General features: G+C 41.2%; 5 protein-coding genes across 6 annotated transcripts; all 5 read left to right on the forward strand.

The window, feature by feature from the left end:
• The first annotated feature begins 1,160 nt into the window (after positions 1–1,160).
• On the forward strand, positions 1,161–2,030 carry LOC128362707 (solute carrier family 25 member 53-like). Its single transcript, XM_053323552.1, has one exon. The coding sequence runs from the start codon at positions 1,161–1,163 to the stop codon at positions 2,028–2,030; it is 870 nt and encodes a 289-aa protein (XP_053179527.1).
• Positions 2,031–4,839: 2,809 nt separating this feature from the next.
• On the forward strand, positions 4,840–7,696 carry tmsb1 (thymosin beta 1). Its single transcript, XM_053324087.1, has 3 exons — positions 4,840–4,866; positions 5,719–5,833; positions 7,523–7,696. Exons 2-3 carry the CDS (start codon positions 5,731–5,733, stop codon positions 7,561–7,563), a joined length of 144 nt encoding a protein of 47 aa, XP_053180062.1. The 5' UTR covers positions 4,840–4,866; positions 5,719–5,730; the 3' UTR covers positions 7,564–7,696.
• Positions 7,697–11,578: 3,882 nt separating this feature from the next.
• zgc:66447 (SLAIN motif-containing protein-like) lies at positions 11,579–22,732 on the forward strand. The gene is made up of 9 exons (XM_053324275.1): positions 11,579–11,849; positions 12,374–13,032; positions 16,288–16,424; positions 17,284–17,406; positions 19,392–19,532; positions 19,629–19,958; positions 20,107–20,250; positions 21,095–21,392; positions 21,712–22,732. Exons 2-9 carry the CDS (start codon positions 12,383–12,385, stop codon positions 21,764–21,766), a joined length of 1,878 nt encoding a protein of 625 aa, XP_053180250.1. The 5' UTR covers positions 11,579–11,849; positions 12,374–12,382; the 3' UTR covers positions 21,767–22,732.
• A 467-nt stretch (positions 22,733–23,199) lies between these two features.
• Positions 23,200–30,929, forward strand: znf711 (zinc finger protein 711). 2 transcript variants are annotated; one of them, XM_053323816.1, is made up of 8 exons: positions 23,200–23,332; positions 24,429–24,510; positions 24,605–24,703; positions 26,128–26,991; positions 27,120–27,266; positions 27,385–27,564; positions 27,784–27,918; positions 28,066–30,929. In XM_053323816.1, exons 3-8 carry the CDS (start codon positions 24,625–24,627, stop codon positions 29,244–29,246), a joined length of 2,586 nt encoding a protein of 861 aa, XP_053179791.1. In that variant the 5' UTR covers positions 23,200–23,332; positions 24,429–24,510; positions 24,605–24,624; the 3' UTR covers positions 29,247–30,929. The 2 variants fall into 2 exon arrangements, with proteins under 2 accessions (XP_053179791.1, XP_053179792.1); XM_053323817.1 differs by having other exon boundaries at positions 24,623–24,703.
• Positions 30,930–35,315: 4,386 nt separating this feature from the next.
• kctd12b (potassium channel tetramerisation domain containing 12b) lies at positions 35,316–37,699 on the forward strand. The gene has a single exon (XM_053323818.1). The coding sequence runs from the start codon at positions 36,030–36,032 to the stop codon at positions 36,879–36,881; it is 852 nt and encodes a 283-aa protein (XP_053179793.1). The 5' UTR covers positions 35,316–36,029; the 3' UTR covers positions 36,882–37,699.
• The last annotated feature ends 34,154 nt before the right edge of the window (positions 37,700–71,853 follow it).

Here is a 71,853-nt window from a genome sequence, read left to right on the forward strand (position 1 = left end):
CATCTGAAGAAAAGTGCAAATACTGGTTGTAATAAGGTGCCCTCCTTGTTGGCAAAACACACTAAACTGCCTTCTTGGGTGGCAAAAACGTGTCCTAAAGTGCCCTCTTCAGTGGTGAGAACACACTGATGTTCCCTTTTTTTTTCTTTTCGCCCCTGCCCTTCAAAAGGTCTGTGCACGCCACTGCTGAAGAGTATTCATATTGTTCTGACCACCTTGATTGATGAACGAAACAACCAATCCCCGACTTCGTGACGTAGGCCGTATTGACCAATGGTTATTCTGAAAGAGGCGGGACGATAGAAGACACCGGCAGATTAACGATTCATACACCCTGTTACCTTGACATGGTTTCATTTCATCTTCTCAGAATCTGACAGTGTGTATGATCATTGGAGTTGAAAAAGAAGGAAGCGACGTTGTTGTCTGAACTCTGAAGTGGACCAATAACAAGAAATTAACGAACCGACTTAGAAAGACAAATTGAAGACTAACGGACAATTATGCAGAATTAAAATAGACACCACCACGCTTTACATATCTGTTTTGGCTGCCTGGTGACAACTGTTATAGTGAGTACATTTCTCCTTTGGTTTAATTTACATTTTTTGTTGATTGTTCAGCAGAGATAACTGTACTCCTTAAGTGAAATCCTAATTCTCCCGGAAGTTTCCGGACTCTCCCGCATATTGATAGCGATTCTCTTATTGTATCTAATTAGATACAACATCCCAGAATCTGGAGCGAGCAATTAAGAGCGTGACTGCGTGTGTTTGATTGATCATGCAATGCGCGCACGAGAGGGAGCGTGTGTGTGTGTTTGTGTGACTGTCCATCCATGAAAGAGAGAAAGAGAGAGATAGAGAGAGAGAGAAAGAGAAAGCATCGCTCTGCGGTCTGTGTTGTGTAATAGAACCCAACCCCCCAACCCCCCGGAAATTAGTTTTTGCAGGTTGAGATGTCTACCTAGGTCCTCTTTCGATTTCTTTAGTGTCCATATGCTTGTTAGTGATGCAGGCTAGGCCAGGCCATGTAGCTGCAGGTTTTCATTCCCACCAAGCAGGGGTACACCAGACTCATTTAATCAACTGATCTCAAGATTCAGACAGTTTGAATCTTCTGTGAAAATAATTTGTGATGTCATTTTTTTCAGCTCAAGAATGACAGGAGGCTCCGAACATAAACATGAAGAGGGCCTTAAGGACTCCATGGTTCGTTTCCACAGCTACTTGCATGGAGGGACCTCCAGCTTGCTCTCCACCCTCCCCACCATTATCGTATTCCCTGTCTACAAGACTGTGTTCCGTCAACAAATCCACAACACACCGGTTCACCGTGCAGTGGAACAGCTCTACAAAGAGGGACCTGCAAAGCTCTACAGGGGTGTGGCCCCGCCGTTATTGATGAGGACGCTGAATGGTACACTGCTCTTTGGCCTTCAGGACACCCTCCTCCACCATCTCTCCCACAGTGACATCTCCACTTCTGCTCTGCCTGCTCTCGCTGGGTTTGGTGCAGGTATGGTAGAGGCTATCGTCTTTACCCCCTTTGAGCGTGTCCAGAATGTGTTGCAGAATGGCCAGAATGACCGTAGTCTACCAACCCTGAAGAGAATTCTTGTCAGCCTGAAAGCACAGAGGCCAGCCTTCGGGTACTACAGAGCCTTCCTGCCCATTACAGCCCGTAACGCCCTGGGTAGCTCCCTTTACTTTGGCTTGAAAGGGCCTGTGCGTGATGCTGTGGCTGGACAGGGGCTCCCTCCCATGATCTCCTCCTTCATGTCTGGGACGCTGACCTCCATGGCAATCAGTCTGACTCTGTATCCACTGTCTGTGCTAGTGGCAAACATGCAGGCACAGGTGGGAGGGGACATGAAAGGTGTCAGGGCTTGTTGGAGGGTGCTGTGGGAATCCCGACAGCGGAGTTTGGCTCTGCTGTACCGAGGTGGTTCCCTAGTAATTCTGAGATCATGTATCACATGGGGACTCACCACAGCTATCTATGACAGTCAGGTGAAACGTTCAGGCTAAGGACACACAGCTGACAATAGTTTGTTTTATTGTTGATTATCCAAAAAACAGTACTTTACATGGATTATGTGTCATGCAGACATTAATTTTTGTCCTAGTATGGTATTAGTTATCATTTCTACCTCTCAGCATGTCTTACCCTATGCAAACAAGGGGCATCACCTCCCATAGATCCATCCCTCCTTCATACCAGCATGAATTCAGGGCATGCTTGTCATCATAGGTTAAGCTCATGTGTTATTAATAACATTCACAATGACTCTGATCTACAGTTTGTCACAGTAAGCCATAACAGTGTGACATTGAGTCAGCATACATGATACCAGGACCCTGAAACTGAAATTCAGTTCAGCAACCACTGATTTTATTATTAGCCTCTGTGTTTTTCTTACTGTGACATGTCAAAATGTCAGAAAGTCATATTGCAGCCACGAGGACATGATCCATCATCTGGTTCACAATTATGTGCATTATAATGCTCAACCATGCCAAGCGGGAACCACTGCCAGGACTTGAACCCTGATCTCCAAGGTGGTGGGTCTCAGGTGCCTTGCATTATTTTTACTGTCTAAAAGGGCAATTATACCAATTTTACTTGAAGTTCTACATAACTTGTATACAGTTGTAGTATACTTCCCCCTGTGGCTCTGGAGGAGTTTTCTTTTTTTGAGTACTTGTGAAATTTTGTCTGTATTATCATAGTATAAAGTAGAGAAATTAGAGTAAAAGGATGAGTGATGACATCTAACAAATGTCAGCACCTAGACTTGGACTTGTGATTTCATGGTCCACAGCTTAGATTTGTTGATGGAAGTGCAATACTAAATCACTGGTGTTTCTCTTTAAGTGCATTATGGAGATGAATACATGATCAAAATATATTGTTACTATGTTGTGTTTTTGTGCAGTATGATATAGATGCTAGATTAGAGGAGTTGATCAAATGAGTTCGGGCACAGTGGCTCAGTGGTCAACACTGATGTCTCACAGCAAGAAGAATCCACCAGTCAGACGGGACCTTTCTGTGATAACGGTGCTTTTTCTACTTGTATTTATGTAGGTGTCCATGCAGGTTAGGTTAAACAGAAAGTAAATTGCTATATACCACTGTGATACACTGCTAACCCACCCCAGGTGTACCCTGCCTCTCACCACTGTGTGGGACAGACAGCAGCCTTATTATTCACAATGTTGCCCATTCAATTAAACTGAATCTATTTGAATGTCTAAAATGTCCATTGACTGTAACCTCAACATATAGTTGTGAAATTATATAATAACATAAGAATAATTGTTTGTATAGACATGTATAATAAACATATTAGTCATGCAGTTTCTATGCTGTGCATGCTGTTTTGGAAAGTAACTAAGTGTCTTTACTCAAGCACTGTACTTAAGGGCAATTTTGATATACTTGTACTTTAATTGAGCATTTTTATTTCATTCTACGTTATACTTCCTCTCCAATACATTTCAACATCACACTTTCTACTGCACTACATTTATTTGACAGCTTGTGTTACTTTTTTAGATTTTCTTTTTAGATTTAAAACAATAGATAACATAACATGCTTTTAAAACACAACTTATTGTTGAAGATGAAACCAGCGGTTTTTCAACCTTTTGGGCTTTTGACATCTTACAAAAAGTAGTCAGGGTCACATTTCAGATGTATATGGGTTGTTACCCCTCCTGTTGTGCTCAGGTCAAGGAAGGAAGGAAGGAACGAAGGAAATGAGGAAGGAACGAAGGAAGGAAGGAATTGGGGAAAGAAGGAAATGAGGAAGGAACAAAGGAAGGGAGTAAAGGAGGAAAGAAGGAAGGGAGGAAGAGGAAGGAAGGAGAGGAAAAAAGGAATGAGGAAGGAAGGAAGGAAGGAGGAAAAGAGGAAGGAAGTAAGGAGAGAAGGAAGGACGTGAGGAACAGTTAAAAGAGATGGGGTCAATTTGACCCGGGTGCACAACAGGAGGGTTAACAGCTCCACTAAATAGTTATTTTCCCTCTAAACTTCTCACATGGTTTCGTTTCAATAAATGTTCAAATGTTTCACCAAAAATCAAAGATTAGAGAAAAAGTCCAAAAACTAAGAACACATTTGTGTATCAGAACTATCCTGTCCCATTAATCATCCCACATTCTCACAGATTCTGAGCAGATATGGTGACCCTTTATGGTGACCCCCCTAGGTTGGGAACCACTGGACTAAACCTGCTAACTATTTAAAACTATCTCCACCTCCAGCAGCTACAACAGTAATGTAGAGGGACCAAATTGAGTACTTTTATGTTATTTTATGTTTATGTTGTTTTATGTTAATACTTCAAGAATATTTTGCTTTTAATACTTATGTACCTTTACTTAAGGAAGATTTTTCATGCAGGACTGTTACTTGTAATGGAGTACTTTATACATTGCTGTATTTGCACTTTTACTTCAGTAAAGGATCTGAGTACTTCTTCCACTGCTGCTGAATTCATACTGTTTAAATGGATTTGTTTTTAACCCATATCGTGACCATACCACTAGATGGTACTGTTTTTAAAAAAAAAACAAAAAAAAAACAACCACAACCAACCAACCAAAAAGCCTCATCCACATTAACTGAACGTGTGTGTGTGTGTGTGTGTGTGTGTGTGGGGGGGGGGGGGGGGGGGGGGGGCAATAAGTGTGTCCAATTAAAATCTGAGTTTTGGGAGCCAATGAGGTTCAGAGCATCGGTTCCCATGTCGGTGTGCAGAATGGGCGTGTTTCCTCTATTTAAACCGTTGCTTTTGCAGAGATTACACAGACACGTCTCACCTGTACAGGACAGTTTCACTGCACACCCCTACACCAGGTAAGAGGATTTTCAGTTACCTCTCTTCTGCAGTTTCTGCATTCAGCGGCACTGTCAATCATTGCTATGCAAAGTAATTCCAATATCATGATTCATTTCAAAAATGTATTTCTATGTCGTAAGTCTTATTAGTGTTATTCAACCATAATAATAACCTAATACAACTGCCATGCTACAGTAAATTATGCTGTGAGACGTGTGGGGATACCTCAAGTGCCAAAGCAGCTTCTATGTGGAGCTTGTGCAGTCATCACTGAATTTAGTTTTTTCAAGCAAACTTGTCGTAATAGGTCTGACTATGTGTTTTCACCTGTTATAGCCTGGTGAATATGAAGCGCACTTCGTATACATTGCTGCAATCTGTAGGTGTGGGCATGTAAAATCTTAAAAGTTTTTTTTTCCCTCACGCACTTATCAAAACTGAAACATTTCATTTCCCAACTCAGTTCTCACTTAATTTATATTTGCTTTATTGGCTCTGGTTTGTAGCTTTATAATGTCCAGACAGAAATGCACAATAAAGCATTAATGGTACTGAATAGCTGCAGATAACAGTAATGTAACCTGACACCACTTTGGAGCAGGTTATACTATGTGCATGTTGTTTCTTGTGATCGGCTTACATAACTCCACAGTACAGCCCAGCACAGTCTTTCTAAACTGAGGTGTGGCTGTATTTGAGTACCTGTATGAGCATGCCTGCAGACAACATCTAGAGTGATGAAAAGGATCATGAGATCATGCCTTAGCTTTCTCATGTATTCTTTTAACGCGTCCTCATATCTTTTGTAATAGCTAAGCTACCTGTTTTGATTTGAATCTTCATTCTTGCTCTGTCTCTCTCCCACTTAGAAACCTTCCAAAATGAGTGACGACAATCCAGTCAAAGAGGAGGTGCAGCAGTTTAACAAGAAAAGTCTAAGGAAGACTAGCACAAATGAAAAGAACCATCTTCCAACCAAGGAGGGTAGGTGTTTAAGATGAACTAAGTGGATTCTTTAAAAAAAATCCCATGTGCCCTTGACACAGGTTTCTCCTTTTCCGCACCCCCTCGTTCTAAGTAGTATTACACCTTCCTGCCTTTCATTACGACAGGCAACTGCAAACATTGCATCACTGATAAACTGTAAGTACACACCCTACCTAAGAGCTTGCCCTTGTGCCGCCAATATGTTCATAAGCAACAAGTAGCTCCATCCCCACCTCTACTTTTATCTTAGAGTGACGCATAAGACATTTTTTATGACTATGAGATCTTGGTCTCGTTAAAAGATATATCAAGAGTGGAGCTTTGTGCAGTCAGAAATGAATAAACTGTCAGAGCTGGTGTGACATGAAGCAGCAAGAAGAGGAGAGTTTGTGGCTTAAGGCTTATCCTTTCCCACCAGAGGCTGAGAAACTCTCTGCTGACTGACTCAGACTTATGTGCCAGTGGAAAAATACCATCAGTATTAGCACAGAAGCAGGTGTATGTTGGCTTTTTATGAGTCTTTAACTGTGATTTTTCTCATGAGAGATCCATTATGTTGCAATGGAAGGAGGAACCTGTGTTGAGCATTGCTTATAGCACAATAAATTGGGGGTTTATTTTTTAAAGTTTTTTTTAATGTTGAGTTTGTACCTAATTTGGAAGAGTCCAAGTGACATTATGTAACTTCTGCAAACCTCAAGTTAAATTCATAATCAATGAAACACACTTGATCCATTGTTAGAATATTAACTAATATTAACCAACTTTAGATCAATACTGCTGTCCGACATTCAATAATGACTCTTTTCTCTTGAATCTGGAATCTTTTCTACTTGAGTTGTGGTTAAACTATCTTTTAGAGTTCACCATTAGCCTGTAACTCTTGCTTGTAGCTACAGTGGCCACACATTTATTTTTATTTCAATTTGGATTTTGGATTTTTCACTCCTAAACCGCCACACCCTGACACACTCTACATTTACTTCCACAGCTTAATATTGTAAAGTACTGCAGAAATCATGGTCAGACATTAGATACATACCGTAGATACATTTTACAAGTTGCTTGTAATGAGGAATACTGTACAGTCTATGAGCCTTCTTCTCTGACTTTGTCTAAATATTATAAACTCGGAGTGTGGTGTGTGAAAGAGGTGGATATTTATCATAGAGTGCTTAATTTATTATTTGCACTCCAGTCAGTGCACACCTGATCACTGAGAAAACAACTGAGGAAGAGAGAGAGAGACACTTAACCATTTAATGGAAGTTCTGGCAATTTATTAGTGACAAACTCAAACATGTAACCATCTGCCGCACCAGATGCTGCACAGTCAAATCTTACCCACCACCTAGATTATTTGACACTGATGCATCAGATTATTGTTGTACATCGGTTGAGGTTTTAAAGGATGATAATATTTAAACAGCTTTATGAATTATTTGTATACATCCTAGGACTAAAATATATGTTAAGATACAAGTTGTTGGTTGTAGGTTTAGTATTTTCTGACTAAAAAGACTAATCATCACAATTCAGATTTATACATCCTGGGTTTTTTTTGTTTTGTTTGGTTATTGTTGTTGTTGTTGCTGTTGCTGTTGTCCTAATAACAATTTAGGACTAATCATCATTCTCCAAAATGATTCATACATCTTTGTCTCTGTCTCTCTTTTGATCACACAGAAATTGAAGAGGAGAAGAAAGCCAATAAGGAAGGGAAATGATTGGAACACACCTGGCACTGCATTGTAATCAATACCATAAGTTTGCCTGTAAATGGTGCCAACCAGGAAATGTTCCAAAAAACAACACATAAGATGATATTTTTGTTTTAATAAAATCAATGTTTCAAAAATGTTTTGCATTTGTGTCAGTCTGTCCAACTGTCTTGCTGAACCATCTTGTTTATGTACCACATATTTGAAGAGACCAGGACACTATTGTTTCCAATGTAAACTGGACATGGTGAAAGTAATTGTAAACCACGAGTGGCAAACATTTGAAGCTCAGATATAATTTCAATATCAGATATTGCAACATGTTTCTCCTCCCAAGACCACAGTGCAGGTATAACATTACTGCTCTAGTATTCGATAAATGAAAGTTATGGTAGTTAGAGTTACACTGGTTAATCTGGTTAATTGTTAATATTGAGATTCAGTGTCATTTGTGCAGCTCTCCAATCAATTTAACATAGTCTATTTAGTCTTATGCCAGAAAACTGAAACTTCAAGGAAACAAAACTGAAAATTATGAGAACAGACAGAAATAGTTTGTAAAACTATGTGATCTTTTATAAATAATTCATTTAATTGACATACTTTTAATATAAGAAAACATGATGTTCAAAGTACAATTTATTGTCAGAGTACTCTGTGTGAAAGAGAGCAAAATGACGTTGTTCGGTGCTCCAGTGTACAAAACAACAAGCAAAACAGTAACATACAGTGTTTAGGTCACAGTTCATTCAGTGAGGATATAATGATACAAAAGTCAGTTGCCATGCCCAAAGGTCATTTATGAGAATGTGTGAATGAAAGTAATAAAATAATGATCCCAGTATGACAGCAGTAACATTCAGTTAATCATTGAGCTGTAGTTTGATTGCATTTTTGAATGGCAGAGTGAATCCTACTAACTTTATAGAAAACCTGTGGCAGGTCTACGCTTGCTGCAGGAAAGGGAGTGGATCCACTTCAGGTGTTACACATTCCACATTAATAAAAAGCAAGTTTTAACATCAAAATATAGTTTATATATTAAGAGAGTTCTTCACCTGCTGTTTTTAAGCTGGTGATGACAACAAGTTCTCATAAATCTTGTGTCATAGCAGTATGAACATGCCTCAGAAAGCCCATACTGAAGGAGGAGGAATGCTTTGCACGGATCAGTGGCTAAGCATGTTTTGTTTCCTCAGACTGACTATCTATGTGGATTGCTTAAGATGCGTGGGCTGTGTTTTTCTATAATAAACCTGTTGAAACATGCTCACAGAGCAGCAAGCAATAACCTGTGAGCAAAGACAATCTTTACTTCATACTATCTAATTGGCTTCAATATGGAATTTATTTTCAAAAACAGAGTTGTGCAGATTTCTAACATCTCTTCAGTAGTCTGAAAGCCAGTCAGAGACCATGAAAAATACATTTCTGATCAAGGGGATGATAGTTTTCATGACTGCAAAAAAGTGAATTAGTAGATGTAGATAGAAGTAATTTTCTTTTCCAATGAGCTGTCAGAGTCAGGCTTGTCTGGCCAGTATGACAACGTACAAGAAGAAAAATAACAGAAGAAGACACAACTAAATTATACGACTTAGACACAGATATATAATCTCATTTAATGTCTTCAAAACCATTCTGGAGCCATGTACTGCAGATCAAAAACTTTCATGTGTTTTTCAGTGGAGCATTTCCTTGTTATAGGCCTACTGCTAATTTGCACCTGGATTTGTATTGCCTGTCCCTGAATAAGCCGTGTGACACGTGCACATGATTGTTGTCTCTCACGAAAAACACGTTATACAGGTAGTTTCAGTGGTATCACAACTCCTTTTATTTCCCCTGAATGTAAAGAGATAAAGTTAATGTTGGTACCTATTCTTTGTGTGTTAGGCCTATACCTGTCCACACTCTGTCCAGTATAAAGGCAATTATGACAATTTTGAAAAAGGCAACCAATACAAAATGTGAGTAAGTATCATTTGTCATTTTTTTTCACACCATTAACTGTTTTGCTGCATTGAGTCCAGCATATGTAAGTAATCCTATATAACCAGCTTGTAGTCTATTTAACACACAAGCTAAACATTTTGGATCCAATCTAAATGTGTAACTCTGAAATCATCACTGTCTTTTACCACTAAATGGTAAACTATTCATTTTCACAGAGTTGCGATTTCTGGCACAATGTCACCTTTGTCCAAGGTGCATGGTGTAGTAGTAGGAAGAACCACTTTATTATGAGACTTGTGTGGCTTTCATCATGGTCAGTATACAACACACTACAAAGAACATTTAAATAAGATGGATGTCAGCCCCTCTTCATTATTAATTTTCACCAGACACACACAGGGGAAATCTTTTTATTTATTGTGAATATAATGTTATAAAACAGATACAATTGTTTATTTTTTAGTTCACCCAAGAAAAAAAGGTGAGGAATAACATTTCAGTAACACAGTATTGTTCAACAATCTATACGCTCAACATCTATTGCATGTCTATCTGTCCTGGGAGAAGGATTGCTCCCCTGTTGTTTCAGAGGATGTTATACTGAAGTACAGATTCTAAAACCCTATTAGGCTATATTGATTTGACTTGACTTGACTTGACTTGGCCAGTATTTAGGAGATACTTTTAGTGTTGTTTGCCAAGCTTTTAAAATTTTTCCTGCTAAGACTTCTGCCTCTGCTCCTGCATAATGAGAATGAATGCCCATAGTACCTTATTGCCCCACCAGAACACTATGCTCCTAGATTAAAGGCTTACTTGTGGTTCTTAGAATGGGGTGCAGAGCCTTCAGTTATCAGGCTACTCCTGTGGAATTATCTTCCAGTTTGGGTCTGGGCAGCAGACATCCTCTCTACATACAAGAGTAGGCTAAAAACGTTCCTTTTTGATAAAGTTTATAGTTAGGGCCAGGCTTGTCTTGGAGCAGCCCCTATATGCTGCTGTAGACATAGACTGCCGGCAACTTCACTTGATGCACTGTGCTCCTTTCTCCTCCTCTCCCTCACTGTGCTTCTCTGTGTCTCTCTCTTCCCTCTCCCCTTCCATTTTTGATCCAAACCCAACCAATAAAGGAAGCCTGGTTCTTCTCAAGGTTTCTTCCTGTTAAAAGGGAGTTTTTCCAAGTTTTTGCTCATGGGGGAAGGTTGGGTGAATAAGAAAGTTAATTTTAGACCTGATTAGGTAATTTAGTCATCTGTAATAGTTTACAGATTACTAGTTATCCCATTTAAAATGTAATAAGTAATGTAACTATTTCAATTGCTTGATCAAAGTAACTTATTACATTTGATTACTTTTTCATTACTTTTCTAATTTTCTAATGAATGTTTGGGTAAGTGTACCCATTAACCCCACCAAAATCGGATGTTTTTCATGGACATGATGTATAAGGTAGATCATTTTTTATAAAGCAAGAATTATCTCTCATTTGAAAATGCATTCATTAGTCCATGTAGATTTTGGAATATAAAATAAAGATATTTTATGAAAAAGATCAAAAGTCTAAATAGTGACAACAACTAAGCCAATGTGTGTTCCAAATAAGCCTGATTTATTTACAAAATACAAAAAATGAAGATTTTAATAATTAAATACAAATAATAATAACAATAATAATAATAAACAGCAATATATGTATTAAGTAACATGTTTAACATTAAAAAAGAGGGTATAAGCCCTTCTCCTAGGCAAAATCTTAAAGGTCTGACTTCAGATGTAAACCCTTTTGTAATCATCATTTTCATTCATCAAGTAACTGTAACAGATTAGTTACATTTATTTTGTAATCAAATTACGTAACGCCGTTACATGCAACTAATTACTCCCCAACAGTCTGTTCTGTCTGTCCCACCTTTGATGCAGAGGTGTGTTGCACCATTATGTAAACAGCGACACTCGATGGCTACAATAAAGATTACAGCGATATGTTGCAGTAGTACTGCCTGCCTCCGATAGGGGGCGCTACATAGCAAAAAACCAGTGGGGGGAGGGGCGAGCGCCGCTGCAGGTCTGGCTCAGTGGGCTAACTAAAAGTCTATCAACAAGCTAGTTAGCAGGGAGCGATATGGTGAACGCTATCGGCGAAGCACAATCAAGAAGATAACATGCAGTAGCTAACCAAGAGTAACTCTGGCGTCTTGGCAATCACCAACAAGCCTCGGCCTGTTTCAGGTGGATGTTAATTAGCGGCTTCATTCATGCGGTCGCTGGTGCAGAAAGGAGTTTGAGCTCTTGAGCAGCGCGGGCAAGCTCGCTGGGACAACACGGCTCACTCACCGGTAAGGTTATGACTGTTTTCGCTGGTAGCAGGCTAACCGAGCTAACGTTTGGATATACGTGTACGAGTAGATAATGCTCTCACTACAGCTGCTACATGCTTGCAGTTCGGAGGCGGAGTTCATGATGTGTTACAGCATCTGTGTGTACTCGGCAGCTAATGTTAAATTAGCTGTTTAGCAATGTTACCGCGACTAAAGAAAAGTGGTCGGTGTGATGTAAATACGGGTTGTTGTTAGCTGAAATTGCTGAGTTAACGATTTGACACACGAACTACTTTGCGTAACTTGTAAGGTCTAATTGTTCAGGTCTAAAAAAGGATTGTTTTATCGATAAACTCAGGCTGTAGCTGTGATCACTCTGAGTTGACTTGTGTTATGTTGCTGCCAGTCACTGTTTGTGCATCTGGCAACATAACGTGAACATGCATGTAGTCCTGTTACGCTTGAACCAATGCTTTCCTTCTGTCCTTTATAAAACATGGTGCTGCTCTCTATTGTCCTAATGTTACTGTGACTCCCAACAGTGTCGGAGCATGGTGGTCCCGGACAGTGCCAGCGTGGTCCCCCAGCCTGACAATGGCAGTCCCAGAGGCCACATGGAGAGCTCCAAGTCCGGGTGCGAGGAGGAAGAGGAGGGGGGTCAAGACCTAGCAGGGGTGGAGCTGGAGGAGGTCCGAAAGCTGCAGGAGCTCGTTCATAGATTGGAGGTCCAGAATGAGACTCTCCGCAACAGGGGAAGCAAGAATATCATCCACAGAGGAGCCAGCAGCAACAGCAACCTCACAGCTGCCGTCAATATCAATGAGAGACTGACTTGTGACCTTAGGTTGGAGCACAGTGGTGAGCTGGGCAGCAGAGACTTTGAACTGTCACCCCCTCAGGACAGCAGCAGCGGCGAAGACATGTCCCCTCTTCCTGTGGCCAACAGACTGGAGGAAGAGGATGAAGAGGAGGGGGTAGAGGAGGAGCGGGGGCCATGTGGGGGCTTTCTCACATTGACTCACAGCAATGGAGCAGGACAGACCCAGGGGCAAAGCCAGACACCAGACAGCCCCTCTCAGGAAAGTTATGAGTCAGAGACACTTGCAGAGAGCGACTCAGGGGTGGACCAGACTGCACTGGATGAGGTGGATGTCCTAGATTTGGAGGATGAGTGTGCAGAAGTAGACGACGCGGACAGTTGGTATGTTTCAGCTGCATTGCTTATCCCTTTTTTTGCCAACATATATTCCTGTCATAGCTGGCTAGAGCAACTAAAAGTGTTGTGGATGTGAGACACACCACCATAATATAACGTATTATGGTGCTACAACGCAGCAGCATATACATTCATAGCTTCAGGAGTTGTTTATTTGTGTCATACAAGTACATGGGCTGCTTCAGCAAGATGAGTCACTTATGCTTTTTTATTTTAACCTCTGGTTTGAAAGTGTTACTCCCCCACAGTGCAGTGACTGTGTAGAATTAGGTTATTGAGATGTAAAACTTGTCCAAGACAGAAACGGACTATTTTTCCTCATCCACAAAGGTGAATCTTTTCCTGTATTTTCAAAGCCCTTCTTGAAAGTGGAAAACATTTTGATCACCACTGAGGATTTTTTAAAACTGTAACCAGTGACTGTAACTAATGATTAGGTGTTAGGGATGAAGAAGAGAGGAATACAAAAGACTTCGCGGCAAAAGAAGTGCAGCCAGCCAGTGTTTGATTCAGAAGCAGTTGATAAGAGTGAGATGTTGTCGGTTCAGTTGATTCTACTCTGAGTTCTCTGGACAGGTAAACAACAGGTGTTAACTTGTTCTCTACCGGTTTGGTAGGTTAGGGTGAATGTCCTTTATTCACAGCTGCATCATTGAGTTCTACTGAGCTGGAGAAAAATGTTTTACTACCATAAAATGTTAAATATGTAAACCAAAACATTTTATAGGCCAGACTGCACATAGCTCTGCATTCGCCAATACTTGTTGTACACTGTACTAAAGAGAGCTATGTCTGCATTAATTCCTGATGGTAGGTCAGGTTGGAGCTTATTTTGTTTTTTGAAATAAGACATATGAATTTGCTCATTTCCTCCAATTGCAGAACATAATTATCAAAAAAAAAACAGTAATAGAATATTTATTGCTTATTTAAAAAAAAGCAAATTTAATAGCAGAAATCAGTCCCGACATCTTAGTGTTGGAGTATCGTTTATGCTGTACACTTGGATAAAACAGGTACCATATTGTGTTCCTGATTGCTACTTTAGCAGCTCAGCCATGGCACTGAACAGCCGGACCATTCATGACTTATTTTCAGTTCACATCATTAGCCATACCATATGTGCTTTGCGAGGTTATCATAGCCAAAACATCCAGTAATCCCAACAGCGACATAATCTGATCTGCTCTGGGCTGGATGCTGCCGCATGGCTAAACTGCTTTGGGTGGGATTGCACAGCATGTGATGTGGGGCCCCCCTCTGTGATGAGACTGCAACAGGCACAAAAACACTGGACCTGAGAGCTACTGCAGGATTTTATCTTATGAATTACAAACACAAAATATACACACAAATAGAATCCCAGTAACACATGCTCACAATTGGAAATCCAGGGAATAACTTCCAGATTTATAAGGGAGCAGACAATCTTTCAGATCTACCACCCTACAACTCAAGACTGCCATGTGAATGTTTCTTAGAGTATCATTTAAGAAAATACTGTAAGTCACACCAGCCCCTTTTCTACAGAGATCCTGCAATATTGCCATACAGATGCCGACTGAGTCAAATAAACTACCGCCCATGATACCATTCTGGCGTGAGGCATGACGTGTAACACAACAGAGGTGACGTTTAATGTGCGTTGTCCCGCCTTGCCGACTGTCCCTTTTACACAGACATCAATTTGGCAATGTGATCACCTCCGCTGTCGGCTTGTCCATCTGCAGAATTGCATGTGCAGTGTAAACAATGTGACAACCAATGATAACAAACTGAAAGTCAGCCACCGTTTTATCACTTGTTGAAGCTCCTGTATAATTTAATGCTGTAGCAGTAATGTTCATGGAGGTACAGTGTCAGTCTAACAGATGTTTGTATGGACCTGTGATCAAAACTCTGCCGTGAATGGATCAAACACGGGCAAAAGGCGTGTTCATTACCTCGTATCAAACATAGGTTTGTGTGCATAAGAAGAAACCGTGCTCTGCGGCAGGATGTGTGACCTGAATGTTGTTCCCAGTATTGTCGCTTATTCCAGTGTTAAATGGGTCCTTTTGTGTGCACCCAATGGGAAGATGATTTGTCATGACTGGTTCAGAACCAGTCATTCCGGGCCTTTTGTGTATCCAACTCAAAGGATCAGACCATGTGACCACCAGTTCAAAGCTTGTGACTGTTTGTCTTAACTGGGGCAAAACTTCTTGCAGTAGAGTGTAACACAATGACATGACTTCTCTGTTTAGATGTTGGATTATCCATCATAGGATTTTTTTTTTCCACACACCAAAGCGTTTCCACATATCTGCCATAATGGCGTTGGGTGTTGCCTGCCACCACACAAGGATGCCATGGGACCCTGATGTGTTAAACAGAAGTTATGTTAGGATAAGGTGGAGCCAGGTTGTTAAAGGATGCGATAAGGATGTTTTTAGATGTAGTACTTAAAGTCAGCATGATTAGGATTTGTCTGTTGCGGTTTGTAAACACTGCATTCAAAGTTGACCCCTCCTCCCTGGCTCAATGACAACAGAAGTGCTATGCTGCACGTTGCTACGTTTTGGATTTTTTGTCTTTCCGCCCTCACTCCCTGCGCGCCTTTATTGGCTGGGGGCTACACACCCACTGCCCAAAAGTTGACATCCCAAACACATCAAAATAAGAAAATACAGGCTGAGGGCAGGGTCAAATCTAGTGGGTCATAAATCATGATTGAGACTTGAGAGGGATTATTTTGTATGAGTCAATACATCATTATTGTTGGGTTTTTTTTTTGTTTCTTCTGCCTTTTAAAGTATCTGCTCACTCACTACTTGCTCTGATTACATCATTTACTTTATATAAAACAGTCTGGTTATTTATTAGATGTGGGATCTTTGCTGCTTCACGTTATTCTTTTGCCAGAAAAACCATTCATTGGCTGGGCGTTAGTTCTGCCTGCGCTCACTCTGGCATTGTGAAAAACATTCTCACTGTAAACCACATGCTCAACACTATTAGGTGCATACCTTACAGGCCAGTGGTTAACACTAATCTCCAGCCTGTTCTTATTCAAATCTTCTGCTCTGCGCTTAATGGCAAACACCTGACAAGCATGTTTAATAAAAAGTAGATTAGGCTTACTTTTTTCAACCTCGAATCAGCTTTTTCCCTACCTCAATTTTCACATCTCAGTGTTACTCTCCCAATCACTTTTACTCCTTGTCAAAGTTTTCTTCTTTGTCTGCCTTTTCTCTTCAGGTTATATGTGTCTCCTAAAAAGCAAGTAGCAGAGGCTGGTCCTGGGTCTCCTTTGAAGTGGTGTCGGCAGGTTCTTGACCACCGCAGCCCGGAGACAGAAATAGCATGTCGGACCCTGATCAACCGTTTGGACCAGAGTACGCATTTAACAAGCACACACATACATGTTTACATCAAACTCTAGGAAATCCTTTAACTACAGTATTTATGAATCTGCAGTTTTGTAAGTCCCAAATTAATAATCTATAAAGGTCTTGAAGTCACATTTTGCTGCTTTAGAGACGCAGCCTCACTCCCTTCTTTGCATGTGCTCCATTCTTATTTACTGCTCACCTCCACTGTGCATGTGCACCCATCTGTGTGTTTTTGTCGTATGACAATGGCCAGGTGCTTTGCAGTGAATGTGTATGTCGTGTGTACGTCTCTATGTATGGACAGACGTTTGTGTCTGATCCAACACACCCCATTCATTATTTATCCAGCTCACAGCTCCTACTTCCTGATCACTGCAGAACCTGAACAACAAAGCTATTCACACCAGGGCTGAATGACTACATGAAGTCATGGACTGGGTTGGATTACCTTCCCCCCTGGGTCAGCTCTCCTTTTTAAACTGCAGCACCAGGCTACAAAACTGTGTAGTGGCACGGAGCATGTTTTATCCAAATCGTACATATGATATGATTAGCAGTAAAGATATATGAACTACATTACAATATATTGTTTTATTTGAAACCTGTTTTGTTATGTACATATGCAAGAATTAGTTTGATTTTAAGGCTCATGTGTGAAAGATTCATACCTGCACCTGCTATTAAACTGAACATTACTGTTTACACACTCTATATAGCTTTTGTTTAAAACATCCTGTAAGTATATGTGATGACACTTGCATCTCAACCATACTTGCTATTGTGTCTTTCTCTTCACGTTGTCCGTTTTTGAAGCGTCTACATTCTTCTCAGGGATCTAATCTTTCCCTCATGTTCCCTGCAGCGTCTCGATGGAGAAACATGTACAGCAGCCCATCAGCAGAGGCAGGCTCGGCAGGCTCAGGCCTGATCTCTCCTGGGTACCACAAATCAACTAACAAATCCCTACTAACTTGTGGCAGCTCAGGTATGGCATGACATTAACACACTTTGCTCCTCATTTTCTGCTCAACACAACAGTGGGATTGACGTCAGTTATTGTAAGGATTTAGGTCAGTTGAGATGCGTGTGCGCTAATGCGTCAACGTGTGCCCTCAGGGATCTGAATGGTAGTATTTAAGTTATTCTTGCATGTTTTACCCAGTTTGCTGAACATCACATATACTTCCTGCTAACCATTTTCCAAACGATTAATTTTATTTCTGAAATAAACTTGCTTGGGAATGGTAATCCATCACAGGGAACATTATTTGAGGTTCAGTTGTTAGTCAGGGTTTCTGGCTTGCAGGAAGGTCTAAAATAGAAGTCTTAAGTTTTGAATGCTGTTAATTAAGGACTGTCTTGTCATATAGATGTCCTGAGCGTGTAGAGGGTGTATTCGCCATCTTCTTGCATTATGAATATTGCTGTTGGTCAGCCCACGTTTAAATGGCAGATGTTAGACTTTCTGTCCTCCCATGTTAATGCGTTGCGAATGTAGATTTTCCAAATCACTCGAGGCTTCACTCATTTTATATTCACTGTGAAGAACCATCTATCTCAAGTATTCAAGATTCAAGAAACTTTGTCACATAGTCACAGAAATGTCTCTTTGAAACAGCTCAGTAAAGTATTTGTACTTCTCCCTGACTTCATTTTCATGATATATTAAAATGAATAGAAAACAAAGTGTGCCTGGCAGATAGGGAAAACATCTGCAACACCAGCACAATTTGGAAGATGGTCAGCATGTTAAGTATATGTGATTATATATCTCTGGGGATGAAAACACTGCATATTGATATATGGAAGGTGTTTGGCTAACCTGTGTGAAATGTATAATATTGTGGATCTTGACTTTGTGGTGGCATTTGTTACTTTGCACTCCTGTTATTGCACACAACACCTTCACTGTATGAAGACCAACAATGTCTGTGTTGTCCAAACCCTGTAAATAACCAATCTTTGCATGAACTTGAAAATGCTTGGCTTGTGGGCAGTGGTGACCCTGTCTAATCCCAGACTTTTTACATAACAAATGCCCATGGATGATGTTGTCGTTTCCCATTTGTCTCAGTCTGAGTGGTAGGCTTGTGTCAGACAGACATGCCTGTTAGGGAAGCTTTTGCATACTGCTTTCCTGGGTATCATAAGCAAACAGTCCCTCTACTGGAGTAAACTTCCTGGACAAGGCTGTAGTAAAGTCAGGGTGGAGTGACATACTAACCACTGGCAAACAGAGCTGTAGTTTATATAACTTATCTCCACAAATATTATGATGGTACAAAATGAACATAATATGCTGATCACACCTGGTGAATATCGAACTTAAATCTAAATTTGTCGTGATACAGGAAGGCAGCTTTCTCCAATATTACCCAACTATACAAAACAAAATTCCACTTTGACGCGCTATTCCGCTTCATTACCTCAAAGTGATCATTCAAAGTGAGGCTGATCAATCAATCCCTGTCGTCTGCTAAGCAGAGTCAGACAGATCCTGAAGGCATTTAATCTTTTGTGATCAGTTCAGTTACCACATACGTGACAGTCTGACATTTGTTATAGTCATTATATTGTGTGAAAGGGGCCCATTAATCAAGAGTGGTTGACCACTGTCATTATGCATAATGGAGGAAAAACTTTTCTCATTACACCTTCCTGAGGGGAAATCCACAAAAAGTGTTTATTTAACAAAAATGCATACTGTAGTCTGAGTACCTTTTTGAAATATTATGATGTTCCCTTTATGGGCAAGCCCTGCAGCCGTTATATTACAGGCTATGGTACTTTCTCTTTATCCCTCCCTATTTTTCACTGGCTTTTATATGTTCGCACAGACCACATGGCCAGTTTTTGTAAAGCAATTTAGTTTCTCTCTGACAAAGGTGTAAATAACTTGCTGAAAATGCAGTCAATAATGCCTTGATGTGCAAGATACTGTTTGAAACAAACGTCTTACTGTGTTTACAGGTGTCACAGGTATGCAATCAGCCCTGAGCTCCCAGTCCTCTATAGACAGTGAACTCAGTACATCCGATGACTCCATCTCAATGGGGTATAAGCTGCAGGATCTCACTGATGTCCAGATTATGGCTCGCCTACAGGAAGAGAGTGAGTAGAGGTTTTACATTTGAATTTAGTGCTTTAATCTGTGTCTATACGGTATATTCCAACTTTGCTTTTTAATTTTGATATTTTTGATGTCAGGTTTGAGGCAGGATTATGCTTCCAGCTCAGCGTCTGCATCACGCCGCAGCTCCACAGCGTCTCTGCAGTCCCTACGCCGGGGTGGCACCTACAGCGACCAGGAATTTGACAGTTACAGCCTAGAAGATGAAGAGGATGAGTTCTGCTCCCTGCCCCAACGGCGGCATCGCTTCACCCCCTCGCCCTTAGGCTCACCCCGGTGCCTGTCTCCCTCCACTTCCAACCACGGTCAGGAATATAGCAGCCGACTCGGGGCTCCACGCACAAGAACCCCCAGACGATCTCTTCAGGGCCCCAGTGCAGAGCTGCTCAAATTTGCTAAGAGTGAGGGTACGTAAAAGGCTGCCATAACCCAGGATTCACACGTTGGGTCAAAGAGGACAGCGTTAACAACGCAGAGATACTATAGCTGTTCTACCAAAGCTGTGATGATACACCTTCTGTTGTTGCTAAATGTGTTGTCTATGTGTGGTTCCAGAAGAGTTGAGGCACAGCATGCCTAATCTGGCCCCCCGCACCAGCCTACGTTCCCTGGAGGCAGTCAGAAACAGCCGCAGCATGGAGGCTAACCTCCAGAGCTCTGGCAACCGCATGTCCCACCTGACTCACTCCCCCTCCACAGGTAACCCTACCCTCCTCACCTGGTCCACACCACTCCTTTCATATGATGGTACACACCTTGCATATATATCCCTCTGTAATGTCACTTGTGCCCCACCACCTCACCTCCTCTTTACCTGAATACTACTGCAGGAAGGGTTGGACCCATGTACATATACGATTTAACTGAAGCTACAAACAGCAGATATTCAATGTTAAGACAGTAACATTCATAAATTTCAAAAATTTATGAAAAAAAATAATGTAATCAAACACTGCCAATGCATCTTTTACATGTAATTAAATTCATAAAAATAAAAATAAATGCTAATGTTATCTTTGAATGACATTGGCACACTGATATTATCCTTCCAAAAACTGAATGTAATAGGAATAATAATGATAACTTATTATTATTGTTATTATTCGGACCATGATTGTCTAACCCTAAGTGCACACTGAAACATCTAGAACTAACTCACACTGTATATGGGTCAATATACACTATATATAGGAGATCCACAAAGCATCCCAAATTTTGTCCTACTCCTCCCCTTGACCACTCATATTTCCTGACTTACTGTAGGTAATCTGCAGGTAACCATCCTCATCCAGAACTCTTTCATTCACCTGCCACAGGCTTTTTCCACTAATTTGCTCCAAACTTGTCCTTGGTAACCCAGTACTGCTTGCCCTGGTTTAAAGGCATGTCTACAACTCATACGTCCCACATCTGTGGAGTTTGGATTGAGACTACAGCATTTTTTAAATATGTAAACAGCATTTATCTCTATTACCCACTTTGTCTTGAAGAAAGAATCTGGATTGAGATTCTGTCGTACCACTGTGCCTCTCTTCTGCTAAAGGTATGGCTTGTAGTCGACTGCGTAGCAATGGCCAGTCTCCTCTCTCCCTGCGGGCTCCAGTTAAAGCTGTCACTCCTGCGGGCTCCGTGGCACCTTGTCGTCAGTCTTCCCGAGGTTTGCCTGTTGTCCAAACACTTCCTGCAGGAGGGGCCCGCAGGGTCCAGTCCCCGGGCTCCACTAATGGTGGAGCCTATGTACCCGGGAGAGCCTCTGCTGGAGCAGGCAGGCCTGTAGTGGGCCGAGGACAGGCTGCGCCATCAGCGTCAACCAGGAGTAAACTTTCACAGCCGCCAAGGAGGTGAGTGCTTTAAGTCAAAACTATTGAAAGGGTACTACACAGATATTATACACATCAAAATCTGTTTATATGCATTTGGGAGTAGTACTGACTCACTTGAGTAACTGTAGGTTTGGGCTGAAAATGAAAAATATCTTGGGGGTGTGGAGTTAGAAGGGAGGATACCAAACATCTGTAGGCTACTCGTTCTCTTTTCTTGAAGCTATGTTAGCTGCGACTAGCATAATACACCTAAGTATCTGACAAAATTATTTGTTAGAGTGTAGTTGAATGACCAACTAAACAGTGATTAAAGACTAACTTTCGCTTTTATTGACAGGTCTTTGGGCATGACTAGAATCCCAGACGACTCCTGGAAAGATGGCTGTTACTGAACCTGACCGAGGATGAAGGATGTCCACTGCTGCAACCTACACGTGACCTTTCCCCATTGACCTTTCTTAGTACAAAGAACACAGCCAATGTGTCACACAACCTCTCAGTCCCCCATTTCAGACTGGATCGCTGGGCTGCACTGGATTTGTAGTTAAGACTAATCTCTTTCCCTTGCATGAAACATTGTCAACCCACACACAGAGAGGATGTGTAGGCAGACATGAAGGCACACACGCACACTCCACTTGTTATATGGACCAACTCAGAGCTTCCAGAAGATTTGTTTGTGTCAATTTTACTTATTTTTCTATGGTAATTGTGAGAAACTGCTGGAATATTAAGGGTTGTAATAACTTTATTCTGTTGATGTTGTTGATATGAAGACAATTTAAATGAAGATGTTGCTGGTTTGTGCATTTTCTGTGTGAATTCCTACTAGATGATGGTGCTGAGTGTTGCATGCTCGGTTTTGGTTTTCCTTACCCTTTCAATCATTATGTAACTGAAATATGACAAATCTTCCATGTGTCCCTACAATGATCCGTGTGAATTTATGAATGTTTGAGTGGTTCCTAGTGATATTCTCTCTTAGATTTGTAGTATTTCGGTTTTTGCTCTTTGCTTTTACACAGCAATACAACTCCTGTAAACCACACTGCCCTTAAGTAGTATAAACAAGGAAAAATATAGTTTGTGCCAAGGTGCATTTCCGCTGCAACACTCTTTCTAATTCCAGAAGTAATCTGAAGTCATCAAAGGTACTGTTGGCATACTGCATTTACCAGGCATTTTTACTGCAAATCCAATGGTGGAGTTGAGTGTTTGCTTTTGGGTACCACTGTAATAAATAAGATGTTTATGCACGAAGGCCTTGTGCCAGCTATGCACCCTCATGCAGAGTGCCTCTGAAAATTTGGGAGCTGTCATGAAAAATGAAAAATAAAATAAAAATAAAATCTACCCTGAAAATATAATTGCATGTGTGGTCACTTGAAGTATATAAATGCCAAGTGGAGGTTTGTTTGTATCGCAGGCTAATAAGTCTCATTATGCGGCACAACACAGCAGCAGCAGTATGTCCCGGATAGTTCCTGGGTGCAGCATGACCATAACGCTTCTCAAATGAGTGCTCGATGCTACCCACCCCTTGTGACAAAATGGCCTACAGGCCTCATCTGCGCATACAAAGTGTGAGCGCACAGTGTGCAACCACATGAAAAAAAATATTATTAGTCTGTGTGATAGCGTTCAATTTTATGTCTTAAGATTAGGGCATAAATAGCCTATGTTCCCATTAAGAGAATGAGTGTGTTAATGTAACTGCTCTCTTATGCATGACGCAAATAGTAAGGGATCAGCGGTAAACGAGGCCACGCATTGTCTGCCCCCCGCCCTCCCTCTGCTCGTCAGGACGCAAGCTGATTGGCCGAGGCCTAGCAAAGAGTGCCCGGGGATCCAAAACTGCAGGCCGCACTTAGCTTACCGTCAAAAATAAACCAAAACAATAACAGACAAAACGGACAAGGCGAAGAAACACCGATAGAGTCGGGAGACGACGTTATCAGGTAAATTTATTTTGAATCGGTCAGAAAGGCATATGGAATAAGACGCGAGGGCCCAGTCGGCCGTAGTGGGCCTCTTTCAGCCTTGTGGAAAAACAACATGGAAGATAATGCGGCACAAGCGGCTCCACTTAGCTTAGCAAGCTAGCTAGCCAAACGGACGGCTGTTGCCACGCAGATTATAGCGACAGGTAATACAATAAACTCTTGAGGCATACTAATGTGTTGCTTATGCTGGTGACTTTAGTAACATTGCAATATTATATACACATGGTGTTCAAATGGTCAAATAATGTCGGTTCTTGGGTGTCTTGATTTAGCCATTATGCTAAAACAAAATGGCGCTGGGAGGAACAGCCCTAGCTCGCCTGCTAGTTAGCTCCGGTGGGTGGAGGGCGGTAGCCGCCCGAGTATGCATTGCATAACGTTTACGGTACTTGAATTGGCGGCCATAAACGCGGAGCATGTGTAGTTTTGTGCAAAGAGAGTCCAGAAAACAACACTTATTTAAAACGATGAGTATGACCACACAGTGTTCGTTTTTATCCTAAAATCATATATCCGTGAATAAACATGCACCCATAACGCCACCCCATATCACTGCAGACATGACATATTTGGCTTATTTTGAACCGTCATGTGGCAACAATGCATTCCCCTCCATCACCACACTAACAAACAGAACTCCTCTTAGAGCCAACGGACGCACTGCCTGTGTGCTCGTCCTTAGTCTCAGCTGAGCTGCAGCCATCAGACTCAACTGGCTCCAGGTGCATAGCTCTATATGTCCCCAGGTTGAAGCTGTCTGTAGTACTACTGATAGGCAATGGGTGGAGCCACTGGTCAACAACATACCAGTCCCCCTTCTCAGAGGGAGCTGGCAGTTTTTCTGTATTCAAGTTGTGCAGAGCCCAGTGCCTTTATTATAATCCTGAGCCGATTTAAAAAGTTTGTTTTAAAAATTATTTAAAAAGTAAATGTGTTTTAAATAATCTGAATAGCATGTGGACCCATAATTAACTCATTACCTACTGTCTGTCTTCTCTTTATCAGTGTTATGTGTGAGAGTACCAATTGTGTGTATGTTTTTCATTGTCAGACGGGTTGATTACCTTGATGGAAGGAAGCACATCAAATATCCTGTTGGTTTTATTCTAAGGTTCTTGTCATCAAATGTGAAGGTATGTCGTAAATGTTGCATTCACTTTCATTTTTAGTCATGTGCACTCACAAGTGAAAGAAAATGGCTAACGTTGTGTGTATGGTAATTTTCAGTCATTTTTCTGACTAAAGACATGGACCAAGGTGGAGGGGTGTTGGAGCTACACACACAGGAGCTGAAGATGCCTCATACTATGATCATGCAGGACTTTGGTAAGTGGTCAAGTAGGTCAGAGTGTCACCTGTTTTATTGTTAACAAGCACACCTAAAGCTGAAACCTGTCATACAATTCAAATAATAAACTACTAATCTTTACCATTGTTAGACATCTTTTTCATATTCTACCATGAGTACGGGTTTCTTGAGTCACAGCTGTAAAAAGTTCAGTGCTATCACCTAAGTAAATTATATGTTCACACTACCATAATGTGGTTAGTTTGACATTATCACTTCATCTGACTATAAAAGAAGGAATCTCTGTATGTGTGCGTGTCTGTTCTTTGCTTTGCTGAAGCTCTAAAGTGCAGTGTGCAGTGACCTAAAGTGTGAAGTTGTTTGGATAAGAAAGATATCATTAAAGGCAAGGCAGAAATATATTTCGCATATCATGGCCTCTCCAATAACAGGGCCCTGGGCACACTTCAAATAACGACTATTCATCTGATCAGTGTCTCACTTGGCGGGTGCATTACTGAGGACCCCAAGACAGTGCAGTGTCGTCTGCAAGTTCATTATAACCAATAAATTATGGAATTATTACATTTTGAATGAGCCTTTCTGTTTTAACCAGCACAGTTTTTCGAGCCTTTATGTCACTAGTTAAGCATCCTAGGAAACTGACAGCATTGCGACTTCAGGACTGAGATACACTTCCATGGAAGAGATGAGATGAGACACTACAGTCAGAGAAAAGAAAACATTGCACATTATTCCTCAGAACATGACCAGAAGTCACCAAGTTAAAAATAACAAAAACATTTAAAATAATAAAATATACCGATCAGTCATTAGAAAACATTACCCTTACTGGTTGACATGGCATTAGATTAACGGTTTTATCCAGCTATTCAACTAATGAAACATTTTTGTTCAGTGAAATCAACATGCTTCTGTAAAACACGAGCCCTAAGTTGATTAACAGTAAGTCCAGCAGCTGAAAAAATTCAGCTGGCACAGGTGTTGTACCCACAGAGATAGAAGAAGAGGAGGAGGGGCAGTGGCTACTGCCCCGCTTAGTGTTGGGTGCGCTATACAGTGTCTTGGACACAAAAGTTAACCAGTGTTGTACATTAATAAAATATAAATAAATTCAACCAACTAGTATTTCTGGTACTGACTAGCTAGGGTAGCAACGTTTAATCTTCTAGTAAACTAATCACACACATCCTGAGTGTACTCAATCACACCTCACATCAACAGTATTGATTTTTCTATGCATTGAAGTAGTGATACCAAGCCATCAGTCCATTTCAATCTCAGCGTGTTTTGAACGGGTGCTGCAAGAGTAACCACAACAAGAAAGTGAACATCATAAACATATCATAAGATGCTCTGACATCTTTTTTCATGGATTGTAGCTTTTATTTCTATTCTGTTGTTGAAAACATTATCATGTAACCCTCTATTCTGTTTACAGTTGCAGGCATGGGGGGTCTGGCTCACATCGATGGGGAGCACATTGTGGTCTCTGTGCCTGAGGGTATGCTTCTTTCTGATGTAATGACGGACGAAGGCATCCTTCTGGAGCATGGGCTTGAGGTGGAGGGCCTGGAGACCCAGGTGGTTCAAGGCCTGGAGACAGAAGTGGTTGAAGGACTGGAGACTGAAGTTGTGGAGAGTTTACACACAGACGTGGAGGGCTTGGAAGCAGAAGTGGTTGACGGTCTCCAGACACAGGTGGTGGAGCTGGAGGCTCAAGTTGTCGAAGGCCTGGAGGGTGAGGTAGAAGTGGAGGGTCTAGAGGCGCAAGTGGTAGAGGGTCTAGAAACTGAGGTAGATGTGGAAGACCTGGAAGCTCATGTTGTCGAGGGCCTTGAGGAGGAGGTGGAAGTCGAGGGCTTGGAAGCAGAGGTTGTTGAAGGCCTAGAGGTAGATGTAGAAAGTCTGCAATCTCAAGGGGTGGAGGGCCATGAAATGACCAGTGAGGACATGGTGACCTCAGAACACAGTGTGATCATGCCTGACAATATCCTGGGAACAGAAGTTGCAATAGAGGAAGCTCTTGACGCCCACCACCACCACCACCATGTCCTCACCTCAGATCTCATCCAGGACTCCAACCACCACGATGAAATACCAGACCAGGTCTTTGTGGCAGAGCTTCTTTCTGAGCACCAGGACAACACTCTGGACCACCAACTCGTTACAGAAGGGTTGATCGTGACCGAGGCCAACTCCGAGACCATAATCCACGAACAGCTGCCAACTGAGGCTGTTCCCCTGCAGACAGATGAGGATGATGATGCAAGAAGCAGTTCTGAGGATTACCTTATGATCTCCTGTAAGATAGTTTTCCATATGATGGCACAACCTTGAAGACACTGTTCTTATGCAGTGTTGTGTTTATTATCGCTAATATACAATTTTGGTAATCAAGCTTATTTGTGTCATTTTATATTTGTCATGTAGTGGATGAGGTGGGAGAGAAGTTGGACATCGGTGACACTCCCCTTGAGATCAGCACTGAGGTAATGGAAGACAAGGAGTCCAAGGAGGAGGACGGCTCTGAGGTCATCAAAGTCTACATTTTCAAAGCTGAAGCAGATGACGATTTAGGTAAATTACTGAATTATCAGTTCAATCATTTCAACGATCCAAGATATTATCAAATTCTTCCCTGTTAGGCTGAATGTAGTTTAGGCTTTGACTTAATTAATCATTTTGTTCCTTTAAGGTGGAACAGAGGTGATAACTGAGGATGATTACCAGAACGGCCATCCTGATCTTGAGGCTGCATCATCAGGCAGACTGGGAGTTGGTCGCGACAAGATGGTCTACATGGCCGTCAAGAACCATCCCAAAGAAGAAGATGACGATGAGGATGACAGTGATGAAGATGAAGATGATGACATCAGTATGTTCTTTTGTTACAAAACCACCTGATTAAAAGTTTTTAATGCATTTTGTAACCAGGTCTTTGACTGTTATTAGATGATTTGCTCAATAACTATATGTTTGTATTCATAACCTGTTTATTTATATATTTATGTTTATGTCTTTTAAAATAGCTAATTTAATCTGGTCTCACAATGAAAAGTGTTCCTAATGATATTAAAATTTCATGCTTGTTCAGGTAATACCATTGATCAGGTGAAGAACGGAGCAGCTACACCATTTCTTCAAATCCGAGAGGGGCTTGGCGCCAACCGTGTGCTCAAACCCAAAACGAAGAAGAAGAAGAAAGGAGACACGCGGCAGTGTCAGACTGGTATGAACTGTGTAAAATTCTGTCACTATGATGAGATTGCAGTCAAACACCTGTAGTGTCCAAACAACAGAAAATATGATTTGATGATTCATAGTAAATAAATTTAACACAACTGGTTGCACACAAATTTTCCACCTTCTCTTTCAGCTGTCATCATTGGACCTGATGGTATGCCTCTAACTGTCTACCCCTGCCACATATGTGGGAAGAAGTTTCGCTCGCGAGGCTTCCTCAAATGCCACATGAAGAACCACCCAGACCACCTGTTAAAGAAGAAGTACCAGTGTACAGACTGCGACTTCACCACCAACAAGAAGGTCAGTTTCCACAACCACTTGGAGAGTCACAAGCTGCTGAGCCACAACAGCGAGCGCTCTCCAGAATACACTGAGTACACACGGCGCTACCATGAGTCCAGTCCCCTGGGTTCTGACAAGCTCATCGTCAAAGACCGGGAGCCCAAACTACATCACTGCAAGTACTGCGATTATGAGACGGCTGAACAGGGCCTGCTCAACCGTCACCTGCTGGCAGTGCACAGTAAGAACTTTGCACATGTGTGTGTCGAGTGCGCCAAAGGCTTCCGCCACCCGTCAGAGCTGAAGAAACACATGCGGACCCACACAGGCGAGAAGCCCTATCACTGCCCACACTGCGAGTTCCGCTGTGCAGATCAGTCCAACCTAAAGACTCACATCAAGAGCAAGCATGGGGCGGATCTGCCTTTCAAGTGCAGCCACTGTCCCCAAGCGTATGCAGATGCACGGGAACTCCAGCGTCATATAGAGATGGTGCAAGGCCACAAGACCCATCAGTGTCCACACTGTGAGCACAAGAGCACCAACTCCAGTGACCTGAAACGACACATTATCTCTGTTCACACCAAGGACTTTCCCCACCAGTGTGATGTGTGTGAGAAAGGCTTTCACCGGCCCTCAGAGTTGAAGAAACACGCGGAGACGCACAAGGGCAACAAGGTGCACCAGTGCCGGCATTGTAACTTCAACGCTCCTGACACCTTCACCTTGAGTCGCCATATCCTGTCCTTGCATACAAAGGATCTCCCCTTTAAGTGCAAGCGGTGCCGGCGAGGCTTCCGACAGCCCGCTGAGCTGAAGAAACACATGAAGACACACAGTGGTAGAAAGGTTTATCAGTGCCAGTATTGTGAGTATAACAGTACGGACGCTTCTGGCTTCAAACGCCATGTCATCTCCATTCACACCAAGGACTACCCCCACCGCTGCGACTACTGCACCAAGGGCTTTAGGAGGCCTTCGGAGAAGAGCCAGCACATAGCCAGGCATCACAAAGACATGTTGATGTAATCGCACACACAAACACACTCCTCTTTCCTGAGTAAATCTGTGTCACACACCCAGAGGTAATTTTAGTGTATTAACAAAGAAATGATGGATGTAGGCTGTTGATGAAGACGACAACATTATAATTGCCGTTCTGTGTTCTGTGTTGTAATGGGTGTAAACCTCCTCCCCCCGCCCCGAGGTAAAGCAAGAACACATTCTAGATGGGGGTGAAGTCTAAAAAAGACAGTGTGTACACTGAGTGGGACAGCTGTAAATTGTGTTTTGTTTTGTTGCAGAAAAATCACATATGAACATTTATTCAGGGTTTCAAATGCTATATTTTTATACCCACTCAGCTGAAATGCTGCAAGATGATGACTGTGTCCTGTAAAACAGAAAGCGGTGCTTTGTGAACGTCATGCCAGTTCTTCAGATGATGTGGAGTGAGTACAGGAGAAGTTTGCCTGCCTCCATAGTACCAACTAGTATCTGTTATCCTTATTAACCAGCTTTTATCCTGACATTTGTTTTCAATGCCACCTGGTCTTTAAGGGGCACGGCCATTCATCAATGGTTTTCAGTGATGTTGACAAACATTGAGCTCCTTAAAAGCATATTTCATTAAATTTAACCGTTGTACTTTCATCATTTTCCTCCCAAGTCTGAACACTTGGCGTTCCATTAAATTAATCATGTATAATACAGCTTATATTCTGTTTAATATGTCTTAAAAGTTGAAAAGTTGAATCAGAATTTGGTCTGATCAGCAGTGTCTAGCAATGAGGAGAAGGGTGCAGTTGGTATATTAGTAGAATATCCCTTTAGTGTACACAACACATTTCTGACAGAAATCTGCTATTATATCTGATATGATAGTTAACAGATGTATTATGAACTTGACAGATGGTTGGCTTCACGTTCGGTGGCCGCTCAGGTGGTTATATCTGACTGCCGCTGTAAGTTGTGTATGTGTGATGTAACCTATGACACAGATGTGCTTCGTCAGCTAACCATCTGATTGCAATCATGCCTTACATCTGTTGGTCTTTATCCCTTAAGCACTGATGAACACAGCAAATCAGAAAATAAGTGATTTTTAACTCTCAAACATACTGTATCAATACCATTCTCTCAGAGATTGTGTGTTTGAGTCAGTAGAAAGCACTTTAATAATTTTTGTTTTGTATTTTAATTACATGTATGGGGTATGTGTGTGTACATTTGTGTATATATATAACATATATATGTACATACACACACACAGACACACACAATTATAAACAATTACAGAGTTTTGTGAGTGGGTAAAGATTGTTTTGAGTGTTATCTCTGGCAAGTGGGCACAATCCATTACTGCATCAAAAACTGAATTGTCATTGAAAGTGGTGAGTGAAACCATTTATTGTTTTGTTCTCTGGATAAGTGATTGGGTTTTGTGTTTTGTTTGTGGTCACTAACAAGTTTTCCAGACCCTAGTCCTACAGTCCTGAATAACCCAACCCAATCCCAAACACGGGATTATACCCTCAAAGTCAGTGGTCATAATATTGGCATTAGTATGCACATATGCTGTCTCCATGAAATTAATTGTGGTATATATTAAAAATCCCTGCATTTCGTGTACCTTTAGTCTATATTTTCTTTCAGTCTGATTGTGGATAAACTACTGGTGGGGAAGAACCAAAATAAACAATTATCTTTTTACGCTTTTTGGTCTGTTTTCTGAGCATATAACTCAGATATAGAGGTTCAGTTTTATGGTGTATATGGTTTCATTTGAATTACACAATGTCCCTTTAACTTACTCACAAGGAGAATGACACTTTAACTTTTAATCCAGTGGGTTTAATCAGCATACCAGATTCAATGGACAGATACAGGATTGTAGTTGTGACTTGATGTAGCTTCCCAGTAAATATTGTTCAGCAAGATATTTGGAAATGAAGTGACTATAATTCCCTGTTCCTTTAAAAACTTCACACATTCTTCATCCACAACTTCCATGTGCACAGATGTTTATTTTTCGAAGATATGTCTCAGTGCCTGTTTTTTTTTTTTAGCAGTTTCATCGGTTTTACTTTGAGCACACTTTGAACATTTATTGAGTCTGTACAACTTAAGTCAATCCTTAATAAATGATGAAATATGTCAGTAAGCCCCTGTAACTCTGTAAAGTTCCAGTGGCAAACAAGCCTTTTTTTTTGATTCACTTGATCACCAGCTCACCCCCTCACATCAGGGCAAAGATAGTGGATTTAGTGTTACAGGAAGCTAAGCTGTACTGCACAGTCTTGCAGGCATCATCCCAGCAGACCTTACAAGTCTTCCACTTCAGTTGGCACAGAGTGAAAGTGGTCCAGCGGTCCTAATGCTCTCAACTTGAAATCCAGAGACACAAAGGCCTTCCAAAGAATTATTGTTGAGACTTAAACTCATTGGTGGAGATCTCTGGTTTAGGAATTGCAATGACGCATAGCAGGAGCAATAATCTCTGTAAGTAGTATGTACAAGCTCAGGTCTTTAAGACAGTCAGAGCCTGCTTTTCAAAAAGAAGTTGAAACAACAACAGTCAGGGGAAAGCACGGCATCTGAGCTGCTGTAGCTGACACAAGCTTGCACAGTGCCCAACCCTGTCCTGCATCTGAGGTTTTCTATCAACCAGCTGAGTAAAGAGGTCGTCACACTGCTTAAGCTGCATAATCAGTATGTTTTGATTGAAAGGATAGTTTGATTATTTGTGTTTATATGCACATCACATGTAAGTACAGAGCAGCTGGAAAACAAAACTGATGAAAAAAATCAGTTCTGATACCAAACCACATATTTTTGTAAACAGACAATATTTTCATCCCAGCAGAGTCTTTGTCATGGATCAAAATGTTTTCGGTTTACAATAAATACGTAGTTTGGAATCATTGTTCAAGTGCTTGAGTGCTTTCAGCAAAATCCTGTTGCTTTTTTCAAAAACTGAACTTAAAATCGTAATTTTATACAATTCAAACATGTGAATTTAACTCTGTCAAACACAAATGTCAGAAATAGTGCCTGACAATAGATCAAAGAGAGAAAGAGTAGCCAGGGTCTTTTGCCAGAGTCTCATACAGTATATTACAAAGGGAGGATATGACTGGTTTGGGAGCGGCCATGAAAAAGAGAACAAACAGTTTTATTAAATTATTTAGGCGTAACTAGTGAAAATGATGGAAAGCATAGACTGAGTCAGGAGGAAAGTGGGGTAAATGATTCAATTAAAACATTTACAGTAACAATGGGTGTGTATGTGTGTGTGTGTGTGTGTGTGTGTGTGTGTGTGTGTGTGTGTGTGTGTGAGGCGAGTTGTCCCTCCCACTGTAATCTCCTCTACATTCATTAGCCTGTTGTGAGTTATATCTGTCGGTGTGACTCAGTCTCACCAACAAATAAAAGTCCCCTGCCTCTCCAAGGAGACCCAGAGGGGATGTGTCTCTCTTTCGATTTACATTATTGTTAAGAATAAATCTGTGCAATCTCAGACACGTTGCAGCCATGTCTTGTTTCACTTCCACATCACCTGTCTTGAAAGATGTATGATTCTCGTGCTGGGGGAAATGAGGCTGTGCAGATGGGATCACATGAGCGCCACAAAAAACACAAAAAAAAAAAAACAGATGCAACAGCCTGTTCATTTTTTGTTGATCCCACAGAATATCTCATAAATCACTTACCAGCACGGTGGTCAGCAGAAACCGCTGAGGACGAGGATCAATGTATGGACATATCCATAAAATCCTCCCTAAGTAACCCTTCTTTTTATTATATTATCCAATGATTCAGCACCAGTAGCATGTCTGGCAGCTTTTCTCTGAATACATACAGATATACCAACAGCAATAGCAGTAAGTACATTTTTCTATTTCCTGTCTCTTTGTGCTGAACCACTTTCTCCCATTTTGAATCAGCAGAGCGTCAAACACACACACACACACACATACACACACATGGCTCACCTATCAGCCTTCGAAGGCCATCACTGAGATGAGAATTGACAGATGAACACAGATTATCCAGCTGTTGCAGAAGGTCAAACTAATTTATTTGATGTATTCATTTTGTCTATTTTTCTGAGGATCAATGAGCTATGGTCTGGATGTGATTACAATGATGAAACTGCCAGTAAAAATCCAGGGTCACATGCTGATGTGCAGGGACTTGGGTGCTGCTCAGAGTCAGTGAATGGAGATTTGACAATTTATAAACAAATATAATAGTAATTGAATCATTTTAAATGTGCAGCATCAAATAGAAGCTGGCTATTACCCCAAATATTAAGATCTGGTATATTATATTATAGGGCCTATTATTTTTGGGGCTGTGTTTTGGACTGTAGTGGAGTTAGACTGCACATTGCTTTTGCATATTTCAGCAAATGGAGCAGGGCCTGTGTCATCAACTCCCCTCATTGGCAGACTGCACTGCCGTATTACCTCCAGATCCTGTGTGGCCCACACAACCAGAGTTGGCAGATTCGGATTGTCGCCAAAAAGGCTTTAGTACCGCAAGCCAGCTGGAGACTGCGGGGGCCCTCGGGGGAAATCAGGGCTAGATTGCTTGGAGACCAACAAAATTGGCCTGCTGATTAGTCAGAGAATGGACTGCGTGATGGACAACACATGACTGAGAGAGAAAAGAGACAAAAAACACCAGGCAGCTTGTTGATTATGCAGTTCTCTGTGACTCACCTGTGCTTCCTACTTGTGTGTTTACACTTTGACTGTTGGATGTGTCATCTGATGGATTTTTTTTCTCTAAAATCTAAAAAGTGGACCCTGATATTTAACTTTCATGCCCACCTATTGTGTACTTAAAGTGCAATAAATGAAGTCATAACAGCTTTGGAAACTTGCACATCAACAGATCCAGCCCCATGATAACTGAGCAAACTCCGTGTAATATGGTTGAAAGCCCCAGAATAAGCTAGTAAGAGGACTTTGAGTTGGGGTTGTACAACTCTGCAAACTGAGTCTTTGTTGAGGATGTTCTCACTGGTGCCATAAAAAGTTTTATAAAGCAGGAAAAAACAATATTGGAAAATTTAAAATCCTCTTCAGGCATGTTTTATAATTCTCTGCATTAAGTTTCTTTCCGCAGAAAAGTTCATTTCCCTCATAAAAAAATAACATCTATGACTTCTCCCTTTGTAAATCTATGATGAATGTGCAAGTATTTATCTTTTTAAAAGCTCAACTGCTGGGATACAAGATGTCTCCTGCTTCATAAGAGTTCATTTTCAGTGAAGGTGCACTGGAAACTTCAACATTTGTCTACATTGTTAATGTTAAACCAGGATGTGAGGTCAGAAAGTATTGCTCAGATTGTTCAGGAAATGAATGAAAACAGCCTTCTAGTGTCAAACTCTGCACATGCATCACTCTGCAGAATGAAGCTCAAACATCCAAGTGAAGAAACAAGGACAAGCTGAGCTCATGTAGTGGGTGGAAGGGTTCTTTAAGACGCTTGCTCCTGAGTATTCACTAGATGTCGCTGTTATCCCACCCTACACATGGACACTGACTCCACTGATCACTGCAAGTGTTCCTAAGAATAAATGCATAAAAATGAAATGCAGTCCCATTTTTGAGCCAGCGGCTTTGTTTTTAATGAGAATACAGCAACATTATGAATAAGGCAGTAGAGTGATTTTTTAATTTTACGTCACAATTTATTTGCTAAACTTGATTTGAAAAAATGCATAAATGGATATTGGGATAACAGGTTTCTCTCTCTGGGGTCACTGTTATTTTCTTTTTCACTGTATAGCCTACATGTGGAAAATACAATTAAAAAATGTATAAACTGTGGCATATTTTTAAGTTAGTAATATGATCCTGTTTGTTTATTTGGGTCAATGCATTTTTCAGTAAGTGTTAATGAAAAATTCCAGACATAACTGCCCCTGATGAAGCCACAGTAAACAAGCTGGTCTCTTGGGAGCAGGATATTTTGACCCGGATCACAGCAGAGGTGCGTCACGGCGGGTGGGCGTGTCTAGTCGGGAGGAATAACGCTGTATCCTCGGTTACTTTGCAGCAGAGTTACTGTCTGACACGAGAGAGGAGCGGAGGGACTGAACAGCTGACCGCTTCGCGTAAAACGTGAACCCCGGTGATGGAAAAATTGGAGGTTTTTTTATTCACATACATGGTCTCTCACTACCTCTGGAACATCTTATTCATTACGTGGCTTTTCACCGGCGGGACGCCCACTGAGATCTCCAACTATGGATTGTCTTATTGAAGTTGGGCCACCTGATCCTGTTTGCGCGAGGAAAAACGACCACAATTAGAGAAAGAAGTCGTTATGGACTGTTGTGCAATCCGTGCATTTCCTGCTCAGAGAGCTTTTGGTGTCAAAAGCAGAATTTCCTCAGGATACCACATCTGTGTGCGCGTAAAGGACATGGAGACAACGGTTCGATTCAACGCTGCCTGAAACCTTCTGCGCTATGTTTTAGTCATTATGTATTAGTCTGTAGTTAGAATAGAGGCTGTGCTTTTAGAGCTGTTTGCTTTCTGCTGGCTTTGATGTGAGAGTTGAGGACAGCTTTTATTGCGCGCATACCAATTGAGCGCTGCAGTTTAGCCGCTCCGTTACCACAGGATATCCACTGCATCAGGACCCGCAATCTTCTCAACAGGCCCCTCTTACCACAGGGAAAGGGTGTTACTGAGAATACTGTGTCAAGTCCTGCAATTTGAACTTTAAACACAGCCAAGAAAGTTGTTTTTAAAGCTGCATCCAAGTGCACCTGCTTGGCAGAACTAAACCATGGCTTTACCAGATAGTGGCATCTCTGGGGAGGAGGTACCCTTCCCAGAGATTATAGAGCTCAATGTTGGTGGCCAGGTGTACATAACTCGCTTCTCTACCCTCACAAGTGTGCCAGACTCCCTGCTATGGGAGATGTTCAGTCGAAAGTCAGCCAAAGGACTGGCCAGGGACACCAAGGGGCGCTTCTTTGTGGACCGTGATGGTTTCCTGTTTCGTTACATCCTGGACTACATGCGGGACCAGCAGCTGGTTCTTCCTGACCACTTCCCTGAGCGCGGGCGACTGCAGAGGGAGGCTGAGTTCTTCAACCTTCCTGAGCTTGTCAAGATGCTGGCACCCAAAATCAGTAAGCAGAACTCCCTGGGTGATGAGGGATGTCAGAGTGACCCAGAGGACTCCTCACCTGGGATTGACACAGCCCGCCACCTTGGCTCTCTGGGTGCTGCTGCTGCCGCTTGTGCAAGTCTTGTGCCTGGTACAATGGATGGAAAACGGTCCGGGTTCATCACAATCGGCTATCGAGGTTCATACACCCTGGGCCGTGACAGCCACACTGACGCCAAATTCCGCCGGGTGGCACGGATCATGGTGTGTGGAAAGACCTCCCTGGCCAAAGAGGTGTTTGGGGAGACGCTGAACGAGAGCCGCGACCCTGACCGCCCCCCTGAGCGCTACACATCCCGCTACTATCTCAAGTTCACCTTTCTGGAGCAGGCGTTTGACAAGCTGGCCGACGCAGGCTTCCACATGGTGGCCTGCAATTCCACAGGAACCTGCGCCTTTGCCCATGAGCAGACGGACGACAAGATCTGGACCAGCTACACTGAATATGTGTTCTACCGTGAGTGAGACTATAGGCTTTCTTCCCCCGGTCCCCCACCCTGTCTCCAAGTGCCCCTCTTCCAGCCTCCAGCCATCCTGTCCTTCTCTCTCTGACGGCTCCTGCACCAGTAGATGTACCGTAGATGTTGTGCCCTTCCATCTCTCTCTGCAGCCTCCAGCATTTATCCTGTGAACAGTACCCAGCAGCTGCTCTTCATACCTTTTCTGCAGGTTGAATCTACAGCCCTCCCCTCTCAACCCCAGATCCATCCCCCTCATCCTCAGGTCCAGCTTTTGCCCTTGCTTAAGCCGCCATTCCATGTAGTTGTAGTCCCCAATCCTTGACCAGAGCAACCCCACCGCCTTTCCTGCAGAGACTGATAACCTTCTATGTACTATTTCCTTTTTGTACTCTATATATATATTGCATCTGCCTTGGTGAAGCACAATACTATATCCAAGAGCTAATTTTGTTAAATGAGAGCCCCCAGTGTGTCTGTATGACTATTGAAGTCATAACAAGGGCATAAAAGAAAGGGCTTCAAAGCGTGGCCGTGATGTACAGTGCTATACTTTGGCTGCTTACTCGAGCAGATCAGACTCTGTCCTGCTCCTCTGAACTAAATTACCAAATAATTGGACATCTTATCAGCCTATAGAGGGACATGAGCAACCCAAGCACAAGAAAGAAGTGCAACACAAAATCTAATTTCTTTCAGTTTTTATCAAATGTGTCTAGTAACATGTGGTTGGGAATGTGCCATAGGTCATCCGTTCAATTGTTGTTATGAATGAATGGGGGTTTAGGTAAAGCCTCTGTTTAGAATAATACAGTCACATCGAAGGGGGTGGGGTGGGGTGGGGGGTGCATTGAACTTTTTAAAATTTTGAGCAGGAAAGCTTGATTGTTGGTGTGCAGAGGTTCCTTTTCAAAAAGATGCCGCTTGTGTGGCTAATGAACAAGCAACAGGCTTTGATGAAATAAAAAAAACGATGAAAGCTCAAATATCAAGAGATCTCGTACACGGAAAGAGAGAGAGAGAGAAAAAAAGCATTGCTCGAGATGCCAGATGAAGTGTGTGTATTGATTGTGCAATGGAGCTTTCAGTATTTTAATCGCCCACGCAGGGAGGGCAGAGGAGATAGGAGGTGTTACATCATTCAGAGTCCCCTGCTCTATATTTTTCACTCATTGTGTTCTTTAAGATTTCTTTGCTCAACATATTTACGAGCATTCTTAGAGTGAAGCACATGTTGGGACAGACTGATATCAAGACTACATGTCATTTCCAAAAAACAAAAACAAAAAAATGTGGTAGTCACCTTAGCGGGTCATATTTTGCGTGTTCTGTAAACAATAATGTTATTCTTAATATTCAGTTCAGTATTAGTTGAAGCTGTTGCATATTTGATGATAGCTCTCACTTACTGTAAGTGAATACCCATGAGAAAGGGTAGGATTACGCTGTAGCCAGCCAAAGCTCAATGTTTTCTCACCGCTGTAGCAAGGGCACTGTGAGAACAGTTTATAAGAGAGCAGGTATAACTGCAGTTATACAGGAGTGAGTAAAAACAGAGGGTTGTTTTCAGATACAGCCTCAGGACAGGTCTGCACATCATATACCTCAGACTACAATAAAAACTGAAGGCACTCAAGTCAAACAGAAGATCCAGCCAATGGCCCGAAAATACAGATGCTGTAATAAGATTATGACAAGGAGGTTTTTATTTTTGAGTAGGGTAGTGCAGGGTACACCTGAGCTAGAAGGTGTGAGGTCGTAAATTTGTCAGGACATCTTGACAGTGACAATAAATGTGTTCTGAAATGTCTACAAACCGCCATGTTGTGTTTCAGTGTGATGAAGTGCTTTTGACAACTGAGTCAATATGTTAGACCTGCTGCAGTGTGTCGCTGCAAGCGTAGACGCCATTGAAATTAAAAGTGTTCCACAAAAAAAAAGCAAATTGATTTGTCAAATAAAAGATGTTTCCTTTCTATTCCGGCTGTATTTTCCATTCATAACTCATGTTTTCTCTGTGCGCAAAGGCAGATTTTGAGGAAAATGACTCTTATATTGCATTTTCAGAATTTTAATATCCTCTGACAATACAACTCAATCCCAAGTAAACCAGTTCAAATTCTCAGCTCACCATTTTGGAGATAGGTCCGTTAAAGGAACTGTCCTCAAACACAAACTATACTTAGTATTAAATGTTCAACACTCTTACCCTCAGGCACCATCTCTCACTCTGCCATCTGCCTTATCCTCACTTTTTTTTTCTCTTATGGTTTATTCTCCACCCTGGTCTTTAATCAAACAGTTAACCAGAAAACAGAGCCAGGATAGAAATGTGGACATGCATAGATAACAAGCTCTGTTGAAGCAGATGACAAAATCCTTATTTTGTTGCCAATAATTGACCTAATTACATTTTACAATAAGAACCTTGATGCAGATGGGGGTGAAATCCAGGTCTGTTAAATAATGTAATTGCAAGGCTTCATGGGGCACAATGATTTGGCCATTTCTAAAAGCTTAGAAATGATTTTTGTCTGTTGTCAGTAAAAACAGCATTTTCACTGAGCACACCCACAGGCAGACAAGTGGGCATAATTTAGACTGGAAAGGGCAACCAGGTTTGTGTTTATGTATGGGAGGCAGTCACGTGACATTTTAGTTTTCCACCCAGAGATTATGACATGCTAATTACCTTTGTACAAGACCTTTGGACTTGATCTCTGTCTGGCCTAGATAAAAGCATAGTTGATGAGCTTCACAAAAACCTGTTGAAAAATTGATGTGGCTCCCTTCCTGGAAAACAGATGATTTTTTGTTGTGGTCTAGAAACCATGATGAGTCCTCCAAGACCAGGACAATACAGTGCCTGCAGCGTCTCTCCAGCCCAAATAAACAGTCACAGGTAGCACCCCTCCTTTCCTGTTCGCCTGCACACGCCTGCACACGGGAGCACCAAGGTCAGTCATTAGCACAAACACGGAGACACACACCTCACGTGTGAAATTTTAGGCATCAGTGTCTAAAACCGCTCTCCCAGCCTCACCTCCATGTGTTGCCTTGAGACTCAACATTCAACAGTGGATGTGTGAGAAGTGTTGACACCCAGATATTCAACAGCAGCAGCAGTAGTGAGGTCCACAGACCAGGCTGTAATGAAATGCTGCTCAGGTTTTTGTTTGATTGAAAAAAACAATGCCTTGTTGTGAAACTTGTGGCTGAAAAAGTGTAGCATGCCTGCTCGTGTGCCATATCAGAGGCAGGTTCTAGTTTGTGTCACCATAGTGCTGTGCCTATTCAATCCAGAGTGTTACAATAAAGATATTTTACCATGAATTTTTTGCTTCTCTGTCTTTTGGAAAATTCCAAATAGCAGATTGCATTTATCAGACAAGTCCTGCTCATCAGACAGGTCACAATCAACTTTATTTCATATTGTTTATATTTGATGTTCCTACCAAAAAGTATAAAGTTACTAGAATATCTCAGTGAGATTTTGCAATTCATTATTTAACTGCTGTCATGAAACCTCAGGGCAAGAAGAAATATTTACAAGGCTGCTCTCTACTTGAGCGCTCTACCTTGAGGCAGTGATCTAGCCCATGTTTTTCTCCTGTGTTGCTATTGTAGCTATTGGCCGCTCTACATAGCAACATGCCTTGGCCCGTCTATTTCTCTTTCTTAGAATGATCCCCTTGTCTCTTAGCCAGCTAGGTCAGCAATTTCCCTATTTGGAGATAGAGAGGAAGAGAGCAAAGAACAGCAGTGGATGTACGTCAAAGGAAAAAGGGGATTGGAAAATGGGGCGAGGAAGCCAGCGACAAAGAAGCAGATAACTAGTAGAAGCGAGGTGAGAGAGTATTTAACCAGCGAGAATTTAGCGCCTATCTTATCTCTTCCTGAGCAACTCCGGCAATGAAGTGTCCTGTTATTGGGAGAGGTGCTGGATCGTCAGTCCTGTCAGACAAAGCCCTCACTGGGCCATGCTGTAATGTGGTTCTGCTGTGACCTGTCAGCTCTGTGAACACTCACAAAGAGATTCTGTTACACCAGACAGATATAGAGCCATGAGATTACGCTGTATGGTTGGGATTCATATCGATTCATTGTGTGATTACATCAACAGAAATGGGGAAAACTGATGTTTTCTGTGCCACACGAAATTGTATTTTCTAGTCTGAGTAAACATGTGAGTGTGCAGCATGTCTCATCTTTTGGTGAATCAGCTATGCCTTTACTTCCATCAGCTCAGCTTTCCAGACTGAATCTTTTATGAATAGATTTGCAGCATGTGTCACAAAATACACAATGAGTCATTTTCTCAACATCTTAAACTGAGTGTACTATCAGATGTTTCTGTTCATTACGAGCATTCAGCTGCAACCATCTGCGGCTCTGTGTTCGTTCACATCGTCTCAGCCTCAATGCCTTGTCTACTTTTGGATCTGTGCTCTATTTGAGTTTTGGCTCTGTTGTTCATGTTGGTGTTTGTGCTTACATGGATGATTGGAGGACCGATTAGGTACGTATTTGGGCCTCTGCTCTGCGTTGGGTCATTACTAGGCTGGCATGGGGGCCACGTGGGGCGCAATGAACTAGGCACACTCCCTGTCTCACAAATATGCTGAGCAGGCAGTTGGCATCTCAAAACCTGACACAACAATAGAGTCACGCACAGAGGGAGAGAAGTTGCTACAAGAAGATGCGCAACAACCCTCCCATGTGAGTCTAATGACTCAGAGCTGTGAGGTTTTACATCTAATTAGCTGGCTTCTTTTTTTTCCACTCTTCTTCGTGATCAGTTAAAAATGCATTAGTAGGAAAACACGCTATTTGCCTCCTTCACTCCCTCTTGACAGCAATAACCAGGAGAAGTCCATGTTAATATAAAGAGAGCATCATTGCTGCTTATAACCCGGGAGAAGAGTCAGCCAATAGGATGATGTACAGGAGAAAGCGTGGAGGAGCTTGAGGCCTACCGCTGCCAATCTCTCCATCAATATGTGACATATGTTTGTGAAGTGAGCGTGTGCGTCTTATGTGATCCAATGTGTGAGCCTTCATGTTAATTTGCACAGGCATACTACGTGAGCTCAGACCTTTCTGTGTTTATGTTTGTCCTTGACAACAACAGAGTTCGCCCGCGTCGCCTTGTGAGCCCACACGCACAGAGTACAGTAGCGTTGGCTCGAGGCTTCTTCATCTCATTGTGTGTTGGGTTATTTATAGTGAACCAGGCATTGAGCCAGATGTGTACTTTCACTGCACCGCTCTATCCTCCAGCATTGGCACACATGCTCCACGGCCCCTCCTTCAATTCACACACGTCTCCTACAGAGAGCAGCTGTCACAAAACATATTGGCCCTTGTAGAGTAGAGGGACTCCATCATGCAAGGTCAGAGGTCACACCCAAAGGGGAGGCGTGGGTTGTGATGGAAACATCTAGCAGCTGAAAAAGAGCAGATTAGGTCATAAGTGATGTATAGTATCTTAACTCCTTCCTTTCTCACCACGTTGTCTCTCTATTATTCTATCTGACCTTACTTTTCCCCTTTAAACTGCAAGACACCGAAAGAATAACTGAAAACATGAGGGACATATAAACACACATAAGTAGGATGGGAATGTGAGAGCATGAAATTAGGTGAAGTGAGTGACTCATGAATGTCAGGAGAAAGTTATGGGATATAGTAGGAAAGCAACAAAAAGGATAAGTGGCACGTTCCTCATGTACAGTACCGTGGAGACTGGAAGAGCAGCAGAGCATGGAGCAGTTGGAAAGAAAAGGAAGAGAGGAAGAGAGAATAAGAAACGGTACATTGTGTAAAGTGAGGTGGAAACTGTGGCAATGAGTGACTGAGGAAACAATCTGTTCAACTTCCTCTGCTTGACTCAACAGACACACGTAATGTTTCATTACAAATACAAACAAACACTTTTTGACTGATATTAAGAACGGAGCCCTTATAGCTAGAGCATTTGTATAAGGTGACTATGACTACAACATCTGCTGTTAAAAGTCAAAGAGCTCAGTCTAAAGTAGGGATATCCTAATGATGTTTTGCTTTGTTTTTAAACTTTTTTCCTGCAAAATAAGGCCGTGAAGTGCATACTAATGCTACACTAAAATTAATTTCTACACTAAAATGACACAGAACCATCCCATACAGGATATTTTCTTTATAAATAGCCCTTTTTAAGGAGGACATTCACTGTATTTTTAACCTTGAACCTCAGAGCTGTTGAAGTGTCTGAGCACAGGAGCCCATTGTTTCACAATCGTCCTGCGGCTGATGCTTATCACTGGATATTTTTGACAATTTCAACTGATGAGCATCAGCTTTCTGAAGTTTCTGTCTGTGCAAATAAATGTCTCAAGGTAGCAAATGACTTCGATTCAATGTCGTTTAAATGCATGTCATCCATCACTGACAGAGCAGAAGTAATATTTTGTTCATATTGAGGGCTTTCTACACCGTGGGAGGTAAAAAGTGAATCATCTCCTAGTTATAACAACAAGGCAACATAACATTACCCTGTATGCATTTTAGTAAGTGGTTACTTAATGTTAAAGCGCTATATTATGTAACACTTTATGACGGCAGTGGAGCCACAGTGAGCATTTGTATGTCCCTGTGTGTCTAAAGTATCTTGGTTAAAGCAGTGAGTCGTAAATGTGTGTGTTGCTAGGCTGGGATTCACCTCAGCCATCTGGAGACTTGGGCCGTAATCTGCCCCTCTAATTATCAGTAATCTGAACAGTCAGGCTTGTCCTTGGTGCTGCAGTCCTGTGCACGGTTGGACCCTGGCTGAAACCACAGAGGGGAGGAGAAGTTGGGAAGCAGGTGGCAGGGGGGGGGGGCTGTAAGCTATGAAGGGGCCATGAGGGGTGCCAGAATGGGCTTTAGGGTGCTTTGGCAGACTGGTTACTGGTGATGGGAGCCAGGCAGCAGCTCAGGTTGTTTAAAGCAAGGACAGATAAGAAGAGACACATGAAGCAGGTGAATTAGCAGGACACTTACACCTAAAAACCTAAAGGCCCTTAAACCTCATCTGCTTTTTAATTATTAATGATGGTTGTCAGGTTTATTTCAAATACCTTCTTGTCTTTACCGATTGTCTTTCTCCCAACTCCTTAACTCTCTCTTTGCTTTTCTTATTTGGCAGCAGCTCCCCCGGCCTCCTGCTGTTTATGTCACGCGTTTCCTCTACATTATGTTGATTGACAGATTTCATAATTGCTCAGAGACTTGTGAGTACACTCCACTGATTCTGATATGGAGGACTGTGCGTATGCCCCCGACTTGTAAAATTAGTCTGAAAAATAGTGTTACTCCCCCATATCTATTTTCTTTGATGGCAATCAGAGAAGAAAGACAATGAATGAGAAGACTGTAGGTGGTGAGGCCCACTATGTCATTAGGCACCATACAGATCATTTCACAAAGCAGATGTTGGATATCTGAGCTGAATACTAGGTAATTAGATATAAAACATGCCTTAATAGCCAACACTATGTAGTATGAGCACAGCAGGATGGTGCCATATGTACAACTTCACACTGTGGATAAGAGGCTTTTCACAGTCGAGAGTCCTCATGCATTTGTATATAGGCTCCTGCACATCATTTTGGTGTTACCATGGAGATGATTCTGTCCTCTCGTTTGCCGTTCTCCCCCATCCTTGGATCAACTGCTAGCGGCCACAGTGAATTTTAAAAAGTCCCCCCTGGTTGATTGACCGGGTCATATTTAAAGTAATTGAAACGTAGCCACTTCATTCATTTAACATTTGAATCCATGTCACTCATGGGGAATATAAAGTATAATATCACTGCAGCTATTGTTCACATTTTTCTAGTTTTGAAAGGAAAATTGACCAACTTTTGGATATATTTTTGGACACAGTGTTTCAGCTTCAAGTTTCTAGGGGGTCACTTCCTGTGGGAGTGTTTGACATTTGAGCACCCACACAACAATTTTTCCCCCTTTTCCAACAGCATTGTTATGTACATTTAGTTTTTTTAGTTTGTATTCCACACATAAAGTGGGTGCTGTAATTTTATGTAAGCTTACTTTTCGTTGATTTTATTTTAACCTCATCAGCAGCTCCTGTGCTCTGTCCTTCATTATAGAAAGGAGGGGCATTTAGCTTGCATGAGCTGACTCTTTGTCATGAGTCCAGCTGTGGTGACAACACATGTCCAGATTTAGAGAACTAACAGCAATGAGTCTTAGAAATGCAGGTTTCAGTATGTTAGTAAATGATTCGAATCATGATGTGGAGTAACTAATGTTGTAGTCCAGGCACTGTCACGGAGTAATGAAGGGAATGCTCAAATCAGAGATGGGAATAATTAACACTTAATAACATCAGCCTCCATGCTACCTGTGTGTCTGATGGAACTGACATGATGTAATAAATAATTATTAGTGGCACAGATATGACGACTCCTGCAGAATGCTAATGTAGAGGGTACTACCACCACCAAAATAAATACAATTTGATTTCCTCTTTCTTGTAATTACAATTTCAACTAAACAAATACACAAATCAAACCAAAATTCAAGGATTTATATATACAAAAATAGAATATATACTATATATGTCAAAAAATTCTTAATTTTAGTTTGACTCATGTATGTTTACATTAGGTAAACAGACTGGCAAAAATAATAATATAATTGAAATCTACTTCATTATCTTGCCATTGTTTTATTCAAATATAGTTTTATTTGTTTAATAGAATATATTTAAAATCTTCTCCAAGAGAGACCTGGGTTAGGGTTAGGGTTAGTTCAAAGGGTCAGTTCAAATCATAAAGACATCAGAAGAGCTTTAAAACCTCCAAGTCGAATATAAGACTTAAGTTTGAGGGCATCTTGCAGTTCCATTTAAAAGGAGCCTGAAACCAGTTATGCCAACATTAGTGGGTACATGATACTGGATTGTGTTCTGTACTAACTACATTTAAATGAGGGAAGAGATGTTAGGTAGTAGAGCCCTGAAGCTTCACCAGTGGAGCTTTATAACATGAGATGATTATTTCTTCTTGTCTATGAGGAGGTCCATCCAGCCGTGTGATACAGAGAACAATGATGAGTGCGAATTTGTAATAAAGTGTAATGCACTGTGATATACAGGGATGAACCCATATCTCCACAGTCAAGGACAGACATGAAGGTTGACTGCAATATAGTTTCATAGCTGGAAGATGAAGGACAACCACAAGAATCCTAGTTTGATTTTTTAAATTTCCAAGTCAAATGCCGACTATGAATTCTGAATGATAGTCTGCTTTCCAGCCAAATTCCTAAGCATTTGTATGACTCAGCAAGAGTAATGTGGGTGCCCTTTAAAGTTTTAAAGGCAGGATAGTCCGAGTCACTAGTGGAGGTGGAGAATATCATGTACTTGTTTTTTTTCTGCATTAAAAATTTGTATTGTAAAGTTCTCGCTTTCTCTTTCCATATTATTCAGGATTATTTAATTTTGTGTATATTTTTGCCTGCTGTGCACCACAACATCAGTGTATGTGAAAACCTGCTTGGTAATAAACCTGAGTCTGATTTAGTCAGTGTGTGAGATTACACGGTGTACTCTGATTCAAGTGTAATATTAAGATTTATGTGGCGTGAAAAAATAACATAATAAACCATAGAGGAGATGTTTTGTGGTAGAGAGGTGCTAAACCCTGGCAACAGTGACACATTTGAGTTGCTAATAGCAGTAATGATGGCAACGGAGGGATGTGTCACACTGAACAGATGGGAGACAACAAGAGAGAGAGAGAGAGAGAGAGAGGAAAGGATGTGTGAGAAAGTGCTTTGGCTTTTGCTTATATCCCTGGAGAAGTGGCCTGGGGAAAAGGGTTGAGTGCTCTCTTTTGCTCTTCTCCTCTATAAGGCTTAGCGGTGGAGGAAAGCATGGAGCCCATCCCCCAGTGGATTATTCCTCCTACACTGCTAAGCCCCCATACTCCCACGTCCAGGCGGCCCTCAACCACATGTATTCATTATGAGAGACACTGAATGCACCGTACACAACAACATACACATTGGAGAACATGTTTCCGCCAACCCCTCCCTCTCCTACATCTTCTTCCTTTCTCTCTGTCTTTATCTGTCCTTCTTTCAAATGCCAGCACATGCCCAGAATATAACGACATACACACACACACAGACACACACAAACACACACACACACACACATCTGCTCCCACACACATGCAAACACCCACACCTACACATACTGTACTCACACACGTGCTCATATTTCCATGCATAAACACAAAAGACGGCACTCACTGCTCTGACACATAAGCTTATATGCTCTTTCTGTCACACACACACACACACACACAAACACATGCACACACATACATACACACACTCGTATTCAGGTATTCAGAAAGCCAAAGCAGTGGGAGAATATTCTGTGCCGCCTCCGTTTGACACAAGCAGCTTTTCCTGTTATATAAGATGGGTTACCGTGACGATGAGCCCTGTTGAAAGAAAGAGTGCAGGCCCTTGTATGTCTGTACACATGTGTGTGTCTGGGTTGTGCGTCTGCCACTGTGTGTGAGGTATTTTTAATCTGTACATCTTTGCATGAGTATGTATGAGAAGTTGAGAGAGATTAGCTGTTCATATGTATTTATTATCATGTACTGTACACAGCGAGAGTTAGCATGTGTGTGATTTACCATGACATTGTGTGACCAAACACTCTATTGGATGATGCAGTGCATTAAAGGTATGCATGCAGTGCTGCCAATACCATTTAACTTGGTCTGAGTCTATATCCAAATGTGTCATGTGGGGAGATTTTTAAAATGTTTATTTTTTTCTGCCCACAGAGCATTTTCTGATCATTTTTCTTAAAGTTCAACATGCACACTGAAATATGACAGCAACAAGAAAAAGCTCAGCTCTCGTCTGTTGGGAGTTAACAGCCAGCAGCTTTTTAAAATGCTGTTTCATAGAGAAGGCCTGAAGAGCAGAGCAAAGTCAAGATCCTCAAAAACTGATCATATGACATTGAGACATCAAGATTTTGATTCGACTCAGTTTCCCCTGTCCACACTACGACACAAAAACAGCAAGTTTGAATCTAGTGGGTAGTGGAGTGTGTTTGTGATGGTGGTGCTGGTGGGGGCGGGGGGACATATCAGGATTATCATGAAATGGAAAGCAAAAAAAGGAAAGAAAAACAGATGCATTTTGAAAATTATCCGCTTTTGGAGGGACATAAGCTAAGTTTGTTGTGACTTGCTGAGCCACAGCTGGAGCTGCGTGCCATCATGCTGACAGTGAAAAAGAGAGAGGGATGCTGATATCTTGCTCACTGCTTTCTGAAAAACAGGCTGTTTGTAAAGACAACAGGGGCATTTCAAGATGGTTGATGGGCTTCCAAATATCACATGGTAAAGAATGTGCATGTGCTATTCCAACTATTCTGAGAAGTCGCACAGCAGCAACCTCCGCTGTCCTCACACTGAGATGAGATGAAAATTCATCATACCGTGAAAAATAGCTTGCCAAGCTTTAGTCAGAGTGTTTCGCTCCACCCATTCAGGCACAGTATTTCGTTTCTGGGTAATGTATATGCAAGAAAAGGTAAAGGGGAACTCTGAAATTAAATGCAGCTGTGCTATGCTCTCCTTATCTCTCATTTCCGTTCGACTCCTGCTTAACTCTTCTCTCTGCTAATTTCTGTTTTCATAATGCCCCTACGCACTCTTGTGCCAGCATGTGTTTACTTTTGTGCTCTCGGAGACAAAAACTGTAAAGCTCAAAGCTGAGGTGCTTGTTTCTGTGCCAGCCACACATTACTGACACACTTTGATAAGGCAGACACAGAGGAAAGCAAAATGTAATCAAATTTCTGTGCAAATCTCCTCTGTTTGCTAAGACCTTTATTCAAACAGACTCGACACCTGAGTATGGGTATTCTTTTTACCCTCAATTAACAGAATTAATTGTTCGCCATTTTGGGAAACATGTTTATTTGCTTTCTAGTTGAGAGTTAAATGAGAAAAATGAAATTACTCTCATACCTGCATGGTAAATATGAAGCAGCTCATTAGTTTAAAAAATGAGAAATTGCTAACCTTTCTCTGTCCTGCTTCCAGTCAGTCACTGATTGCTGTTTTGTTTTGTTTTTTACTCTACCACCAAAGTTTAGACATTTAAAGAAATGTTTTTCCTGATGAAAGCTAATACCGCTCTCGTGTCTATGTGGCTTACATTAATGCTAACGTTAGCCAAAGGGATAACGCACAGACATAAAGACTTGCAACAGGAGGAAACAGCTCGCCTCGCTCTGTCCAAAGCTCAAAAATACGCCTAGTAAAGCTCATTATTTAACACATTGTATTTTATTTGTTGACTCATACACAAACAGAGATGTTTGTGGAATTACTTGCTAGAACTGTTCAACAGAAGTTAATCCATCTGCCCAGCACTTCCCAGCTGTTGTTCAATAATGAATTTGTTCTCCTGTGAATTTTGGAAAGAGTTAGGTTAGCTCTTCCCCCCTGCTTTCAGTCTTTATGCTAATCTAAGCTAATTCACTTCTGGCTCTAGCTACATATTTAGCACATGTGAGCGGTATCAACCCTCTAATCTAATTCTCTGCAAGAAAACAAATAAGGATATGTCGAATGATATGTAAGAAATGTAATTGTACTATATAATGTTTACCATTTTAATTTTTTCTGTCTGCTGCAGGTGGTTCATCACTGATTTCCAAGGTGACGACCTCTGACTCACCAGTTCTCACTGAAGTAGTGACCGCTAAGCCCGAGACTGCTCATAGTGCATCAGCCACAGTAGAGCTCAGCAGCAGTGGCCGAACCCAAAGCCTTCCAGAAACTAGCCACACTACAATACTGGACACACAAAACCCCCTGCCCCTGGACTCTCCTCCTCCTCCTCCTCCTCCTCGTCTTCCAACCCCTCCTCTTCCTCCTCCTCCACCTCCCACCACAGACAGCCCTGATCTCCCACTGTTGTCACCCCCACCTCTGCTGCCATCCAAACCTTCTTCTTCTTCCAGTCCTCCTCCCCGAACACCGCCTCTCATTGAGAGCCCCCAGCGTCCCTCTGCCCTCAACCTAAAGACGCTGCCACGGCCCACCGTCAAAGAGAATGGCGGCCCCCCACCTGGAGAGGAGGAGGAGGAGGAGGAGAGGAAGATGCTGGAGGAGGATCTCAAGAAATGTATTGAGGACTTCAAAAGGATCCGCATGCCCAGAGAGTTTCCGGATCGCAAGAGGCACTGGCAAAGTGACTTACTAAAGAAATATAATGCATAGAGAGCTTTGCTGCGGCACCATGATGGACAAACTTCAATCTGAGGATTTTATAATAATGACGGAAACATCATGAGCAGTGGACTTTATTTTATTGATGCTCTCAAACAAATTTTGAGAAGACAGTCAGCCAGTTTACTTTAACCTCTACAGTAGTAGCTTTTGCATGTCAATATAAATGATAAGACTTGATTGTTTTGTGTTTAGGGCTGAGCTAGTCTAGCAATGACACATAGAGATTATAACTGAGGATTGTCTTTCCCCATCATATGAAATGACACCACTATAGAGGCTGTTAGTGACACTTATTTGTGTTATTTGGAAATATGAATACATATTTTTAATATTTTTTCTTTTCACTCATTCAAAGTGTAGTGCCATTGATTAGAGATTTCTGCCCCGCTTTCTATACTGTGTGCACTGATCATGAAAAACTGGAAAATGTAAGCTAAGTGTAAAATTTTAGGCATTTGACCCTGCTGATGCAAAATAAAGGAAAGAAGAGAAATCTCTGCTGCTAATCATCTAAAATATTTCACCTCATCAATATTAACTGTACAACTTCAAAGCTTTTCTTCTCTCTGCCTGTGATTCAGAAGCTCTGCAGTTGACTTCGTTTTGTGATTACATTATCGCCAACCTAGCAGTGGAAAGAACTGAGGCAGAGAATGTGATGTACCAGGAAGCAAAATGGGTAATTACGGATGGCCAGAATGTAAGTTAATAATGACAATAATGATGGCACGAACCAACGCACAGTGCCATTTGTTCCTCTATCTGCTCTTCATAAAGTGCTCATCCAGCTTCACTAATGAATTAACAGGTGTGTGTATGTGTGTGTGTGTGTGCACCCGTGTGTGTATTGTTCTGGTCCTCGTTATGGGATATTGAAATGAAAAATGACTCACCATTTTCTTCTAATTCTCACTGTCATAGTATTTACATATAGTTAAAGGAATAGTTTTCACTCTCATGTCTGTGTTGAGACTTGGATTCAGGGGGCAATTAGAGATAGACAATCAGCTTAGTCAGGCATAAAGATGGAAGCAGGTGGAAACAGTCAGCCTGCTAGCGAAGAAACAAGCTAATTGTAGCAACACCTCTAAAAAGTCAGAGTTTATAGTTTGTAGTTTTAGAGGGAGTAATGGGATGTAGCTATTTCTTGGTGGACAGACAGCATAGGCTATTATTCATTTATTGTCCAAGAATAAATGCCCAAAAAGTCAAATAAAATGATTTTACTACTGATGCTGTAATATTGAAATAACATTGTTTAATGTGGCAGAAATCAGTATTTTCAAGTATGATTTCTTCATAGCTTATCCGCCAGTTGGTCTATAGAGGATTTCAAACAGTAACCCTCTTTCTTGTGCCCCATCAAACTCCTAAAACTTTACCACTTTAAAGTTTTTTTCTTAGTTTTCAGCATTAAAAACCAGCTATAGTGACTTTTTCCTAATTGCTTTCAAAAGTTGGTGACTACTCAACATAGAGCATAGAGTAGTTCTGAATTTTTGGACTCTTTTGATCATTTCCCTCGGTTTCCACCAGTATCTAGCTTCAACAAGTAACAGACCTAATAACTTGATGCAAGAGACCATCAAATTGCTGTTTTGTTGCGATTTAAAAAACATTCACGTGTAATTTCAGCTTTATATTGAGCTTACAGAGAGCACCAAAGAAAATATTACACAGTGCTGAGGTATTGAATGCAGCCTTGAAGATGTTTTGATCTCGTACTTTCTTATATTATTTTCTGTTTTGTGTTTCATTTGCTCTTCAACCTGAGCAGAACAAGCGTCCAACCTGCTGCTCAGTCTTTGATCATGCTGAGCCCCGCGGCTGTCCAGAGAAACTCCATTTATAAGTCCTAATGATGTTGTCTTATCCAGAGGTTCCTATCAACACTGTGCCTCTAGACTGATGCAGTTCAGCTCAATGTTGTCCTGGGTTAATATTGAGGTTAAGACATTAATCCTCAAGTGTTGGCTGAGAGGGACATTTTTATCTCATTAAACATCAGACAAATAGAATAGTTTTATCTGGCACACTGTTAACAACTAAGGAGCAATACAGATATCCTCTTGCTCTGAGTAGAGGATTAACAACAGATTAGGGTTTGTCACAGTACTCAAGAGTCTCTAAACAGCAGGCTATTCCTCTCGCAAGCTACACGATGGGGTTGATTTATGCTGTCCAGTCAGTCTTTGCTAAAACATCTCACACTTGTCAACAGATATGCTTTCTCCAACTGGCTGCTCATTACAGCGAAATCCATAGAAAAGATTTTATTTTGCAACTCATGAAAGTATATTGCTTCATCAGCTCCTTTTCTTGTATTCCTCATCTTCCAGCTTTGGCTTGGACAGCGCCAGCATGCTGGCGGGGTTCCCAGGCTCGGAGGAGTGTCATCAGAGCGCGCCTGAGTCAAGACGCATGCAAAGGATTGAACCAACAAGTCTTGCCTATTTAAAATTTCTGTTTACTGTGGCAGAAGCTGCACAGTCTGTTGTGTTGGAGTCCTGTTAGACAAAACAGACATCCCTATCCAAAACCAGTCCTTGATTTGCATTTTGGGTCTCTCCATAGGAATCTGTTTAGTTCTGAATTCTCTTTCACCCTTTGTCCCCCACGCCCCTCAGTATAACCGTCTGAAGCTGGCCTTTTGACTTATTATGGATGCACTATGAGGATTTGATCTCTGAAGTTGATAGGCTCAGCTCTTCAGCAAAGGGAATACTTACCCTTTGAAATGAAGAGGTAAAGCAGTATATTGCGGGAACAGGAATGACATTATTTGACAGAATATTTAAGTATGTGAGCTCAAGCCTACGAATTGTAGCTGTGGTGATTAACACTGGACAGAGGTAGAGCTAACCATGGAAATCTGTCTTTAATGTCACTTCTAAAAGTCTTTACTGGATTGGCACCCAATGCACAGAGAATGAAAACTAAATGAAAGTGCTGGATCTCTTTAAAAGAACTCTTCTCTGTGTCCAGACTTTTGTCGAACATTAAAATTGCATCTGCTTAAAGAAAAGCATCCGTTAATCGATACAGCATAATGAGAATTCCAATTAAGATGGAGAGATACATCAGCCTTTCTCAGAAAAAGAGGAGGGTTTTTTTGGTCAATGTCCTATTGACCACAGCAGCCGTCAGCAAGAGTAGAGTCTCATAGGAAACTTGCCACTACCACCCGGGCATAGTTTTCCATCTTCTTTCCTCAAATGTATCCGTTTTTGCCTTTTTGCTGACATACGGGGTGCCTTGCATTAGCATGAAAGAGCACCTTGCAGATTTATTTCGAATGGCCAGCAATACATTAGCATCTCATTTCTTCGGGGCATGAGTTATCTTCAGTTGAGTCGGCCCTCCTGACAATTAATGTTCAGCTGAAAGTGATCCTTGTAAAATACAGTACTGCAGTATGGTCTCAGGATATTTTAGAATTTCAGCTGTCAGGAGGAGTTTCACACTTGAAGATGAACGTTCTGTGCTAGCAGTACGTATTTCTTAATGAAATGTGACTTAAGGAGAACTGAAGCCTAATTACTACGCCTTAAATGGGTGCTCAGTGCTGGCAGTCATGCTGTGTAACACACTTACGGGTTGATACTAGTGTAAAAATGTTTCCTCCAGTTTCTCATTATGAGTGAATTGGGTTTACAGTTGTTATTAGTGTTGATTCACTACACCTTTTCTTTGGGAATGTACATTAATATACACTCCATTTTATTTTAACCAGATTGATGCAATAGTCTACTGATTGCAACAACACTTTATTTGGATCATTCTTAAAAGTGCAAAACTCTGTTAGCTCTGTTTTTGGTCTCTACCATTTCCTGAGGGAAATATGTCTCTTTAGCTGCTAAATACTCCGCTGTGTTCACCAGCTGGGTCGGTGCTGAGCAGGTAGTACATAACAGATTTTTAGACATTATTCACAGAAAATAGATTGCTGCCGTGCCTAAAATCATTCTATGTGAGTGGTGAGAATGAAACTTATCAGTGAAGTTGTGGGCTGAACAGCTAAACAATGAGCTGAAACGTGATATGATGCTCCATTTAGCTGAGAGCAGCTGTATACTGAAGTGATTATTCTGTGTAAGCTCATCAGTATGAACAACATCCCTCACATTTACCACTGTCCTTGGACACATTGTCAATATAAATAAAAAAATATACACAAAAATGTTTATAGCTACTTTAAGATCTAAATCAGAGTAAGAAAAACAAACCTGGCTAGCAGACCAGAATTACATGTTATATTTATTTCAGTTAATGTGGTGTACACACAGTCTAATTAGATTTTGTGCATGCCCCTCAAAGGTCATGCAAAGATACACAACTTTGTTTTTTATTATAAAAATAGCTCAGCCAGCAGTGGAGGGAAAAGTGTTTCGGTGGCAGAAAATCAGTTTTCACTTCACAGATAGAAAAACAGCTTAAATCATATTAAGGTATCCATAAATTCACAAAAAGGAAAACAAAACATCATCAAATACCCTCTTTTTTGTTGCATCCATAAGATGTAAGCGACTACACATCCTTACTGATGAAATGTGACCTGCTCATGTCCACATATTATTCAGGGCGGCTGCTGTGCTTCAGGAAACATGTGTTTGCACATAAATGTTCTTAAACAAATGCATGTTATTTAATAGAGAGCAGGGCTGGCTCTCCCCGGAGGCCATCCACACAATCAGCAGCAGACACATGCTTTGTGGAGAGGCAGCAAAGAGGAGAGGAGGGCCAGAGAGAATGTGTCAGACTCTGTTCACAGTTTTTCCATTTCCATCATTAAAACCTGGAGCCTAATCCTGCAGCTACTTTAATCTCCTAATTCTGCAGCATTTTCTCTCCAAATACAGTACACTCCTATTCCATTCTCTCTCTGTCGTTCTCTCCCTCACTGATTTCAAATAATATATTTCAGTAGACTCTGTGCTAAAGCTTTCAGAGCTCCTTCACTACACACACATACAGAGAGACACACTTCCAGTGTTTCAGTAGGGTCACTTTACTTGCTTTTAAGTCCTTTGCATGAATTTGCTTCTGTGTTTTAAGTGTGGATGTAGAGGTTTCAGTGCTCATTTCTGCCATCTCCACGATCCTTGTCAACCCCTTGAATGTGATTAATGGTATGTAAAAGGATATACAGTAGCATCATGCGTAGTGCTGTATAATGGCAGGGAAGCAGGCATGTGGAGAGGAGCAGTAGTATGAAGCAAATGGAAACATTAGATGACTTGATTACCAAGCACTGCATAAAAGAGTGAATTTGTGGCATGGTGCAGCAGATGGCCTGATAGTCCGATCTGTGAGCCAAGAGCCTGCTACTTTTCTCTGTGGAAAATATGACATGGCCTGTCTGAATGTGAGGCACATTGCTTTCTTGCTGCTTTGCTGCATTATTGGAACAGCCGCCTATGTTCTGCATGGGAATTATAATGCACCAAATATAGAAACAAATATCAAACAGGCTTCTGCAGGGGAATAATGTATTTATAAGTACTGATAATTGCTGTATAAACTCGTAGTATATGTGTAATAACCCTCACAGCACATCATTTGAATTGAGAAGAGTTCAGCCATGTTATTTTTCGATAGTCGTCCCAAGATGCTTTGGTGCTCATCCTTGGTTTATAACACTGAAACATGTTCCACAATATTCTCTGCATTTTGCAAGTTGTTGCATTTTTATGAATAGCAATGGGTGCCCTGCTGACATGTATCGCTGCAGGCCATCTGCTGTCATTGTGGAAAGGAGTGGGGCAGAGAAATGTAGCTTGACATGAGTTTAATCTTCAGCATCAGAGCTGCCTGGTTTGTGCTGTCCTCTGACGGATCCTGTTTCTGTTTTATGAACTACAGAGTGGTAATTCAGTGAACTAATGGTGGAAAATATGAACTCCAACAATATGACAACAGGCAAGATAATGCCTACAGATAAAGATGCAGATGATGTAGAAAGGAATTTACAGAAAAAGCCTGCAAAAATAAGATGCACAAAGTTCCAGCTCCCACCACAGTATATTTTTGTCATGAACACAATTTTAACCCACTTATAGGCTAATGTCTAAGAATATCACTCTTACACTTGACCACTTTAAAGTTAATTGTGCTTAAAACACCTCTATAACTCATAATGCTAGCAAGGGGGAAAGGCTCTTGACATCCAGAGAGAAAGCTGCCTTTTAAACACCAATTAGCCCATAATCCTATTTGACCTGACTTCACCTTTAATGCCCTTTTCAAGACCGTTAAACCTCACCTGCAAGTCCCTCGTTAGCTGTGATCTTATCTGTCATTCAGCAACAACATAAACAATCCTGTTTCAATGGTGCATAATGACACAATTTCCTTTCAAGCTGTTTCCTTTCCTTATTCCACATTTTTTATAAACTACTCATGCAAAATACATAGCACTAACTTGAGGATACAGCAAGATTTTGTAAAAAAAAGTCTTTTTGGACACAAAATCCTCATTTGCAGCATCAAGCCAATCTCAGATGACAAGTGTTTCCTTCTGATCTTTGCCAATAAGATCCATCGGTGCCAAACATCAAACACCGTGCTGTCACCTGTAACTATGAGTTAGCTAACAACACCCCATAGATGAATTTATAATCCTTTTTTTTCTTCATTAGCTAACTCATTATCATGCTACGGACAGTTTTAAGATCATAAAATATAAAAGAAGGAAACTTTAAAATATGGAAATACTGCACAGTTCTATTGTTATTGTTTGAAAGAGAAAGTCTACCCAAAAGCAGAATCCATGAAATTTTTATGTGGCTTTGGACAGTTTGGCCCATATATTTTAGAGACAAACAACTGTACAAGACAGAATATAAACTATTGCCTATAGCTGCAGCAGTACAGCAGCAGCAGCAGTGGAATGTCCAAAGAAAATCCCCAGTGTAAAACACGGATGTTATTAAAACTATATTAAAAGAATTCCCACCATTATGTCAGCCTTTAAAGCCCTGTGTACTATAGGGACTGTTGCTGATGTCCTGTCTTTATCCTCACATCCTCATCTAAGGTGATAGCTCCACATTTTGTTACTATTATTATTTGAATCATTATTTTACCAAGAGGGTTTGCAGGACTCAGTGTGCATTTTGACTTATTTAACACAACATGGAAAAAAACAAAGATATTTCTTTTTTTCATTCTTTGGGGAGTGAAGAGAGATAAAATAAAAACTTGGAATTGCAAATGTTCAACATTCAGGGACACGGGAAGCAACATGAAACAATAAACAACATTATCATTAACAATGGGGCCAAGCAGCCTTCGGAAACTGGGCTCCAAAAGCTGCAGAGCTGTACTGTCTGTGGCAGAGGAGGAGCTGTGGTGTGCTGGGAGCAGATAGTAGTTGCCTTGGCCCTACACTCCCACTGTGTCAGCCTGAGTCACTGCACTCTCCTGGCATCATGTACTGCTGAGGAGGCTCCTCAACGCACCGAGGCTGTACATCATCATCAGTCCCTGTGTACTCTGTGTGCGTGTGTGTGTGTATGTGTTTCTTGTCTGCCAGTGTCCCACGAGGCCCTGCAGACTCCTGAGCAACAATCAAACACACTGCGGCAACAACAGAGGCTGCTCGAGCTCTCCTCTGTTCCCAAATAAACCAGGAATGTGTTGGCTTTCTTTCCCTTTGCATCCAAATGCACTGCGTATTAGTGAAGTTGCTCTCCCGCTGACAAACCGCCAGTCGCACAAAAGTTCACCCCTCAAGATGTGTGCTGGAAAAAGTAACTCACAAAAACAGACTTTTCTGAGTAGTTTGTTGGATTTGAAGTCATTGTATTTCTCCTGAGACGCCTGCCAAATATTTTTGTGGGTGGACACATTTTGTGCCGAAAAGGAGATTGACAGTGTTGCAGAGCACATGAGAGTGACTGGCATATGATCAGCAATTTGCTTATGAATGTATTTTGTCATTCCAACAGTAGCAGCAGCTTTTCTAAGGTGGCATCTTATTAAGTACCTTCGGAATAATTATCTCCAAATTAATTGGGAGGGAAGAACAATGCACTTCAGAGCGGACTGCTCTTGTGTCATCCATTATGTATAGACCCTGTGACGGCTTTGAAGTGATCATCACACTGCTGTATTCTTCTTCCAGAGTCTTGTGAAGTCTCTATTATGGCCTGTGGCTGTGTCTCTGTCTCCAACAGATCAAGGTGAGCAGGGACAGCACTCTCGCCTGCAGCCACGGCTATTACAATGTACAGACAGAATTCAATTAAAAAACACCACTAACAGAACATAGTGGAGTTATTGAGATTTAATCAGAGTCTGTCGTGCTGAAACACTCCAGTTGAATGCAACCAATTAATGGAGGGCTGAATTAATGGATTAATGGAAGGCTGAAAGAGCAAAATGCTAATTCCTGCCTGTTACCCCCCACATATTCTTAGAATTGCATGAGCTCATGTATTGCTGTAAACCTCTAAATGGAAGTGCAGTTGAGATTAAGCTTTTTAGCTTTTTTAACAAGCATTCAAGCACACACACTCACACACGAACTTTGAGCTCACGAGATAATCCACATTTAAGGTTTCATACCAGATCAGGGTTACAGGCAAGTTACCTAAATTCAGTTGTTGTTGTTGTTGTTTTTTTTATTCTTTTTTTTTTTAATTGATTTGAAATAGTCTATGTATGAGTTACCAAACTCTGTTCAAGCTACACAGTCCCTAAAAATCTTTACGAGAAGACTTAGTTCTTTCACAAACACGGCTGCACTTAATGGACTGAACGTCTGCACTTAATGGACTGTGAGAAAGAAAGAAAAAAAGAAAGAAAGAAAAGAAAAGATCCATGCACTCCATGAATTGCCTCTTTGCACTGCCTGTTGGCACCTACGGAATGAAGCTTAATGACACTGATTGTTCTCTCCTGACTAGATCCCTGCTGGTGTTGTGTCAGCTCTCAGATGTACATCACTTTGGATAAACGTGTCTGCTAAATGAAATTGTGTTAATTGTGTTATTATACATATCTGCTGAAACCACAAACTAATCATTTTTGTATAATTACAAGCAACGCTGGGTAAACTGGGTAAAGCGAGCAACTGCACCATTTCTTTTTTGATTCATTTTAAATGTGTAATGTAATTTGCACCACTAAAATACAATATTAATTATGAAAGTTTTGCATTGTTACCTAATGTTGTGGTGCTGTCTAACAGAGGAGCCCAGTGTCCAAATTCAATTTGATGACCTTAATTAATTAGTTTATATTGCACTCCTGTGGATCACATTTCCAAATAAGGTTATATTTAATCGCATTACTCCAAATAATACTTAAATCTGAGGTCAGGTATTTTAGCTGTAGTGCTGCTTGGTTTCTGCATCTCTGTGCAAATAATGAAACTGCTTTTATATTCATGGAAAATGTCTTTAAGAGCCTCTTTTATTACTGAGGTGTTGCTGGATAGGACTGGAAAAAGACTAGCATATATTTCTTATGCAAGTGCATCAGAGAAAATATAGTCTGCTATTGTCAGAGCCATCACACCTCCATTTACTATTTTTTACCTTTCCAGTCCTCAGTAGTGTCACCGAGCAATATTTTTTTGTACTGTGGGAAAAATAGTGTTCATCATCACGACATTCAGAAACGGAGCAATTTTATTCTGCACGCTTGCATTTTTGATCATTTTTCATGTTGTCCTTCCAGTGTCAACATGCTACAAATTCAATTATTTTAATTTGAATTAAATTCTGGTTTGGTAAATGCAACACTGCTGCAATACTGAACATCTCTGTACAGGTATGCAGAGGTGTGTTTCAGGCTTCACATATCTCACAGGATAAAGCCTTTGAGAGAGGACATTACATGCAAGCCTCACTGAACCTGTTTATTATCTCAGTGAATGTGACCTTGATCTATTGATCATTATCTCATGCCATTCAAAAATTTTAAAGGCCCATTGAGTCATGTCAGTCATTTCAATATCATGGTTCTCTTGTGGTTTTAGTTAGTTTTGGGGCGAGCCCAGATAATTGGATTTCCTAACCTCAGACTGTCTGCACTGCCAGAGAGGTTTGGGGAAATTAAAATCTTCCCCGTGCAGTGAATCAATATAAAAACAATCCCCCCACACTCTTAAAATGTGCTAGACATGCACAGAAAAGCAATTAACCCACTGCAGGAATTGATTTGGTCCACTCCAGCTTATCTCTTTTGGCATGGCTGGGCTTGTACGTACCCGCTGGCAAGATCAAAAGTTTTTCTTGTTTCAAAACCTGACAACATCCCAGGATTAGCACTGATTTTATCTTCACCAAGCAATTACCTGCTATGGTAATCAATGCAGGGCTGCTGTCTTTAATAGTCTGTGGTATCGCCTCCTCTGCAGACTGCGCAAATTACAGTGATTCATCACAGCGCTACACTGCACTGCCAGCAATGCTGAATCAATTCACACTCTTACTGTACATACACACACACACACACACACACACACACACACACACATAGGCCCTCACATTGTTGCTACTACAGCTGCTGCTAACCGTCTTTCTGTTTCCTGTTGGAGATGTTGCTGAGAGACCTTGACGCTCAGTCTTGTAAGAGGAAGAATTTTTGTCAGGAATGAATAAATTAGCAGCATTCACAGGTTTTCTATCTCACACAACACAAAACCACAAGCTGCCAACAGTCTTAGACCATCTTGGTGAAGCAGCTGTTCAAGTTTCCCAGAATCAAATGTATAAACTTACAGATTGTGTTAGTGTGTTGTGGGTTAACACATTTTGGCAGCTTATATTCAGTGTCTTAACCCCCAAAATAGGGCGCCCACGCTGAGTACACAACACTGAAAAAAAATAGTGGAAATAATAGATATGCAGGTGCAAGACTGGTCTAAAATCCAAGAAGACAACAATGAATAAAAGAAGATTGCCCCTGCTTGGTTTGACGGGGTCGGAGGTCAGCGCAGCACCCTTAGAGAAACTCTATGAGAGCTTCTGCTCCATTGAGCTGTAATGAACACATCTGGCTTTTGTCCCTTTTTGCTTTCTTTCTAAATCTTTTATGCACATGCGCTAGCTCATGGAGAAAATCAATAGCAATCCCACCTGTTTCTATCTCCAGGCGACACTTGCCAAAGTCTTGCAAATGTAACATCTCACATTCAGACAGTTCGACAAACACAAAGCAGTGGAGCAGTGCTCAACAGGAAAGAGTGCAGACAGGAAAAGTCAAAACAGGAAAAGAGATGTATGCTTCCACGTCTGATAGGCTGGATACATATTGGGGGAAACAAGAGGGGGGCTACAGGATGGAACACTTCCTCTTCTGGTGTCACAACATTATCTGTGCTGATGGGTATATATAGACTGTCTGTAAATACTAGATGGATTATAAAGAAATCATGACAACTGTATATGACAGCAGTAAGTCACATTCACTCAGAGTTTGTGGAGGTTAAGGATTGAAACTTCTTACCCTGAATGAGCAGAAACCCAGTCATTAAATGTATGATACTGATACCATAAAGGTGTGTACATTATAATAAGAATGCTGTATCTTCCCCTAAGACTGTCATTGCAGTCCCACTTATCCATTATCACATTTTCATCAAACTATTAGAGGCACATTAACTCATTAAATTTATGAGCTCACATAGCTTCACCTCCTTCACCACTGTGTCAGAGAGATTTGACATGACGTTTAATTTTAAATATGATGAGTAAAACTGAACAGTGGCATCAAATCAGACTTTTTTATGACTTAAAACTAATATTTGCTTTTTTTGTCACTCAAGGTTTCAGGCTGATGTCAATAAGCAACTGTTTCTTCCTTTAATTTAAAATGTTTGGATACTTTGAATTTGAAAAACTGTTGTATTCAGACATGTTTTTAGTTTAACTGAAACTACATTGTAAAAAAACAGTATAGTAGTAAAAAAAAAGAAAGAAAGAAAAGTTTTAAACATTCATATATCACATCAACCTAGAAAACAATTAAAAATTCAACTTCCAGGTGGCACAAATCACACCTCATACTGCGTCTCCCTCTTCAACACATTGTTCTTTTCACATTTGATGACTTTGCTTCACACATTAATGTCTACTTATTGCTTTTTGTGTGCATGGATTACATCTGGATCCCCGTGTTCCTCTCTACAGCATGAGCTGAGCATAGAGACAGATATATCTTATTCTGTGCTGTGTTCTACATGACAGGAAACCATATCGAAAAAAATCCTCCGTGCTCTTCAGTAATCCAAAGAGATTGGCGGATAAATACTACCCAGACTAAGTCCATGGCTTACGATTGCAACATTTCCTTTGGTTCATGTCCCAAGGGTGAGGGATCAGCTGTGTGTGCATCAACGGCCCAATTTGATTCTTCATGAGGCAGATGCTGCTTGATAAGAGGCACTTAAGATGCCCACTGGTTGTGGGTCACAGGATCTCAGCCCAAGAACAAACAGAAGAGCTGGTTTGTCATAACTGATGGACTTTTTGTGTTAAAACACTCTCAACTCTTATGTGTGGGCATAAAACAAGTCTTCCGGCTGATGTTAAAATGAAAATGATGTTATGATTAAGTGCATCTGAAGAACGTACTTTCAGTTCTCAGAAAAAGAAGATTCAAGATTAATCAGATTAATGGTGTAGTCACTTCCACCCACAGAATTTAATAACAGTGTACATTTACAGTTTTCTAAGCAAAATACACTTAACTGTCAAAAATAAATAATGACATGACTATTGTTTACAAGGTCAAAAATGAACTCTATACCTACGTATGCAATTTCTAAAATTCTTATTCATTATTTAATTTATTTGATATAATTTGCTGTGCTCATTTCTTTTTATAGTTGTATATCCTAAAGGAGAATCGGTCAACAGCATGTCTTCATTTGGACCGCTGCAGTACATTGTATATATTATTGTGTTCTTATTCCTAATGCATTCAAGACCCTGACATGTCCCCCCCAAGCAGCTTCTTACTATGAGTGATGGAGTCCTATATTAACATGATATTTCCTGCCAAAGTTAGAACTGTTTAGGTGAACTCCCACAACATTTTCTGTTTCGTTTTTTCTCCGGGCTATTCTTTCTGGTTTGATGTGGGTGGGAGTTAGTTGGAAGATGGTGATGTCATACACATCTGAGCACCAATCAGGATTTAGCAACATTTGAATCAAATCTGATGATGACATGTTTGTGGTTGTTTGCTTATGCCACTGTCACTCAGATCTTATCAACACACACCCACACAGTCCTGACTGAAGCTGTAGATTCCTTGACTGTTTAAATCTTAATTAATTAATTAATCTAATGATGTTTTTTTTTCCTGAATTCCAACTTTAGTAATCATTTAGTATTTGATATTTAATGTAATTGAGAAATATTTAACATTTGAAAACACATTTTAGGAGTTTTAACATGAAAGTAGGACTGCTAGGTAACTTTCATATTTTCCTTTTTAATTTGTTTATATGGTTTAATTTTAAATCTCAAATTCAAACAGTCAGTCTAACTATAGAAAAATACAGTTATAATGAAATGTTGTTTTTCCAGGCCTATGACATAAAACCTTAGATAATATTATGACAAAATACCATCTTCAGAGTAGTGCACCTTGTAGCTATAGCTGTCAAATAAATGTGGTGGTGAAAAAAGTAAAATATTTTCCTTTTCACTGAAGCAGAGAAGAAGTATATTGTAACATAAAAGAGTGTGCAGTGAAGACTGACAATCTGAAGATCAGAGGGATGGTAATAAGCATACACCGACATGCACATTGTTATATGGAGATGCACATATGAGGTTAAACCCCTCAGAGCACATATTCCACTCACCTTAAAGGACCAGTATGTAGGATTTAGTGACATCTAGCAGTGAAGTCAAACTGAGTTATTCCACCCCCCCTTCAGGCATGTATGAGAAGCTGATGTGATGTGATCCCGGACGAGCCCCCATATGTTACAAACCGGCTCAAAGTCCATAACAGAAATGGGAATCATACATGACAACACGTATCTAAAATAATATTTATTACAAACTTAAGTTAAATAACAATGTTAATCAGTTATATCAGTCATGAAGGCAGGGAGTGGATGAGTGAAATGTGTGGTGTGATATGTGCCAACAAAACCAAAACCAAAAGTCTAACCCATCTGGTTGGTGGAGGCCTGGAAGGAAGAGAAGAGAACAAGTAATTACAAAGCAGCCAGCTAAATAGGCTGAGGCCTAAACTACACAGGTACACTGGCTCCTGAGCCAAGAAGCCCAAGGAACAAGGGAGAGAGGGACGTCACACTGAGGAAGAGAACGTGGTCATGAAACTCACAAAAACACAAAAAGCTCTCTCTGGAGCCAGTGTTTGGTTTGTCCATCCTCTGTGGAACAGAACCCATTTACTTTATAACAGGCTCATTCTAATGTAACGAAAACACAACAGTTATTATTTTCAGGTGATTAACCACTAATAACAACATATTTATGAATATTATAGATTCTATTTCACAAGTCCATTGCACTAGATGCCACTAAATTCTACACACTGCACCCTTAACTCCATATTGTAGACTATAGTATTAGAGAGTCTGTCATGAAGTCACAGTGTCACTTAACGGTCTGATCGTGCTATAAAAAGTGAACTAATTCCTGTTTTACTTACAGGCTGGTTGACTCTGGAAGAGTTTATACTGCCTGTTGAGCAGGAGACAAACAGAAGGTGAAAACATCTCCCAAATCTAACCAGAGGGTGAAGCGTCTATGCAATGTTTACAATGACTCAGAGGGCCTTTTTACTGTTTAACTGTAGTATTTCCTCTCTGAATCCCCACTCCATACGCACATGCATACCAGCCCATTTTCTCCAATGATAACATTTTCTTTGCTGCGAGTGAAATGTTAGCAAAAAACAAACAAACCAAAAAACCTGCGATGTGAACACGCCGCAAGAAATTTCCCATCCATATGGACAGAAACACATTTTCCTTGCACGGCTTTCCCTTGAGTAGAGAAATCTCACTGCTTCCGTACACCAGAAAAAAATGAGAGTTAATGGAACAATTTGTAATCACATCACATCACATTCAGCCCATGACAGGTGGCTTTGTGGGACGTTTGTTTCAAGCACTCTAGCAGTTCTGCTTTGGCTTACAAATGCTAGCGTGTTTGGAGGCTTATGTGTGCCGGTGGGGATGTGTTGAGTGCTCAGATGTGAACTGAGAATATGTCAGATCCTGTACTGGATCAAAGCAACCATCACTCTTACTCTGTCAGGGAAGACAAAATGCAGACTGTCACATCTGGCTTGCTGGCTGCTGCTTCTGCAAAACCTCAAACCGGCTCCGACATTTTTGTCATCACGTTATTTCCTTTATGTGCTTCTTATGCTATATACTCTTTTCCTCTCTTATCTTCTCTTCTCTTCTCTTCTCTTCTCTTCTCACCTCTCTGGCTCTTTCTCTTTTACAACCAGTTACACCCTGAACCTCAAACCAGAGATCAGAGAACATTAGAGCACAAAAGCCCCGCAGTGAGAGAAAAGGTGAGTCAAAAACAGGATGTCAGAGTGTTTATATATTCAAGGATGTGAATATATACTGAAATTGCCTTTGCCTTGCAAAATAAATAAGGCCAGAGGTTACCTGAGATAGAAAAGAATAGCTTTGGATGGAGTAAAAGCTTCTATATGTAAACACAAGTGCTCTGTTTATTGCATTAGAAGAAAGACAGTGTCCGGACAGCATTGTGAGTTGTGTGTGTGTGTGTGTGTGTGTGTGTGTGTGTGTGTGTGTGTGTGTGTGTGTGTGTGTGTGTGTGTGTGTGTGTGTGTGTGTGTGTGTGTGTAGCATGTAATACTAATGGGATCTGATTGCTCTTGATCTCAGTGAGGCGGCAGAGTTTCTCCCTTCTTGCCAAGTCAGTGTTTCTTTATCCAGTAGTTAGTGCATGTGGATGAACAGCTGACAATTTTTTCTTCTCCACACTCAGTGACTCCAAGGGTGCTTTTTTACAGACGTAAGGGCTGTACTAGAAACATATAACAGCACTTTGGCAGCAGCGTATTCCTTCTCTTCTCTGTCTCTGCATGAAATGTTTATACAGACCATAGCAGAGCCAGAAAAATAAGTCAGGAGGGCTTATTGTCTGACTAAAACATGTCCAAAAATACTTTTTAAAATCATGTTAAATAATAGGAAAATGACACCAGTACTGACTGCATCTGTCTCCTGTCTGGATGGGAGAATAAAAAGTGTACACAAGTGATTAAAAATACATTAACGGGAGCATCCGTCTCCTGACTTCATATTTGCCGGTCCCAGGGGCTCCAGCGGCTGATGCATGAAACAAGCCAGTAGTCTATTTGTTTTGTTCAGTGCAGGTACCTTTCAGTTCCCATGGGTGGTTTGCCGTTAATGACTTAGCAGAGCAAGAGCGTAGGTGTAGGGGTGGGTTGGGATTAAAAGAGAAGGGAATATAAACTAGAGAAGAAGCTAATCACCAAAGGCTAATTAGTCTTTCAGATTTATGCAGAGGTGCTCAGGTTTCTAGTCTGTGCAATTTCAAGGTAACTCAGGCGATGACAGCGTTGTTTATTACTGTCAAATTATTGTCACATCTGATTTCTTGGGAGCAGATGATGAAGTTTACGTGCAAAAATGGTGTTTGAGGCTGAGGTTGAATTCTAATTAAAGGAACTGTGTGACATTTAAGGAATTGTGCTCATTTGCTTTCATGATGTGAAAAGATTTCTACCACTGTTACACCTTACATTAAATATGCAGCAGACAATACACTTATCTTAGCGCCACGACTGAAAGCATGCGCCTCTAAAGCTCATTAATTAACACATTATATTTCTTTTGTTTCATCAGTGCTGAAACCAAAGTGTAAAAATGTCAATTTGGACTGTTTCTTGTCTGAGTTAAGTAACTTCCTGGAGGTTCTAACCAAGCAAATTTACAAAAGTTTCTTTTCACACTTAATATAATTAACTAATAATATAAAATATAATGTGTAATTTTGTGTGTTTCTAAGGTGGTGGTTTTGTGATATTGATTTATCAGTGTGCTTGCAACTTAAAACCTGCTCTGAACCACATTTTTCCAGCTTCTATGACTTCACTCTTGCTATTTAAGACCCAGGCCTTGTATTACCTCTGCAGTTCATTCGTGAATCACTCCTAAACCTTAAGCCTTAAACACAGCCTGTTTCCCCCAGATTGAATCCCTGCCCCACTGGTCACCTTGCCCGCCAGCCATTCGTGCCCTACTCAATCCTCAACAGGCTTTATGTGTGTCAGGGCTGGAATGGAGTGTGCCTGCTTGCAGACAGCCTAGTGGGATTGCAGCGTCCACCCAGCTCTCCCTTTATTACCTCCATCTGTTTCCTGTGAGTGAGCCCCAGCTGCGGCGAAATAACAGCGGAGTATTTGGGAAAAGCATCAGCCTGATTTAGGAGTCCCAGCACTCCTGCCGCCGCCCTCTTTTCCACACTCCGTCGTGCAGAGGCTTGCCGTGCTGCATTTCACACAGGCAAATTCCTAAATGCTCGGACAAATCTTCCCTCTTTTCCAATTCTTTTCATTTGTCTCTTCTTACCATTTCCTGCTTCCTCATCATGCTCTTGTTGCTCTCCATCACCTCCATCCTCATTCTCTCCCATCACCTTTTAACCCCAGTCTCTCTTGAATTTTTAGGATGCTCCTCTCCCTGTAGGCGCGAGCGGTGCATGCCCTTGGGGTTAGTTTCATCTAACCCTCCGTTTATAGATTGTTCAATTTCCTGTGAGCTCATTTTGCTTGCACACATGCAAACCCACATACACACATGCACATACAACAGAGAAATCCTGATCCGTCCCCACCGTTTTCTCCTGCTTCTCCTCCTCTCAGTCTTATCAATAATTCAAACCTCGCTGATGGCAGCCCAGGCAGGGTGAGGCAGTGGAGGCAGCTCGGGGCTTTGAACAGAAGGTCAGGCCTCAACAGGGCTTCAGGGATGGCATTAATTAGATACTTCCTGGTGCCCCCTAAACAAACACCTCCACACTGGAACTGCTCTCATTACCCTTCCCCTCGCAACAGGTCCCGTAGACTCTGACATATCCGCACAATAACACCAGCCGCATTTGCCCTTAACTGCTTGCCTGGGAGGGGTCCCTGCCTTAACAGTCAAACTCTCCCTCCTTTGCGTTAAATACACACAGATACACACTCGCAAAACCTGACCTTGATCTGTTACCAACAACCAAGCCCACTGTAGCAGCTATTTCGGTCTCCCACTAATACCCCAGTGTTTATGCTCTTCCTCGTCTCGTCACACCTCTCCATTCTGACCTCCAGGCCGACCTCTGACGAGCTGATCCCTCTTTCTCCTCCTCCTCCCTCACTCCCACTCACCCTAGTTTCTGTCCCAACACCTCATTACAAGAGTGATGGCTCACTCACGCTCCCCATCAGGCTATCCGAAGCAGACACCTCCATCCTGATCTGTGCCCATCCATCTCCCCGCCAAAAAAAGAAGGAGGAGGATGGTAAAATAGAAAGTGGGTGTCAAGGTAGACAGATCCATTGTAAGAGAACTACAACTAAAATTAACACTAGATAAAATACTTTAAAAAGTTAGTCTATTTTAATAGATGGTATAATAAAGAAACTATTTACTGTACATGTTGCTAAAATACTTTCCTTTGAGACTATGAATTTGCATGCTACAAAAAGTCTGTGATGCAACATTTCTGCTGAAATATACATCATTAAAATTTCTGCATGGGCACTTTTGGTTAAAAATGATTAAAATCCTAACTTTGATAGAAAATTCCAAACTGTGATCTCATTATATTTTCAGAGAAAAAGGATGAAGTTGCAGCTCAACAACTGTCTAAAACTATCAAAGAACCCTTGAGGTTAAACCCCCTGGTTTTAGTGGCATGACTACAACATCTGCGAGGGATTTTAAAACCTCCCCTATCTCGTCGTCCTTCACCCTCAAACCATATCGATGTCTAACCACTGTGGTCAAATACACCGACATACACACAACTCCACCACAGGCCACAAAGAAACAGTTTATCGCTGAGGCAGCCAGGCTGGGGGAGTGCAGAGCACACAGTTTGCCTTGAGGCATTCCTTGAGCTTGTCTTTCCAGCAAGATAAAGGATGAAGGGGTTGTCTTCCTTCCCTGCATAGTAAGTCTGATTTAAAGGGGAAACAGAGAGAAGCCAAGATACCTCTCCCTCCCCTGCTGCTCCTGCTATTGATTGAAGACTAGCAGGGGGAATGAATCGGCTGGCTATCCGTTGGTGTGCCATCAAGAGCCAGACGGGAAGCTTAAGATTGGAATCTTCTGTGTCTCCCAACACCTGAGGCCTCCGGCATACTAAAGACCCCTCATCCTAATAAAAACCACAGAGGGTATTCTGCACTAGCTTTTGGACCCTTCAATTTACCCTGCATCCACTCTTTGTTGTTCCCCAACAAAGACAATTCAGACCTGAGCTCTCTAGTCCTTTATCCCTGACCTCAAGCAGACAATGTCACCACACTAAATATTGGTTTTCATGAGTCAATTCTCCCTGGAGCTCCTCATTTCTGTTTTAAATCCACAGCCGAAAAACAAAGGCTGCTGGAATTGGATATTAATTGTGTTCCATCAGAGTTGATTACTAGGAGAGGTGCGCACATGTTTGTTTATGTGCTTGCCTGAGTGTGCATGTGTGTGTGTGCGTGTGTGTGTATGTGTGTGTGGACATTGCGTGGGCTGGTGATTCACAAATCTATTTTGGTACTGGGCAGAAGCAACGCTGAGCATATAATTACAGTCATTTCTGTCTGTGACGAGAACTCTGACAGAAATCACCACATGATGAGCCCTGCAGGTCAATAGAGACACACATGCTAAGAAGTACAAGCACACAATACCATGCATTTATACACTTAAATACATCTACAAGTGTACAGTCATGGGCAGACACACAATTTAGCAACTCAAATTTCAAGGTTTTGTATATAAGAAGTTCTGTGGGATATTTGCAGTGAAGATTTAGAAAGAGGATTTGCCCATCAGGGAACTACATATTCCTTCATCACATTATAAGCAAGTTTGATAAGTTTCCCCTCATTGGTTGCAAGCATAATTTGCACAAGTGGAGCTCAGATACTACACCCAATATCATTTTTCAGAGCAGAGAGATTAACTTTCCTCAAAAATGACTGTTTTGGAGGCCTCAGGGTTTGATGTTATTCTCCATCTCGCTCCTTATTTCCTGTCAGCTCCCTAATAAAAAGATATAAAACCATCAGACAGTGCAAGCTCTTAAGGGGAATAAAAGGTAACCTTTTCTAGACTATTTGCCTACAGATTTGAAAACTAATATACATAATGCATGGTTTCAGCTCAAAGTCTGGCTGGTGATGATTGGTTACCTAGACAACATGACAATAGCACCAAACTTGGGAGTCAGGACCCTGTAAAATTTTGAGATGAGTCAAGAAAACTAAGAATAAGAAAACAATGAATTCTAATAAATAAAATTATGTTCATTTTTCCATCATTTTATCCTTTCAGAACTCTAAAAATGATCTCTCTCAAAAACCTCTTGCTCACAACTAACATGCAGCCCATAATGAAGGACCGCAATGAGATGAGATCTACATTTTATTTATTTATTATTATTACTATTTAACTTTCTAATTATTCTTCTGTTTTGTTTTTTCACTGGCTCCCTTATGAATACATTATGTATTGTTACACACTTCTCCTTTTTATGTGAATGTTAAAGTAGGTTCAGAGGCTAATTCTAATTGTTGCTACAGTATGTTATGTATTTTTAATGTCCTACTTAAATGTGTGTTATTAAAGTGCCTGGGATCTTAGATGGATGTCATTCATCCTCTCTTATATTACTCCCTGTGATCTCACTATGGTCACTATCTAACAGAGGAACAAATGACTGAAACGGAAGAAATGAATGAAAAATCTCAAATTCTGCATTCATACATATATTGATACTACATTACAAGAGCAGAGGTCACAGTCCCCATGTCTTAAAGGCTATAACTGACTTAAACAATCTTAATAAATTCCTTTCTTGGCCCTCTTTTTAATTCTAAGGCTTACATTCAGCTCAACACTATGGGCATTAAGGATTCTCACTAGATGTTTTATTCAGTACAAATCTTGTTCATTTACCAATGTGCTTTGTGCCAAGTAGACAGAGTTGTCTCCTCTCTTCAGCTGTGAAATTAAAACTCTGGAGAAGAAAAAAAGAAATAACCCTGGAGGGCATCGCAGAAAGCACTGTGAAGGGAAATATGGCTGACCTTACATGTGCATATACATCTGTGTGCGGTGATGCATGCACAAACAGCATGTCTGTGTTTCAGCACACTCAAATGCTCCATGCATGATCCTGGACTGTAATTACAGTGTACAGTGGAAGTGTATATTTATATGTGTTTTAGTGAGTGTTCTGTTTACTGTAAGTCGTGCATGTTGGCATAGTCGAATGCTGTGTGTGATTGAGTGTTTATAGTCTGACCTGACCTTCATTATGGGACCACACAGAGAAGGCAGGCAGGGGTCAAACACACTCTGCCGGGTGCTGGTGACAGTAGTAGGGAGGAGGTAGACTTTATAAGCGATTAGTGCAGAGCCCCAGGGGGAGCCAG

This window comes from Scomber japonicus, chromosome 8 (assembly GCF_027409825.1).
Source record: "Scomber japonicus isolate fScoJap1 chromosome 8, fScoJap1.pri, whole genome shotgun sequence".
NCBI lineage: Eukaryota > Metazoa > Chordata > Actinopteri > Scombriformes > Scombridae > Scomber > Scomber japonicus.

Excerpts from the sequence above, each read along its gene's own strand:
- znf711 (XM_053323816.1), top strand. The coding sequence starts at position 24,625 with ATGGACCAAGGTGGAGGGGTGTTGGAGCTACACACACAGGAGCTGAAG. Across the intron at positions 26,992-27,119 it reads GGATTACCTTATGATCTCCT|TGGATGAGGTGGGAGAGAAG; the intron begins GTAAGATAGTTT and ends TTTGTCATGTAG. Across the intron at positions 27,267-27,384 it reads TGAAGCAGATGACGATTTAG|GTGGAACAGAGGTGATAACT; the intron begins GTAAATTACTGA and ends TGTTCCTTTAAG.
- LOC128362707 (XM_053323552.1), top strand. The coding sequence starts at position 1,161 with ATGACAGGAGGCTCCGAACATAAACATGAAGAGGGCCTTAAGGACTCC.
- tmsb1 (XM_053324087.1), top strand. The coding sequence starts at position 5,731 with ATGAGTGACGACAATCCAGTCAAAGAGGAGGTGCAGCAGTTTAACAAG. Across the intron at positions 5,834-7,522 it reads CCATCTTCCAACCAAGGAGG|AAATTGAAGAGGAGAAGAAA; the intron begins GTAGGTGTTTAA and ends TTGATCACACAG.
- kctd12b (XM_053323818.1), top strand. The coding sequence starts at position 36,030 with ATGGCTTTACCAGATAGTGGCATCTCTGGGGAGGAGGTACCCTTCCCA.
- zgc:66447 (XM_053324275.1), top strand. The coding sequence starts at position 12,383 with ATGGTGGTCCCGGACAGTGCCAGCGTGGTCCCCCAGCCTGACAATGGC. Across the intron at positions 13,033-16,287 it reads GTAGACGACGCGGACAGTTG|GTTATATGTGTCTCCTAAAA; the intron begins GTATGTTTCAGC and ends TTTTCTCTTCAG. Across the intron at positions 19,959-20,106 it reads CAAATTTGCTAAGAGTGAGG|AAGAGTTGAGGCACAGCATG; the intron begins GTACGTAAAAGG and ends GTGTGGTTCCAG.